At 44.5% G+C, this 72,089-nt stretch overlaps 1 protein-coding gene across 2 annotated transcripts; it reads right to left on the bottom strand.

The window, feature by feature from the left end:
• Positions 1–45,911: 45,911 nt before the first annotated feature.
• On the bottom strand, positions 45,912–68,897 carry TMEM39B (transmembrane protein 39B). Of its 2 annotated transcripts, none has more exons than XM_032227479.1 (9): positions 68,762–68,897; positions 66,593–66,762; positions 64,721–64,940; positions 59,257–59,349; positions 57,655–57,809; positions 54,833–55,166; positions 50,949–51,136; positions 48,593–48,713; positions 45,912–47,327 (listed from the first exon to the last, which is right to left on the bottom strand). In XM_032227479.1, exons 5-9 carry the CDS (start codon positions 57,756–57,758, stop codon positions 47,091–47,093), a joined length of 984 nt encoding a protein of 327 aa, XP_032083370.1. In that variant the 5' UTR covers positions 57,759–57,809; positions 59,257–59,349; positions 64,721–64,940; positions 66,593–66,762; positions 68,762–68,897; the 3' UTR covers positions 45,912–47,090. The 2 variants fall into 2 exon arrangements, with proteins under 2 accessions (XP_032083370.1, XP_032083369.1); XM_032227478.1 differs by having other exon boundaries at positions 66,576–66,762; positions 68,762–68,850.
• Between the last annotated feature and the right edge of the window lie 3,192 nt (positions 68,898–72,089).

Genomic DNA, 72,089 nt, shown 5'->3' with positions numbered 1-72,089 from the left:
CTATCTATCTATCTATCTATCTATCTATCTATCTATCTATCTATCTATCGCTCCTTCCGACTCCCCACAACAGAAAAAGGGAGGGGGGAAGAAAGTTAGGGAAGGAAGGAAAGAAGGAAGGAAAGGAAAGAAAGAGGGAAGGAAAGAAAGAAGGAAAAGAAGGAAGGAAAGGAGGAAGGAAGGAAAGGAGGAAGGAAGGGAAGGAGGGGAAAAAAGAGTGACTGGCCTCATTTCATCCAAGCAGGTTTTCATGCCTAAAATGGGACTAGAAACTCCTGATTTCTTGTCTGGTGCCTGAACCACTACTAGGCAAACTGGCTCTCTTATCCATATTTGATCTACTGTGACCAAATATCTTCCAAATCGTGCCAGGAAAGCAGCTCAGCACAGCTGCATTGAGCAACAGGAATTAATTTTACAGCTGTGTAGTTTCTCCTTTTGCAAAACTAGCAGAATAAACAGCAAACTCGCCACAAGATTGCAAGTAACTTCTAAAACTTCTCCTCAAATAGCAGTTATCTGAAACTACCCAGTGAGCAGAGTTGGGTGTTGATATTATTGTATCTCTGTATGAAGCCATGCATTTGTTATAGAAGGTCATAGACAAATAGCTGTCCTTTGGGGTCATTACAGGTGTCTGGAATAGAAGAACATGGGTGTTTTCTGATACAGAAGCATTTTGTATAAAATAGAGGGCAACATTGGCTAATAAACAATAGCTCCAAACTTAGTTTTAAATCCATACATTTAAATTCATTGCTATTTTCACATACTATGTGAACGAGACCGTTTTTATATTCCAACACTTCAGGATACAGTGTTAAGCTTATTGCATTGGGAGATTTTGTACAACATTTGCTTAAAATATTTAAGAAAAAAATGATTGGATACTTTGTTGTTTAGAATGCAAGGCAAGCACACTTCAATTTTAAGGGACTGGGATTATTTCCATATACTGTACAGCTAGACCTCGATTTACAACCACAATTGACCCTAAAATTTCCATTGCGAAGCAAGAGAGTTCCTCATTTCATGACCTTTCTTTCCACAGTTGTTAAGTGAGTCACTGCAATTGTTAAGTGAACCATGCAGTCATTAAGCAAGTTTGACTTTTCCCAGTCACTTTGCTTGTTGGAAACCAGCTGGGAAAGTGACAAATGGTGATCGCATAATCCTGGATACTGCAACTATCATGAACACATGCCAGGTGCCAAGCAAATTTTGACCATGTGGTCATGAGGATGGTGCAGTGGTCATAAAGGAGAAAAACAGTCACAAGTCAGAAGAGCAACAAAGATGATTAGGAGACTGGAGGCCAAAACATATGAGGAACTGTTTCTGGAATTAGGTATGTCTAGTTTAATGAAAAGAAGGACTAGGAGAGACATGATAGCAGTGTTCCAATATCTCAGGGGTTGCCACAAAGAAGAGGGAGTCAAACTATTCTCCAAGGCACCTGAGGGTAGAACAAGAAGCAATGGATGGAAACTAATCAAGGAGAGAAGTTGTGAATGTTCCAACACTGGAAATTTTTAAAAAGATGTTGGATAACCATTTGTCTGAAATGGTGTAGGGTTTCCTTCCTATGCAGGGGGTTGGACTAGAAGATCTCCAAGGTGCCTTCCAACTCTGTTACTCTATTCTAACATATACTGTTTTAAAGAAGGACAGAGGGAACAATCCTCCAGGCTTCAATTATGTTGCACTGTAAAGGGCTTCTGGTCCATTTAAGTGATCACTCTTCATTTTCAGTTTGTCAGCTTTTAATACTTTGGTTTTATTAAATGAATGTTAGCATTCAGAAGGTGCCTTCACTATGTCCATCTGCCCTCTCCCCATCAAAGTTGTGCTCTCCAGGAAATAATTTTATGGGCCTGGGAGGCTGCTAGCATTTTCCATTAGAAAGCAGTAAGCCTTGTCTCAAAATTTGATCTATACAATGTAGATTGTTTTCAGCTTTGTGTGATTTGATTGAGACGCTTTATCAATTGCAGATTGTAAGCAATTGTTTCTTTCATCACACCAAAGCCAAAGCAAAGAAACCACATTGATGAACCATAATACATAAAACTTTTGCTTACCACCAGAGCCCCTGAGAAGGATTAATTACTGATCTCTATTAATTCTAAAATGTTTATTGAAAAGTCCTGCATTCAGAAGGCGTACATCTTTAGTAGAGGTCTATTGGACTCTTTCCATAATGCCTAAGAGGGGAAACCAGGGAAAGGATGCAACCACTCAATGAAATAATTCTTGTAAAAAGCAAAAAATTACAAACATTCTATATGATTTTTTTTTACAGTTTTAAGTCTTTAGAATTTTGAAAGGAGGTTTTGATAAATTTCCTTATTTGCATCTGAAGAACTCTAATAGCTTAAAGATTCTCAAAATGTAGGAAAACTTAGTAGATGGAAAGTATCTAAATTCAGAAAATAAAGGTGAGGAACTTGTGTGAGGTAAAAAAAACCCATTCAGCCTCTTCTCTTGTTTTCATATAATTTTGTAGTCACATGAACTAGAAGACCTTTTAGAGAAAAGCAGTTGTTTCATGAATCATGAATATATAATAATTACCTAGAGGGAAATTAAACATAAGTTCTTCAATATGAGACTTTGTTATAGAACAATAGGTGAACAATATAGACCAGTGACTCAGGGGTGAAATCAACTTATCTTTGCTACCGGGTCGCAAATGTGAGCCCACATGCCACCTCTACGCATGTGCAGGACCTTCCGCACATGCACAGAGTGACAAAAATGGGATATGATGACGTCCGGGAGGGTGGATGGAGCCTCCTGCCGCCACCACTACCCGATTGCCCAAACCGGATAGAACTGGCTGGATTGCACACTGCAGTGGCCCTCAATCTTTTGGGTACCAGGAACCGGTTACATGGAGAAAGGTATTTCTGTGGACCAGAGGGTATGTGGTTTTGTGTGCTGCCCACGTGCCGTGTATGGGGCTTTGCTTGTTTGTGCGGCCCGGTTGCTGGCATGCTGTGGACCAGTGCTGGTGCACAGATCAGAGGTTGGTGACCCCTGATATAGACCACTATTGGTTGTGCAAAAAAAGTGAATGAGGATCTGGAGAACTGCAATGTCCTTTTAAGAATTAAACTTTCACTTAGGAGGCCAACAGTGTATCCAGTGATGGAACACAACATACTGTAGTAATATTTTAAAATCAATGAGTAGGGCAGTTATAAATAACCACAAAATTAATGATCTGAAGATGGGTTGCAAGTAGATTGAGCAACTTATATTGCTTTATCCTAAATTCCTCAGCAGTCTCCTCTAAAATAAGGTGACCAGACGTCTCGCTTTTGTCGGGACAGTCCTGCTTTTGAACAATTTGTCCCACGTCCCGCGGCGTTTTTAAAAAGTCCCAATTTTTTAAATTTTTTTAATCAAGAACCCCACCCCCGGTCAATGGTGTCCCTCTTTAGCAATGTTAAAATCTGGTCACCTTAGGCTATACCAGTGGTGAAATCTAACCACCCACCCCCCATTCTGTGGGTGTGGCTTGGTGGGATGGTGGTCATGTGACTGGATGGGCGTGGCCAACTTTTTTCCACTTTCAGCTATTTTTTTAGCTTTTTAAAGCATTTTTTCACTGCTGATTCGGGTGAACTGGCAGGGAAAAATGCTTTTAAAAAATGGGGGGGAAAGCTTGTGACACAGCTGAGCTGTGCAATCCTTGGAAGGTTTTTTTTAACTACTGGTTCACAGAACCAAGGACAATCGTCCCTCCAGGTTCGGCCAAACTGGGCCAAACTTGGAGGATTTCACCCCTAGCCTATAGGCAACACTTCCAGAAGTTTCCTGGTGCAAATTCCACCCCAGTGAAAGGATAGGGAGGGACCAGCAAAGCATTCTGCTCCATCACCAAGGAAAGGAAGACACTGGAGGCTGAGCTTTTAAAAAAGCAATATATTGTATCATAACAGCCAACATTTTACACCTGAGGTGGCAGAGCCAATAAATCCCATTGGTTCCTCAGAAGCAATTTACAATTAAAGCCCATTTGCACCCCAAAATAATAAATAAATAGCAGAAGGAGAAGGATAGACAATACCTCTGTGCGAGCAATTCTGAAAGAGACCAAGCTAAAGCTGGATTAACCCCTCCCTTCCTTCCTTTTTGGCCATTTTTTTGGCCATTTCCAGCCGTTTTCCAGGCCATTTTTGACAATTTTAGGGCCTTTTTCATTTGAAAAATACCCAAACTAGTCTGAACTGGCTGAATCCCATCTCTGTTTTTGTATCGCTGACAAGCAGAAATGCACAAATGAAGACGTGTCCCAGGATAATGTTGCAGGATCCAATCTGGATCGATCACCAGGACCAGAGGTTTAGTCTTCTGAGCTTTTGGACTCATGCTGGAGCCTTTCCTCAGGGAAGTTCTCTCCAGCAGAATGTGTGTGTGCTTTGGGCTATTCTGTGTGTGGCATATCTATGGTGCCTGTTGTGTGTGGCTTTTTAGATGTTGATTGGGGTGTTGATGAGGGGCTATTAAGTCATTGGCTGTTGTTTCCTTGTGCTGCCAAGTCCTCACCTCTTAAGTACTTGATAAGCTGGTGGTAAATAAGCATTCCTATTGACTGACAAGAGGCCTATTTCACAGGCTTCAGTCACTTTCCTGGTTGTTTTTGTGCCTGCTAGTCCAGCAATCTTAGTAGCAGCAAAATTGAAAGTATGTCCTTGTTTATTGCAATGTGAGGTTATCAATGAGTTCGGGTCTTCTTGTTTGACCTCTCGCTTGTGTTTTTGTAATCTGGTAGCTAGCTTCCTCCCCATCTGTCAATGTGTCAATCCATGCAGGCGGGGTGGGTTCTGCTTTATTGTCAGTTTGTTTGTGCATGCGCTTCGCACACGTGCGCTGGATGCACGCTGCACACGCATGCACAGTTCAATTAAAATTGTTCTGCACCTGTGCAGAACTCAAAAACAAGATGGTGGCAGCAACAGCCAGGGAACCAGTTCAGGGGCGTGGCAGGCCTGGGTCACTACCGGTTTCAGCGACCCAGGCTGCCATTCCACTACTGGTTCAGCCAAACCGGTAGGAACCCACCTTTGCATGGGGATCCAGTAGGTTACATGGGAAGTATCTCCCACCTCAGGATTTCTTTTGAGGTCCTATGGACAATTCATTTCAAACAAAAATGCAGCAAGATTCAGAAAAATTCAGTTTATGCTTAAATCCCCAAAACCATATTTCTAGCAGTTGCAACAGCAATACAACCTTGAATATGGTCTTCTGCACTGTTTAGGAGAGCAATGGGCACAGACAGGAGAACAGCAGCAGGTACAGAAGGAAGAGTGAGAGAATATGAAATATTGGGACTCCATTTTGCATTGACTAATCTTCTTGTTTTGTTTGATTTTTATGCCCCCACCTTCCCCCAAATATCCATTCCATCCTTTAATGTTGCTGGCTGCATGCCTGTGTTGGAATGGGCTGCTGCTTTTCTTGACTTCAGCTGGCTGTATAGGGGATGTGCCTTTGAGCTGAACCCCCTGGGGGCACAAGACTTGTGTTCCTGAGCCCAGAAAGAGCCTGGCGCATCAGGCAAGGAGAATGCGCCCTGCCAATGTGCAGCTTTTGATTCTGGAGAGCAGCTGCCCAGAGTCTCTTCTTGCATCTCCTGGGAGAACGGGAGGTCCAAAGCTATGAATAAGAAAGCAGTTTTGGTGTGGTGAGGTTCAGTTTCATCTGAAGGTTGAATCACAGTTTGGTGGTGCAGTGGTTAGAACGCAGTACTGTAGGCCACTCCAGCTGACTGTTGGCTGCCTGCAGTTTGGAAGTTCAAGCCTCATCAGCTCAAGGTTGACTGCGCCTTCCGTCCCTCTGGGGTGGGTCAAATGAGGACCCAGGTTGTTGGGGCAAGAGGCTGACTCTATAAACCGCTTAGAGAGGGCTGTAAAAAGCGCTGTGAAGCGGTATATAAGTCTAAGTGCTCTTGCTATCAAGAGAGAGAATCCTGGCCTGGAAGCATGGCTGATCTTAATCAAGATTGACCAGTTACAACAGCTTTCTCCAGATCAACACCCTGAGGGTATCTAAGACTACCATTCCCCTCAATCCCACTTCCCTAAAGAAGAAACAAGGGTCCTGCTGGTACAATCAATCAGTGGGGTGAAAACCTGGTGGTGTGTGTGTGCATGTGTGTGTAGGAATATGATACATCATAAACTGCTATAAATCTAATTGGCTTTTCTACAGCAATTGCAACTGAGCTCAGCTGAGAAAGAATGGAAACGCCTTGTGTAATCTGTGGGTGGTGTGCGTGTGTGTGTGTGTGCGTGTGCGTGAAAATCAAGGTGGCAGCTGCAATGATGCAATTGAACCTTCATCCTTTGATCCATGCATTGCTGCACAAAGCAATACAAATTGCAATTTTGGAAAATCATTGCCGTATCAGCTGCATAGAGCCAGCAATTTGAGACAGATGCATCTTTGCATTTTAAATCATTTTAAGGGTGGGCTTTTTTGCGATGAGCAGCAATTTAAAAATACTTTTATTAGATTATGATGGTAACTGTGACAAATAAAAATCATCATCCTTATCAACAAGAGATGCCTTGCAGTACAACATTTCAGATACAACAATAGTGTTTCTAACCCCATTCCGCTCTGCCACAGACGTTTTCTATGATATTTGAGATATGTGTTAGCATTTAGGAGTGAGATGGAGGGATTTCTAGATTGCAACATGTTAGGAGGGATGGTAAACATATTGGTGGGGAAGTGTGAGCTGGTGAGACACTTCAGCAATTTCTTCTTTTTTCTATAAAACACTGAATCTGAACATCACCACTGTCCTTATTCTAAAGATAAATGTATGTAATCATATTTTAAGAGAAATACGAGAAAAAGAAAAATCCATACTGGTCATCCTTGATTTACAAATACAGTTGGGAGGGACAGGAACTTCCATAGCTTAACCAATGTGTTCATAAAGTGAGTCATCATGCGATAGCATCCAATCTTACAAGCTTTTTTGTCACAGTCGTTAAGTGAATCATGTGCTCGCTAAGCAAATTTAGGAGTCTGCTAAGGAGTCCTTCAGGATTGGGCAGCATATAAATGTGGTAAATAAATAAATAAATAAATAAATAAATAAATAAATAAATAAATAAATAAATAAATAAATAAATAAATAAATTTGGCTTCCCCCATTAACTCTGCTTGTCGGAAGCCCCGTGGAAAGATTGCAAATGCCAATCACACGACCCTGGGATTCTGCAACTGTTGTAAGTGGGAGCCCATTGCCAAGAACCCAAGATCACACTCAATGGACCGCAAGGACACTGCGATGGTCGTAAATTCAAGGACCTGTTGTAACTCACTTTTTCAGTGGTGTCGTAATTTTGAACAGTCGCTAAGCGAATCGCCGTAAGTTAAGGACTATCTATAAAACATTATTTAAAAAACTACTTGATCCAAATTTAAGCAAGATTGGCATTTAAATATACCACCTTTATTCATTCATTCATCTATATTGCATATGTCTAGACCAGTTGTGTCAAACTCAATTTCATTGAAAGCCGCATCAGGATTGTGTTGTACCTTGGGGGGCCGGGCTGGAAGGGGCCAGGGTGGGCATGGCCAGCTCAATGTCACTCATGTTGGGGGCATCTATGATAGCCCGAGCGCTCTGCCAGTGAAAATGGACTCCAGAGTTCCGTTTTCGGCTCAGACAGTCTCCTGCAACCTTCTCAGAGGTGAAATTCAGCAGGTTCTGACCAGTTCTGGAGAACCGGTAGCGGAAATTTTGAGTAGTTCGGAGAACTGGTAAATACCATCTCTAGCTGGCCACACCCCCATCTTCACCTCCCCAGTCCCAGCTGATCGGGAGGGGTTGGGGATTTTGTAGTAACCTTCTCCTGCCACACCCACCAAACCATGCCATGTCCACCAAGCCAGACCCACAGAACCGGTAGTAAAAATTTTTGAATCCCACCACTGAACCCTCTGCCAGCTAAAATGGAGCTGTACTTTCACTGGCCGAAGCACTGCAGGCTGGTCCTTTGCTGTTTCCAGGGCAGCCCTAAGGGCCAGATCCAAGCAGAGTTTGACACCTCTGGTCTAAACCATCCATTTCCCTCAAGGAGAGGTTCTGGGCAATGTACAAACTAATCAATACAAAACAGCCTATGAAATTAACACTAAAATATTACTATAAATTTAGGATTAAACATTTTAAAAATTGTAAGATTATAGCATTGTAAAATTTCAAAGAAATAAAAAAACTGCAAGATGGTCATTTAACCTCAAGGCAAATGGAGGGCTCTCATGGACCTTTGCATCCCCTAAACAAGGCCACGGAGCCAAGTTGTGACCCCTTTACAGAAGGCAAGGAGAGTGGGAGTCCACCTCACCTCTGGGATGTTCCATAATGCGGAGGCAGAGAAGATTCTCTAGCTAGTCCCAGTCAGTCAAAATATTACACAACGAGGCAAATGTAAATATTTAAAGTATAAATGGGTACCAAGAACTGATTAATGTAAAGAACTGATATCAGAAGGACAACCAAGTATCAAATGTTTATACAAACTGTATTTTGTTTTTGTTTTTTGTTGTGGTTTATTTTTATTTATTTATTTAGTTTGTCACTCATGTACAAGCTAACAGGAAAAAGAATAAACATGAATAAAAACACAGGAAATGGGTACAAATAAATGGGAACAGTTGGACCGGGACAGTAAGCACGCTGGTGCGATTATGCATGCCCCCTTTACGGACCTTTTAGTAATGGGGTGAGGTCAACAGTAGACAGTTTAAGGTTAAAGTTATGGGGATTTGAGGATGTAACAACAGGTCGTCGTGCATTGCAGGCATTGACCACTCTGTTGCTGAAGTCGTATTTTCTGCAATCGAGTTTGGAGCGGTTTACCTTGAGTTTGTATCTATTGTTTGCCCGTGTATTATTGCGGTTGAAGCTGAAGTAGTCATTGACAGGTGGGATGTTATAGCAGGTAATTTTGTGTACTACACTTAGGTCAGACCATAGGTGGTGTAGTTGTAGGTTGTCCAAGCCCAAAATTTCAAGCCTAGTGGCATAAGGGATTCTGTTGTGAGCAGAGGAGCGGAGGACTCCTCTGCTTAAATTATCTGGTTCAATTATCAGCAGTGATAAACTGAGACCTTAATCATACAATTTTGGTAATTCCTTTGTCCGCTTACTGATGATATATTTCTTTAACTATTTTTCGTTCATTTTTTAATTTGCTCTTCTTTTTTCTTCTTTTAAAACTGATAAATACATAAATAAATACTACTTGATCTCCTTCCTTCCTTAAACCCCAAATGATCATTATAATCAACATGTTTATAAACATTCGCAATTATTTCTGATTACAGTCCTTGTGTTAATTGCTTCCCCCTTAAAAACCCCACTCTCTAGGTTCATCTGGTTGTAAGATGTGTGATACACAGGAAGGCTTTCCAGCTTAAACATCTGGTCAAGATATTCCAAGTGTGGATTTTTAATTTTGCCTTTGGTACTTTTGACAAAATGTTCTTTTAATGTTTGTCTTTGTGGCCTTCAGTTTATTTCTCAATATATTGTGATATTTTTTTATTTAGGTATTTTGGAAGAAATCCTAATTATATATAAAAAATGGAAGATGCAATTCAAACTTTATTTTTAAGACCTAAGAGACCTTTAATTGTGTATTTCTTTCCAGTACTTTTGAGTTTTCTTTTTACATGACCACATTTAATGCATGTTCTTTTTATATCACAATATTTATAACATCTTTTATTATATGATTTATTTATATTTTGTCATTACTGAGAGAGTTATGTACCATCTGTAAACATTTCATACCAATTTTGCCTTAAAATGTAGTTTGGGGTAAATTTTATCAATTTTTCCCTCTCCACAATTCTTCCCATTGTCGTATTGCAATTATTTCTTTTAGATTTTGCATCCATTTAATACTTTCTATCTTTGTCAAATTTTAACAGCAACTTATATATACATCCTACTCAGTGGTGGGTTGCAAATATTTTTACTACTGGTGCATGCTCCCACACACGCACAATGTTTCTGCACATGCACAGAAGCATCCGGGCCGGTGGGTGGGTCCTCCCGTCGCCGCTACTACCGGTTTGGCCAAACCGAGAGCAACCCACCACTGAACCTAGTAGATGGTTGAGATTTTGTATGTTTCATTTTTTGAATTTTCCTCAAAGCTCTCTTTCTTTCTTAAGATCACTTAAATTCCTCCACCAATTTGTGAAGACATCAACAATGCTAAATTTTGAGATTCACCAGGTAATTGTTGCTGTGTCTTTAATTGACCTCTGGAATTTGAGCGGACCATTGCTGCATATATAATTGTCCTTTCCTTTGGCCGTTTTTAGGTGACCTATGAAAGTGATTGTGTGAGAGGTTCGGAGGGATGATTTAAAAAAATGAAGATGGCACCTGCAAACCCTCCAATCAAAGACCAAATTCTTTCTTACAGGTTGGGAAACCCTTAAAAAGGGTGGAGCTTCAACAGAACAGCTGCAGCTACCATCTTGACTTTGTTGACTCCCTGTTGAAAAATATTCTCCAAGATAGGTGGACCAACTCCCAGAATTCTGGGCATTGAAGTCCACCCATTTTAAAATTGCCAAGTTTCAGAAATGCTGATCTAGGAGAACTACAGCATGCAAAAAAGGATTATTGTCTCAACAGATGTAGAGCTACATATAAATCAACCTCATTTAACCTCACACAAACAGGAGTCCTCCTTTTCTTTTTCTGAATTCACCAACTCCAAAAATGTCTTTGATTTTTCAAGAGCTGTTGGGTCTTCCATTATTTTCTGTCTTCAGTACAACCGAACACAAGAAGAACAGGCAGTAGCAACACTTGCAGCAGATTAAGTTGCATCTTTAAAATGGTTGCTGTAATATTTTTCCTTCTGTGGCCATTCCTCATAGATGCCAAAGCCTTACTCTATAGCATGGTGAGGGATTGATATGAGAAAAGCCACAGAGACAGCAAGGGACGTGGGACTGAAGTCTTCTGCAGGATGGTTGGGAGTAATTGAGTATGTTTGAAGTAGAGAGAAGATGGTGGGGAGACACGAAGATGTTCATCTTCCAACATGTGAAGGAATGTCCCAAGGGTAAAGATTTATTCTCTCAAATACCCAAGGGTAGAACAAGAATCAGTGGGTGGAATCTTTACACAAATTGATCCAATTTCAAGATAAGGAGGAATTTCTTGAACATGAATGTTATGAAGCCACTCAACAGCCTGCTTCCTGGAGTCATGGAAGGTCCATCACTGGATGCTTTCAAGCAAAGATTGGGACAACCAGTTGTTTGATCTAAGTCTAAGGCAGGGTCTCCAACCTTGGCAACTTTAAGCCTGGTAGACTTCAACTCCCAGAATCCTGGAAGTTGAAGTCCCCCAGGCTTAAAGTTGCCTAGGTTGGAGATCCCTGGTCTAAGGATTCGTGTCCTGAGCAGAAATTCCATTAGAGATCTCCAAGGTCCCTTTCAATTCTACGATTCTCACTACAGGAAGTCCTAGAGTTACATTCCTTTAATGAGCAGTGGAAGTGACAACAGGGCTGAATGAAAGGACAAGACGTGTCCCTGAAGTTATGGCCATTGCAGTGCTCCTGGGTCATATGAACAAAATTAAGGGTGCTTGGAAACTAGGTTGTCTTTACAATGGTTGCAGTGTCCTGGGGTCACACGATGGTCATTTGCGACCTACTCATGGCTTCTAACAAGCAAAGTCAATGGGGAAGTCAGCAGGTGATAGCAATAGCAATAGCAGTTAGACTTATATACCGCTTCATAGGGCTTTCAGCCCTCTCTAAGCGGTTTTACAGAGTCAGCATATTGCCCCCAACAACAATCCAGGTCCTCATTTTACCCATCTCGGAAGGATGGAAGGCTGAGTCAACCCTGAACCGGTGAGATTTGAACAGCCGAACTGCAGAACTGCAGTCAGCTGAAGTAGCCTGCAGTGCTGCATTTAACCACTGCGCCACATCGGCTTGGTTTGATGTCTCGCTTAGTGACCTAACTGCTTAATGACAACTTTTCTGCTCCCAAGTGTGGCAGCAATTCTGTTTAGATTTCAGATCATTGCATCCTAGGCTTGAAGAGGTAAGTGTGATGACTTGGGCTTTGGAGAAAGCACTTTTTTGACATGAGGACATTAACCAAATCAAACCACCATGCCTTCCAGAATAATTGTCCCTCTGCCTCTGCCTCCTTGTAGTCTTACTTCACTAGCAATAGACAGCATCAGCAATTCTTGGCAATCCCAATTTTAGTCCTTTTTCACATGACCTCGAGTCCATGGGCCTCTCAGCCTTGTTCTGGGACTTGATGGCTTCCTACGGCAGACATGTTCTTTCTCCTAAGCCACAGCACCAAGGAGGAACCAGGTAGCAGTTTCCCCCTGTTCTTTGGCAAGGTGTTTTATGCTCAGACCTGATGTTCCTTGGTCACTTTCCTTGCCTCACAAGGGTTAACCTACAGAGTGCCTTATCTTGGTGTGTGGGGATGGGTGTGTGATATTTTGGCTCTTTGTCAAGGCCTTAATATACACACCCACCTGTGTTGCCTTGGGTCCAATAGAAATAGAATCATAGGGCTGGTGGCTCTTAGCATTATACTCTCCCCTGCATTGTTTTAAAGCACTATTTATTAACCTTGACAATTTTACGATGTGTGAACTCCAGCCCCCAGAATTCCCTAGCCAGCATGTTGGGAAGTTCTAAAGTGTTTTATTTTGCCTTTCAAAAAGGTTGTGTTTTCAGTCCTAAATCTCTGTTCTCTTCTGTTCTCTTCTCTTCTGTTCTATTCTATTCTATTCTATTCTATTCTTTGAATCTTTATGTTTTGCATCTAGCTTGATTTCAATGGGATTCTTCTGATCCATCATTTAAAACAGAGTTGGGATTTCTTGGGCTGTGCACTCTACGCACTTTGGGCAGCTCTGCATTCATGAAAGGCAGATAAAAAAAGAACAAAATAAGATCTTCAATAAAGGACCAGCAAGCAAATGTGCAGCTGCTGGGACATCACAGAAAACCCAACCTTTCTCCAGGCCACCCGTGCCATGAAATGTGCATTGGTGCAAGCAGGAGGAAAGCAGGGGATCTGCGCACGGGGCTATTGGCCGGTGTATTTCCTTGAGCAGTGTGGCTTGTTGAGAGTGATGCACCTCTGTAGTGCGGTCACTTGATGAATCCCTGACCAGAATATCAACTAGGGCGGGGGGGGGGTGGGGGGCCTCCTCCAGCAGCTTGTTAGCAGAGTTGCCCGGACCAATGGCTCCCTGCCTTCCGGCATTCCTCTTTCTGCCTGGCTGCACTGGAGGATGTGCCCAGCGTTATCAATAAGATACAGAGAGGCCTCTGTTTGGTGGTCACTTGGGACCTCCCAAGGCTCCGGATGGTATCACACTCCTCCAGGTTGTGACCACCAATCATTAGTGCAAGGAGGATTTAACTGCCAATTCTCATCACCGGTTACTTGGGAAAACTGGGTGGCTTTCCCTGCCTTCCCCCCAACCCAGCCATGGGCCCCAAGAGAAGGGGCAACACATCTACAGAGGAATGATTGAGTCTGTCATCTGCACCTCTATAACTGACTGGTTTGGTTCTGCAACTCAACAAGACAGACACAGACTTCAGAGGATAATTAGAACTTCAGAAAAACAATTGCTACCAACCTGCCTTCCATTGAGGATCTGTACACTGCATGAGCCAAAAAGAGGGCCGTGAAAATATTTACAGACCCCTCGCATCCTGGACATAAATTGTTTCAACTCCTAGCCTCAAAACGACACTATAAAGCACTGCAGACCAAGACAACTAGACACAAGAACAGTTTTCCTCCCGAATGCCATCACTCTGCTAAACAAGTAATTCCCTCCTCACTGTCAAACCATTCACTAAGGCTGCATTACTATTACTATTAGTCTTCTCATTGTTCCTATCCCCATCTCCTCCCAGTTATGACTGCAGGACAGTGGTGGGTTCCTACCGGTTTGGACCAGTCCGGCTGAATCAATATGGTTTGGCGGCCTGGATCACTGGAACCAGCAGCAGCCCAGGTCTGCCATGCCCCCAAATTGTTTATGCACAGAGGCTTACCCTGTCAACATTGGTGGGAGCGTTGTTTTCTTCTGCGTAGTTTCTCGATCGTAGCATTTATTCTTGCTTATTTAGGTGTTGATTGCTAGCAAGGAAGCATTCTGATCTTTTTCTTCTCTTTTTAGGTTTTTCTTTGTCTCTTTTGAAAGGTGTGTAAAATGCGGTTTATCTCTATGTGCTGCGTATGCACGCTATGTGCTGTGCGCTCCATTCTGCCATTCAAGAAACCAGAGAAATGCCTATCAGTTTCACTCCAAACTTAGTTTCTACTGTCTGGTCAGGATCACCCAAGGTTGAACACGGAGGGAGTCCGTGACCTAGGATCACAAGTGGGGCAAGAATTTACATCGCCAAGCAAGATGGTTGCTAAGTAAGTTGTGCTTGATTTCATGACTTTTTTTTACCATGGTTGTTGAATGAATCACTGCAGTTGTTCAGTGAATTACATGGTTGTTAAAAGAATTCAGCTCCGCCCCCTTTGACTCTGTCTGCTATAAGCCATCTGGGAAGCTTGCAAAGGGCAGCCTCGTGACTTCAATGCTATAACCACTGTAAATAGGTGCCAGTTGCCAAGTGCCTAAATGTTGATCACATGACTGTGGGGATTCTGCACTGGTAGTAAGTGCAAGGACCAGTTGTAACCAGTGGTGAAATTCATTTTTTTTTACTACCGGCTTGGTGGGTATGGCTTAGTGGGCATGGCTTGGTGAGCATGGCAGGGGAAGGATACTGCAAAATTCCCATTCTCTCCTGATCAGCTGGGATTCGGGAGGCAGAGAAGAGATGGGGCGGGGCCAGCCAGAGGTGGCATTTGCCAGTTCTGCGAACTACTCAAAATTTCTGCTACTGGTTCTCCAGAACCTGTCCGAACCTGCTGAATTTCACCCCTGGTTATAACTCACTTTTTTCAGTGCTTGTGTAACTTGGAATGGTTGCTAAACAAATGATTGTAAGTCAAGGACTTACCTGTACAATAATTAGACTCAGGTGAAGATGGACTGGCCACTGCATCTTCGCAGCAACCACCCCTTTTAATAGTGATGGGATTGGCTTGTTTCCTCTTCTAAATGGATGCTACCATGATTGTTAAGCGTGAGGATTGATCATTGGTCATTTTTTCATAGTGCTGTTGTAACTTCAAATCATCACTAAATGAATGGTTGTAAGGCAAGGACTACCTAAGTTCAGAAGTCATTGTGGTTGCAAGCAACTTCCTCCCAGCTGGGTCAGAAGAGAAGTACAGAGCAGTGCGGTGCAGTTATAGGTTGTCATAGGACCCGTTTCAGACCCTCGTTGCTAATGGGTGAACAGCAGGAGAAGTCATGTTCACTAAGTGTCTGTCTTTGTGTGCTAACACACAGAGTGATACCCAGGACCTACTTCTTCCATGTACTTTAGCAATTAGCACTATGGTGTGAATTGCACTTTAAGACTTCCCATGCAAGTGTTCAGAATAGAACAACAAAAATGATAAGGGGTCTGGAAGCTAAGTCATATGATGAATGGTTAAGGGAGCTAGGCATGTCTAGCCCAGAGGTCTTCAAACTTGGCAACTTTAAGACTTGTGGACTTCAACTCCCAGAATTCTCCAGCCAGCAGGCTGGAGAGTTCTGGGAGTTAAGTCCACAAGTCTTAAAGTTGCCACGTTTGGGGACCCCTGGCCCAGCCTATCAAAGAGCAGGATGGGGGGGGAGTGGATAACTGTCTTCCAGTACTTGAGGGGCTGCCACAAAGAGGAGGGGGTTGCCTGATTCTCCAAAGCATCAGAGGGCAGGACATGAAGTAACAGATGGAAGACGATCAAAGAGAAATCCACCCTAGAACTCAGAATTTCCTGACAGTGAAAACAGTTAATCGGTGGAATGACTTTTGCTCTGGAAGATGTGGGTGCTCCCTTGTCACTGGAGGTTTTCTAAAATAGATTGGACTACTACCCTATGACTGCGATGATATAGTTTCCTGCCTTGAGTAGAGGTTGGACTAGAAGATTTCTCTCTTCCCACCCCATGATTCCACGTTCTAAGTTCTAAACACTTTTATCAGATGGCTTCCAGCAAGACTGAAGCTGAGGAGAACCTCAACCCTTCTGGAGGGTGGGTTGCTGCCATCATTATTGCCGGTTCAGCACATAAATGCGTGCCATTTGCACCTAAAAAGATTTGTGCATGCGCACAACCTTAGAAAAGGAAAAAATAGATTCCTGCAATGAAGATTGTTCTGCACATGTGCAGAACCAAAAATCAAGATGGTGGCAGCATCGATAGAACTGGTTCAGGGGTGTGGCAGGCTGAGTTACTACCTACTTGTCCGAACCAGTCCGAACCGGTAGGAACTCACTTCTGGACCATTCCCATCTGGCACTGTTTCCTCAAGACCCCTGAGGAGGGCATGGGTTTTGTGAGGGGCTGCCCTTTCCCTTCAACTATTTCCTGTCTCAAGACAACAAGCAGGCCTCTCTTTCATCCCTGGTGGGAAGCAGGAGCATGGGCAATATGGCAGAGGCCTCTTCCTTTCTCTTGGCATGTCCACCATCTTGGCTTGGTAAAAACATCTTGGAGGGCTTCAGCATGGCTTGCAAAAACCATCTGGAAAGCATTGGAGGAACAGATGACTTGAGCTGACGTCCCAAAAGATGTTAAAGAAAATGCAACTGAAACCTGGATTCCTCCCAGGAATGAGTCCTTAAAGCTTACTATAAAAATCTGCATGCGAAGATGCTGTAGATAATCCATAGCTTACCACCCTTTCAGTCCTAAAGACAGAAGCAGAATGATGGATTTCTGCCCTGAACAGGCAGCTGGGTCATGTCTGGCTATCCTAGTTGGGTATTTCTTTTTAAATGGGTGGCCTAATTAGGCACAATTAAGCCAATTGTGCATCTGATGCACAACAGTAATTATGCCGTCTAGAAATGTTCTGATTCAGAAAAGGGAACAATGTGTAATCAAGATCTGACATACGCACCATCCACTGCACTGAGATTTGAGGGGGGCTGTGGATGGCATGTGAACCCAGTCTGGATCCCACCCAGATGTGGTCAGGGTTCCAAGTAACACCCCCAACAAAAGAAGACTCCGAGGCTAGCCATTCCTCAAAATTCCATTTTATTAGAGATGTTATATTGCACATCTGGGAAAACCCAAATCTGAGAGTTCCGGGTTTTCCCCACCCAAAAGAAAGTCAACCACAAGTCCATCACATGGTCCAATCATTTCAATGTCCCAACTAGAGACACCCACAGTCACTCCCATCCAGGTGCAGGCTGGGTGTCCTTAACTCCCATAGAAAAGAAAGTTGTTACGGCTAATCCTCCATCGGCTCCTTGCAATCCTCCCTCTCATTTTTCCCAGACACTAAATGTGGTAGCCCTGAAGCTCCAACAAAAAAGATGGCTTCCAGAACTGGCAGGCCCACCCCCTCAGTTGAAAGGAAGGAAAAGGAAGGAAGGAAAAGAAGAAGAGAGAAAGGAAAACATTTCAAGTTGCAGCATTTAGGAAGATGGCAATAGCTGTGAAAGTCAATACATTATTTCTACAGCTTCTTCTCAGGCAGAATCGTTTCCTCAGCCCATTGTCTCAGCCTGGGCCATGGCCTCCTCACGGCCTGCCTTGCAAGGCAAATCCCCCTGTTCAGGACCCCCTCCTCTTGACTTGCTTTCCAGCTCCCTGGCCAGCCCCTCTGCCTCCAGCCCCAAAGCACACAAAGAGAAGCCCCTCTCCTCTTAGACCAGGAGGGCAGACTTACATACAATAGCAGAGTTGAAAGGGACCTTGGAGGCCTTCTAGTCCAACCCCCTGCTGAGGCAGGAAACCCTATACCGTTTCAGACAAATGACTTCCCCTAGGGTGTCACCAGTGGCTAAGGCTACTTTGCAAGGCTGGCTGAAGAGCCATGACGTTGCTGTGGCCCAGGCTAAGAGACCATGGGGTGGGAAAAAACCGTTCCTGGCCAGCTCTCAAGGAACAGCAGTGAAAAAGGAGACTTTCCCAGCTGGGGGAAGAAATGGGGCTCAGGAAGGGAAAGGACCAGGGGGAACTTTGTGTGGGAGGAGATTTTCAGTGCAGGGAAGGGGTCAGAGACACAGGCTAACCCAGCGACAGGACAGGGAACTTGGGAAGAGTTGGGGACTGCATCTCCATGCTGGAGATAGTGTGCTCCATGTGAGGAGTGGGCATCTTCCAAGGGCTTGGGTGGGGACAGTGGCGGATTAAGGCTCCCTGGTGTCCTAAGCACTAACAAATCTTGGTGCCCCCCCCCATCCTTCGTCCATACTGTCCAAACAAATCCAAACTTCATTGGTTTTTCTCTTTCTTTCACAACTTTGTGGTGCCCCCTTTGGGCCTGGTGCCCTAAGCACATGCTTAGTCTGCTTCATGGTTAATACACCACCGCATGCATGCAGATATCTTTGCAAATGTCTCATAAAGTTTCCTTTGAATGGAGCTGGGTTTCAGGGACTTCATGATCACCTGTCATTTTATTGACAGATTTGCTGTTGACTTTGGGAGCCCTGGTAGCTATGATTTATCGCTTGTGGTTGTGTCTTCTGATTCATGATTGGAACTATGATCTATGACCTATCACTTTCTGGTTGTAGGTATATTGAGAGCTTATGCACTGGAGAAGAATTCCTTGTGTCCAATCATATTTGACCAGTAAAGAATTTTATTCTATTCTATTTTTTAAAATTTCCCAGTCTAACCTATAGCCCTGGTAGTATCCCATCCTGGTATTAAGCTAGCTGAACAAGCCAATAGTTGTGCCTGTAATCACTGAATAGGAGAAGAGGGCGACAGCTGCAGAGTTTGAATTAAGCTCTGCCCCACCGTCTAAAGACAATGAACAGCTGAGCTGCTTTGCAGAGAGGAACTTAAAGACCCTGAAGTGGCTGAGGAGGGGAACAACCTTTGTGTCCTCCCCCTTCGCTTTCATTGCATAATGAGATTTCTGAAAGTGCCCTCACTACCCACTTCCACCTTCATTTACCAGAGAGAGAAGACAGGTTCATGAGTTACTGAAAGGTAAAATGAAATTATGGAAGTCTGAAATTATTTACCTTGGGAGCCTATTAGATTGTTTAAATCTAACCTTTAAAAGGTAAAGGTTCTCTACATGCTAGTCGTTCCCGACTCTAGGGGGCGGTGCTCATCTCCATTTCAAAGCCAAAGAGCCAGCACTGTCCAAAGACATCTCCGTGGTCATGTGGCCGGCATGACTAAACACCAAAGGCGCATAGAATGCTGTTACCTTCCCACCAAAGGTGGTGCCTATTTTTCTACCTGCATTTTTACATGCTTTTGCATTGCTAGGTTGGCAGAAGCTGGGACATGTAACAGGAGCTTATCCAGCACTAGGGGTCCGAACTGCTGAACTTTCTGATCAACAAGCTCAGCGTCTTAGCCCCCGAGCCACAGCATCCCTTTCAATCTCACCTTTATTGCTTTATAAATAACCAAAGGCAGTGAACATGCCTAATCCTCCTTCCTCCTCCAGTTTTCCTCACAACAATCCAGTGAGGCACCCAGCTGGTTTTCATGCCTAAGCTGAAACTAGAATTCACCTTCTCCCAGTGACAGCTCAAAGTCACCCAGTCAGCTTTCACACCTAAAATGGGACTAGAACTCATTGTCTCCTGGGGATAGGCAGAAAGTCACACAGCCAGTTTTCATACCTAAAGCAGGATTACAGCTGATAGTCATGTCTGGCTGGGAAATACTGAGAGTTGAAGTCCACCTATCTTAAAATAGTTAACGTTGGGAAACAATGGTTGGTTGTAACATCCTCCTTAATCCAGACAGTTTCCATTCAACAGAAACATTTGTAGGGTGGTGATATTTCCAGAAACGACACTAAAGCAGAAACTGCGAGTCCTGTCCGGTTCCTCAGGGCCATCCCTCTCTTCGAAAGAGATGCATTTGGACAGTGCCAGGGTGGAAAACTAAAGCTGTTGCAGAAAACTAGACATGCCATGCAGGGTTGGGTTCCAGCTGCCACTACTGCCGGTTCGCTCAGGGAAACTCCCCATGCGCATGCACAGTGCAACAAAAATTTTGTGCAGAAGGCAGAAACAAGAGGGCAGCGCCTACGGCAACACCAAGAGAACTGGTTTGGGGATGTAGCGGGCCTGGGTCGCTGCCGGTTCCAGCGACCCAGGCCACCAAGTTATTAGTGGTTCGGCCAAACAGGTAGGAACCCACCTCTGATGCCATGTATGGCAGTGGCTGGGATCGTGCAGTGTGCAATTGCAAGGGTATTTGGGAGGCCAGCAGCATCATGTTTAAAATTGGTTAAAAAGGAAGAAGAGACCCTTGTTTGTCCAAAATGGCGGGGGGAGCCATGGATGAGTCTTTTTCTTGGCATGGTTTTTCAGGCAGCTTATAAAGCAGAGGTCCCCAAACTTGGCAACTTTAAGACTTGTGGACTTCAACTACCAAAATTCTGTGTTCATGCCCCCCCCTCGCTGCCCCCCTGGCTTTTTTGGAGCCTGGGGAGGGTGGAAAATGGCCCAACATGCAAACCAGAAGTTCGGGAACAGACGTCTGGGTTGCGTGTTGCGCTGTTTTTCGCTCGCCGGAGGCTTTAGGAGGCTTACCTGAAGCCTCCGAGGGGGGCGAAAAATGGCTGAAAATCACAGCTGAAAACCAGCTGGTCAGCATACACATGCATGCTGGAGATGACAGGGCAACACCTTGCATGCCCTCAGAAATGGCTGTGCGTGCCACACATGTCATAAGTTTGCCATCCCGGATTTAGAGCTTTTTGGTTGCCAGGATTCCCGATTTTGAAAGCAGCAGCTATTCTAGAGGCCATGGAGATGGATGACCTTGGGGAAAATATTCAGAAGGGCAAAAGTGCCCAGGTAAAGGAGACAGGTGTTAGGAAGAGCCTCAGTCTGGTTTCTCCCTGACTCACCAAAGTATAAGGGGAACAAAATATATAAGCAGAGTCTGCTTAGCATACTTGCAAGATTTTGTTATGGGAGCCTCTCCCCATAAGGGTTTGTTTAGCCTTCCTGTAAAATCGGTTTCCTGACAGGTCTACCTTGTAGGGCTGTCAGCTATTCTCCCCCACCTTCCTCCTGACTTTCCTCCTAAACTCCCAAGGGAAATAAAGCAATCCTGACACACACAAACATTGTGAGGCAATCTTAAGAGAGGAGGGGAGTGAGTGAGTCAGTCTGCTTGTTCTGGGTTCCTGCTCAGCACCTTTGAGTCACTGCGATTGCCATGGGTGGAGAATCTGTAGCCGTCAGGCCTTACAGGTGCGGCAGGGTTAGGAGGAAATGGCCCTGCGATCTGCACCTTTGTGCAGGATGTCCCAAAGGTGCTTTTTCAAAAGGCAACTGGACTTTCTTGGGGGGGGGGGGTGGTTCCTCCTCCTGAAAAAGTTTCGCTTCTCAGCCAAGAAGCTTCTTCGGTTCTGCTGAAACATTTTCTTTTTTATAAATATAAAATGTTTTTTATTAGATAAAACATTAAAAACATTGGACATAGTGCGACATTTCTGGCATAAACGTTTCCATATAGTGATTGGATCTTACAATGACATTTTATATCCATTACATGGGTATGTGTATTTGGTCAGATTACCTGTCCATTGATCCTTTCTTTTATATAATTACTAACCATAAAAATACATATCCGATTCCTACTATCACACATTCTTAATACCCTATTTTCTAATTCTTAACTTGTCTGCATTTTTCTGTCCCAGCCTTTTCCCCTCATTTCTAACCACCGGTACCATTTGTCCCAGATTTCGTGATATTCCGTCTCATGCTTGTCTTTGTGCTCTAGAGTCAGTCTGTCCATGTCTTATTTATTATTTCTTGTTCCGAGGGTGTCTCTCTCTGGGAAGCAAAACATTTTCAAGGAAAAAAAAACCCAAAGTCTAGTTGTCTTTTGAAAAAGCATCTTTGAGTGACCTGACAGATTGAGACTCTCCAGACACTTTTGGGTAGGAAGTTTCTTCCTAGGTTTGCAAATTGCAGGGTATGATGATAAAAGGCAAGATGGCGGGCAGGTCAATCCAATGCCAGCTCTCCCTGTTTTTAATGTGTTCAATTTGCTCTGGTGTTCCACTTTCCCCCTGTTCCCCATGTGACAAGTCACATTTGCCCAAATCCCCTCCTTCCCCCCAGCATTAACAAAGAGCACAGCTGTTGCCTTTTGATTAGGTCCCTTTCCATTGTCATGTGGGGCAGGGTTTTGCTTCTTCAACCCCACGAGGACAGGATACTTTGCACAGGCTCAGAGGCCCTGTGCATATGGGATTCCATTGCAGGAAGGAGGCTGGTGGACCCTCTGCCTCCCTCCTTGGTCCTTCAGCCTGGACTTCCAAAGATCACCTTCCTTTCCTTCCGCTTCCTTTCTCTGCCTTCCTGGAATTTGTACCCCTCCAGATCTCTCTCTCTCTGCAATCAGCTCCCCCTTTTCCCATCTGCAGGAAGAGGGGTGGGATGCGGCCGCCATAGTAGGGGGTCTTGACGACAGCCGTTCCCATGGGAACCTGTTCCTCTGGTTTCCATGGCAACCATTCAGGGGCTTAGAAAGATGCCTTGTCCCCCCTCGCTGCTCTCCATCCCCCTCCCCACCCTGCTATCAAAGAGGGCATCAAAAGCGATGCCAAAAGGGTTGGCCACGCTTGAGAGCTGGAAGACCTGTGTGTGTGTGTTTAGACGTCTGGGCAGCTTTGTCGTCAGTGGTCCTGATTTTTATTTACACACACACACACACACACACACACACACACACACACACACACACGAGTTAATTTCATCCCTTCGTTACACACACACACACACACACACACACAAATCAGAGTTAATTTCATCCCTTTGTTGCAAAACGTGTCCCTCAGCTCAGCACTGCTTTGCAAGGACCATCTCAACAGGACATATTACCGCAGATGTTCTTTTTTTTAATTCCTTCTATTTTTTTTTAATATCAAAATACTTTTTTATTTTCCATTTTCATAACATATAATCATATGTATACATAGCCAATATGATGTTGTATCAAGTAATAATTACATCAGTTCCTCTTGCCATCAACTCCCAGAAAGATAATAACTAATTATTAGCTCTTCTGCTCTCCATACACCACTTTCTTCTGCCTCTCTCCTTCCCCTCCTTACCTCCTTTCTTCCCTCCATCATCCTTTTCTACTCTACTTCCCTTTCCTTTCTCCTTTCTCCTTCTCCTCTCTCCTCATTCCACTCCTCCTTATTCTCCTCATCTTCCCCCCCTTACCCTCTCTCCTATTCCTCTCTTCCTATCTTTCTTCTCTCCTCTGCTTCCCTCATTCACTTGGTGTATTTCAGCTTCTGAGCAAACTCCATTCTATGTTGATGGTATTTATGCTTCCATAGCAATATACTTAACATATCTTAGTTTTAAAGAAAAAATAAGAGAAAACAGTATACATGTGCAATCATATTACTTTAAAATCTAACATCCTTTGTCAAGCCTAATATACTTCCCTCCCTCCCACCTCCCCCCAACCCCCCCCTCCAACCTTCCCTCCCCTGTCTTCCCAGAACCCATACACGGTATAAATCTTTAACAAAAACAGTCTAAAATATATTTTAAAAAAGAATAGAAAATTGACATCTTTAAATTGAACTTAGCTCCTCCTTGCTAGGTTAACTTTAAACAATTTATATCACTCCTGATGTTAATCATAAGCTATCTGGAATTTCTTAGTCCCATATTTATTTTGAGTATAATCGATCCATTTTTTCCAGTCTCGTTTATGTCTCTCGTTTGAGTAGTCCTTAAGATATGCAGATATTTTAGCCATCTCAGCTAAATTTGTGACTTTCAATGTCCATTCTTGAATTGTAGGCAAATCTTCCTTCTTCCAGTATTGCGCTACCAACAATCTAGCTGCAGTTATTAAGTGCAAAATCAAATTAATCTCTACAGCTGTACAATCAGTAATTATACCTAACAAAAATAACTGAGGGGTACCACAGATGTTCGTTTAATTAGGAGGCATCCAACTACCCATCAGTGCTTTTACGGTGTTGGGTTGGGATTGAAAGTTGCAGGAGGCCGAACTGTCCTTAATGTTAGAAAGGGTGGAGCTCAAAGATGGCCCAGGAGCAGCAGGAAGCCAGAGGGGTGGGGGCGATAGGGGGTGGGATGTTGGCAGGGTGTTGAGTGTAAGTCAGCCTCATCCAGGAGTGGGTTTCTCGCCCCGTTCCAACCGGTTCGGTTGGAACGGGGCCGGGTGTTGAATACTAGCGCGGGAAGTAAGGTCTCCCTTTCTGATTGGTTCTTGGGCGGAGCCGGTTTAATCCTCTCTTCGATTGGTTGAGCTACTCGACGCCCTATTGGCTCATTGTTCAAACTTGGGGGTATAAATGTTTGGCGCGAACCACGCCACGTTGAATCGTAGTTACTATGCTTTGAATAAAGGTTACTGCTTTGCTACAGCTCTTGTCGCGTCCTCTCCCTTCGCTCCAAGATGCAAAACTGGCGACGAGGGTGGGATTAGATCCCCGCGACCATGGAGGAGAACAAGCCAGCTTGCCACCGCGTTTGAAGCAGCACGAATTCGCTCCTTAGGTGGAGATTCCGGCAGCGAACGTAAGGGTTTTTTTTTTTTCTTGCCGTCTTTTTTCCCTCTCTGGCTTCATACCACAATGGCATCATTGCTTCCTCCCTTCGCGCCTTTTGGATCTGCCGGAGAATCATGGGACGGTTTCATGGAGCGTTTTGAATGTTATCTAATTGCATCGAAGAACCAGGCACAGACTGACGAGGAGAAATGCAGTTTTTTCTTGTCCTGCTGTGAGCCTTCCATGTTTGCCTCTGCGAGAGCTCTGGCCGCCCCGAGGCCAGCCTACAAACTTGGGTGGGACGAGCTGATGTCCAGGCTGAGGGATCATTACGCCCCCTCACCTTCTCTGATCGCACGTCGTTTTACTTTTCGCCGCCGAGTGCAGAAGCCCAACGAATCCATCAGCCAGTTTCTAGAGGCTTTGCGCACAGTGGCCGCTCAGTGCGATTTTGCAGACCTGGAGGAGAACCTCGTGGAGCAGTTTGTGTGCGGGGTCCGCGACGTGCAATTGCGCAGCCGTATGCTCCGGAACCACAAAATTACCTTGCTGCAAGCCGTGGAGACCGCACGAGCAGCAGAGCTCTCCGAACAATCCACGGCTGACATCGAACGTCTCCAGCTGAAAACCCCCGCGCAAACTGCTGCAGCGCCTTCCACCCAGACGAACCTCGTCGACGACCCCTCTCCTTCGGAAGATGAGGAGGAGGAAACCGTCGGACAAATGAGGACTCAACTAAAGCGGAGGCCACACCAGCAACCACCGACGCCCGCTCAGCCAGCATCAAACGCTCCTTGCCGCGGATGCGGCGGTCGCCATAGCCGCGCATCCTGCCCGTTTCGTTCTGCCGTCTGCCGCCGTTGCCGAGGAGAAGGACACCTCGCCAGGGTCTGCCGGGCTCTTGTGCCAGCTCCCTCGTTTATGCAGCCCAGCGACCAGCGCCAGCCACTGAAAGGCCGCCAACAACCACGTTCTGCGAGGCGAGCTGAGGACTGCCATTCAACCTATCAGCCCTCTAGCGCCGACTGCGTGGTCTACCAGGCTTCTAACGTTCCCGCCGGCCATCGCAAAATTAGTACCGTCGTCCGTCTCGAAGGTCAGCCTTGCCGAATGGAGGTGGACTCTGGGTCTTCCCGTTCCCTTCTATCTTGGGCTTTGTTTTCCCGCCTTTGCCCCAGGGTTCCCCAGAGTAAATTGCGCCCCGCTGGGGTTTCCCTTCTAGATTACCAGGGAAATGGGATTCCCACGGCAGGAATATTCCACATCCGGGTGGAATACGGAGATTTTAAAGGAAAACTTCCAGTTTTAATTGTTAGGAATGACCTGCCCGCTCTCCTTGGGTTGGATTGGTTCCCCGCTTTGGGTCTCACTATAGAAGGGGTGCACAGGGTAGTTCCCCGCACCGTAGATAGTGTGTTAGGCGAGTTTGCTGATGTGTTCGATGGGAGATTGGGCTGTTATAAGGGCACCCCCATTTCCCTTTGCCTCGATCCCCAGGTCGCGCCCATTAGGCTGAAGGCACGCAGGGTCCCCCTCGCATTGAGAGCAAAGGTAGATGCTGAACTTGATAAGCTTATAGAGCAAGGGGTAATCGAGCCCGTAGATCATGCCCGTTGGGAAACTCCCATAGTACTCCCGGTCAAACCTGATGGATCGGTGAGGATATGTGCCGACTATAAGTCGACCATCAATTTGGCCCTGCAGGCAAATCCATATCCCGTTCCCGTAGTGCAACATCTACTCCACTCCTTAGGGCAAGGCCGTATTTTCGCCAAGCTAGATATGGCACAGGCCTACCAGCAGCTCCCCGTAGACGATGACGCGGCTACAGCCCAGACCATCGTCACCCACCGCGGGGCCTTCCGTTGCCGCCGTCTCCAATTCGGCGTTTCGGTTGCCCCAGGGATTTTTCAGAGCCTTATGGAGCGGTTGCTCCACGGGCTCCCCGGCGTCGTTCCCTACTTTGACGACGTCCTGGTCGCAGCCCCTAGCCACTCGGAACTCCTGAAAATACTGCGGGAGGTTCTTACACGTTTTAGGGAGGCAGGACTGAAACTAAAGCGCAGCAAATGCGAAATTGCTGTTCCCCAAGTAGAATTTTTGGGATTTCTCATCGATGCACAAGGCATTCACCCCACTCCCTCCAAAGTTGCTGCCATTAAAAACGCACCTGCACCCACCTCTAGGTCGGAATTGCAGGCGTTCCTGGGGCTGTTAAATTTTTATGCCCCTTTTATTCCCCACAAGGCCTCGTTAGCTGAACCGTTACATCGACTGCTTGACCGGTCAGCGGCCTGGAAATGGGGTGGCCGTGAAGCGCACGCATTCGCGGCTATAAAAGATATTTTAACTTCGTCGGCAGTCCTGATTCAATACAGCGATAAAATGCCCCTAGTCTTGACATGCGATGCCTCTCCCTATGGTATAGGGGCGGTCCTGAGCCATGCTCTCCCGAATGGCTCAGAGGCCCCCATAGCGTTCTACTCCCGGACACTTTCTTCAACGGAGCGGAACTACAGCCAAATCGATAAAGAAGCCTTGGCTGCAGTGTCCGGCATTAAGCGATTCCATGACTACCTTTATGGTAGGAATTTCACACTTGTCACGGATCACAAGCCGCTCCTGGGGCTACTAGCAGGCGACAAGCCAACTCCCCCCATCTTGTCTCCCCGCATGACACGCTGGACTGAGTTTTTAACGGCATATTCGTATACGCTGTTATACCGTCCGGGTAAGCAGCTAGGGCACGCAGACGCCCTGAGCCGTTGCCCCTTGCCACAGACGGACACAGCCCACGTGCCTTCTCTCTCTATTTTGTCCATTGCTGAATCGGACCTCCCCGTCTCTGCTGCGGATGTCGCAGCTTGTACAAAGGCTGACCCGGTCTTATCCCAAGTAGCTTCATGGGTTTTGAGGGGTTGGCCCGTGGAAAAGGTAGCGGAAGGATTTCGACCGTTTAAAGCACGACAAGCCGAACTTGCCCTTCATGGGGGTTGTCTTGTCTGGGGGGATAGGGTAGTGATCCCCACAGCCCTGCGGGCACGAATCCTGCCTGCACTTCATAAAAACCATCCCGGCATAGCGCGAATGAAAGCTTTAGCCCGCAGCTATGTGTGGTGGCCCTTGCTAGATTCGGAAATTGCAGATTATGTAGGTCGATGCAGGATATGTCAAAACTCTAGGCCGAATCCTCCCACAGCCGCCCCCCGGGAGTGGGAAATTCCTAGAGGCCCATGGTCCCGTTTACACATTGACTTCGCTGGCCCTTTCCATGGCCGAACTTTTATGATAGTCGTTGATGCTTACTCAAAGTGGGTGGAGCTGGTAACCATGACCTCCACTACAGCAGAGAGTACAGTGAGGGCTCTTCGTAAGATGTTCGCCACACATGGGCTACCGGATGTGATAGTCTCAGATAATGGGCCCCAGTTTACCTCCACCACGTTCCAAGAATTCCTGGCCGAACAAGGAATCAGACACGCAGCCACAGCCCCTTATCATCCAGCTAGTAACGGCCGGGCGGAGCGTGCAGTTCGCTCAGCCAAAGAAGCCTTGGGCCGTATGGACCAGGGCGACTGGCAGGAAAGAGTGGCGGCGTATCTCCTGAGCCAGCACTCTACGCCCTGCCCAACGACTAATAAAACTCCTGCGGAGCTCTTGATGGGAAGGAGATTGCGAACCCCCCTAGATAGGCTACATCCACTTTACGCAGGGGATCTGCCGAGCAACCTAGGGGCCCTTCCTTCCCATACGTTTAAGTTAGGGGATCCCGTATGGGCCCGTTCCTTTTCTGGGGATCCACGGTGGGTTCCCGCGACCATCACAGCTCTGACTGGCCCCTGCTCCTTTAGGGCCGGTCTGGCCGACGGAACACAATGGAGGCGCCACCTGGACCAGTTAAGGCGACGCCTCCCCGCGGAAGCAGACGGCCCGAGCTCCTCGGACACTCGTTCTCAGCGTGAGCTACCCTTGATGACCTTTTCCCCAACGGACAGTCCCCATTCGGGGAACGGGGGACAAGTCGACTTCTCGGACAGACGTGCCTCATCCGGTTATTCCTTCCCGCGAAGCCCTTATCGAGACTCTGAATCTACATTCCAACCAGATTGCAGGGGGCCACTGTCGGACACTTTTGTTGCCATGGAGACGCCACCTAGGACAAATGGACACGGGGCATGGGGCCCCGGGCCAGCACCATCTCTTGGGGCCGCACCGCAGACGCACCGCCCCGCTACGGACATGCCTCCGCCGGCGGTTTCCCCACCGACGAAAACCACTGGGGAATTACGAAGGTCGGGACGAGAGCGCCACCGCCCCACCTATCTACAAGACTATGTTTGCCCTTCTTAAGGGTACCTTGACTAGGGGGGGAGGGGTGTTGAATACTAGCGCGGGAAGTAAGGTCTCCCTTTCTGATTGGTTCTTGGGCGGAGCCGGTTTAATCCTCTCTTCGATTGGTTGAGCTACTCGACGCCCTATTGGCTCATTGTTCAAACTTGGGGGTATAAATGTTTGGCGCGAACCACGCCACGTTGAATCGTAGTTACTATGCTTTGAATAAAGGTTACTGCTTTGCTACAGCTCTTGTCGCGTCCTCTCCCTTCGCTCCAAGATGCAAAACCGGCGGCGTCCTCGTGCACGCGCGCCGCGCATGCATGCATACTAGCGTCTGTGCGATGCTCCAGCTGCTCCTGGAGGATCGCGCAGGCACTGTATGCATCCTGCGCATGCGTGGAAGCGCAGAACTCGTCAAAACTGGGTAAGGAGCACGGGCGGGCGGGTGCGCCCTTCGCTGTTCCCGGAAGTTACTTACTTCCGGGTTCGCCGACCAACCGGTTCGCAGGGACCGCCGCGAACCGGTTGAAACCCACCCTTGGCCTCATCCCTGAAGGAACCACAGCTCAACACCCTTTTAGCAAAGGCGTAAAATGAATGTGATGGAGCAGCTGCAAAGCTCTGACCACTGGTGTGTGCTACCAACTTTTCACCAAGGCTTCTGTCTATTAATAAAAATGGGAGTTCTGATTTTGGGCTAGCAAAGACTAACTCGGTTCTCCACATATTGGGTGTAAAAGTACATTAAACAGGTACTCCTCAACTTACGACAGTTGCTTAGTGTTCATCTGAAATTATCACACAGCTCCCCAGGATTACTTTTACCAGGATTTGAAGTTACGATGGCCAGCCACTCCTCAACCCGTAGCCACACGTTCGCATTTGGGATTGTGATTTACAATGCTTCCCCCCACCCAGAAATCAGCATTTTCTATTGGTTTCTGGCAAAAAACCCACTCATTGCAGACAAGGGATTCACTTAACAACCACCACAATAAAAGTTGTAAATTCAGTCATGGTCACATGGCACAGCTTACATAATTCTGGGCTCAATTGTGGTTATAAGTCAAGGACCACCTGTATTAGCATGGTGGTGCAGTGGTTAGAATGCAATAGTGCCAGCTCAAGGTTGACTCATCCTTCCATCCTTCCGAGGTGGGTAAAATGAGGACCCTGATTGTTGAGGCCAATAGGCTGACTCTGTAAACTGCTTAGAGAGTGCTGTAAAAGCGCTATGAAGCAGTATATACTGTGTTTCTCCCAAAATAAGACTGGATCTTATTTTCTTTTGACCCCCGAAATAAGCACTTGGTCTTATTTTGGGGGAAGTCTTATTATTTTTGAGGTGCAGGAAGCAGCGAGCGTGGTCACCTCATGGCTGCTGCTGTGTTGTAATGTTTTTGTGGAGGACTTATTATCCTTGAAGGTCTTATTTTCAGGGAAACAGAGTTGTCGAAGTGCCATTGTTATTACATTTGTACTGTGATTATACCAATATTGGTGTAGTTCATTAAACACATTGAATCTGGTCCCAGATTTGCACGATGATATCACCATAAAATAACCGGAGCCTGGTTTGAAAAAAAAAGACTTTTGGCCTTGACAGAGATCCTCCCATTTGACCAGAGGTCTTCAAACTTGGCAACCTTACGACTTGTGGACTTCAACTCCCAGAATTCTCCAGCCAGCTCACTGGGGAATTTTGGGAATTGGAAGTCCACCAGTCTTAAAGTTGCCAAGTTTGAAGACCTCTGCATTTGATCCTTGGAGAGAGGAGGGCCTCAATCAGCCCAAAGGGCATCACAAAGGCAGTACCAGTCTTGGGTTCCTCAAGATCATGTACAATATGACTCTTAAGAGCTGCCTTGAGTTGTTTGTGCAACTGCAGATATTTGCCCAGAGCTGCACAGCCAACTCCCCTCAGCTGCTCACCCGATCCCAGAGAGAAGATCCGCAGAGAGCAAGGACAGAAGAACTCATGATTTGGAATCATGTTCGCCTGATGGATCAGTTTTCAGGACCAGCCAAGAAGAGGTGGGAGATTTCAAAGCCCAGGCATTGCTTACCTTAATGGAAAGGTATGGGTGGTGCAGGAAGGGCTCCCAAGATTCTGGTTGGGTGGGAGCTCTGCTGTTCTTGCAGCAAAGAGAGGGCAGCAGCAGATGCTTTCAATGTTGGTGGGGGGAATAGAGGGGATAAAATTTTATTTTGGTCATCCCAGCATAGGATCCTGGGGAATAGAATAGCAGAGTTGGAAGGGACCTTGGAGGTCTTCTAGTCCAACCCCCTTCCTAGGCAGGAAACCCTACACCACTTCAGACAAATGGTTATCCAATCTCTTCTTTAAAAACAGTGTTGGAGCATTCATATCTTCTGGAGGCAAGTTGTTCCACTGATTTAATTGTTCTGTCAGGAAATTTCTCCTTAGTTCTACGTTGCTTCTCTCCTTGATTAGTTTCCACCCATTGCTTCTTGTTCTACCCTCAGGGGCGTTGGAGAATAGCTTGACTCCCTCTTCTTTGTGGCAACACTGCTATCATCTCTCCCCTAGTCCTTCTTTTCATTAAACTAGACATACCCAGTTCCTGCAACCGTTCTTCATAGGTTTTAGCCTCCAGTCCCCTAATCATCTTGTGATTGACACCCCACTCCCTGTTTCATGCCTTTTGTCCTCCAAGGAGGCATGTCCTTGAGTGGGGTGAGAGGGAGACACCCACTTGGGCAAGGTCTGAGAGCCACCAGCTAATTTTTTCCAGGTTTTCACAAACTTAACCCGTCTGTCCTTTAGAGGCCCCTGGCCTGTCTTGGCCTTCTGCTGCTGGACTGAGCCCAAGCAAGACTCATCGCTGAAAGAGCCACAGCTGGCTATGTCTCTTAGCAAGAGGCAGCCAAGGAAGCAAGCGCCTGCAGCGCTTGGAAAGGTAAAGAGACCCTGGGCTCTAATGGCAGCGAAGAGCTATATTTAGCAGGAGGCTGGCAAGTGGGAGGAGAGCAGGTTGGCTGGAAAACGGTGGAGTTGTGATGCTGCTCTCGGAAACTCAAAGCAAAGCAAAGCAAAGCAAAGCCTAGACTGGTGAGAAGGCAGAGATTCATCTACACCTGTGATAGCAAACCTATGGAACACATGCCACAGGTGGCATGTGGAGCCATCTCTGAGGACACGCGGGCCATTGCCCTGGGTCAGCTGCAGTGCACATGCTCACGCTGGCCAGCTGATTTTCGGCCTTCGAAGGGCCTCAGAAGGGCTGGGGAGGACATTTCATCCTCCCCAGGCTTCAGGAGGGCGGGTCGTACATGCATGCACAGAGGTGGTGCAGCGGGGGGGGGGGTCATGTGTGCATGCACAGAGGGGATTGAATTATGGGTATGGGCGCACATTTGCTATTGCACGCACGCGTACACTTTCGGCACCCGAGCCAAAAAAGGTTAGCCATCACTGATCTACACCCTTCTTCTATTCCTGGGGCAGATGGTGCTTGGATGTCCAGCAACTGAGAATCCTGCCAACATTTCTCCTAACCACTCTGACTTGCACAGGAGCCCAACTCTAAACACGCCAGTGCAAGGGGTGCCCAATCTTGGCCACTTTAAAGCCTCCTTTTAAAATTCAGAAGGAGATGCACACTTGAGCAGCTGAAGATTTGCACGCTTCTATAATTGGCATGGTCACCCCTAATGCAGGGTTATCCAGCCATGACCACTTCAAGACCCGTGGATTTCAACTCCTCCTGGCTGGGGAATTCTGGGAGTTGAAATCCATAGGTCTTAAAAGTAGCCATGGATGAATACCATGCCAACTGCAGAAGCGTGCAAATCTTTAGCTCCTCAGGTGTGCATTTTATTCTGAATTTTAAGAGCATTATTAGATCGAAGGGTTTAATTGGCAAATCAGTGGGGTCTCGGCTTGGGAGCCTTCAATGGAATCAGGGCTGCTATTAGAATTCAAGGTGTCCTTTACCTGGGCAAGGATTTCCTTTGCTGATAAGAGGAGTCTGGGAGGGAGAACAGAGGGTCTTCCTATATGGAAGCACAGAAACTGACTTGGTTGTAACTGGCTAGTTGGCTGGCTGGCAGAGAGTAAGGCAGATTTACAGGAGAAATGCAGGCCAGAGCCACTCGACCATCTGTGGTCTTCCCTGCAACAATTCACTTCAAGAGATACGGATTCCAACCACTGGTTTGTCTGCTGCAAGGCCAAGAGATGCCTGTAAACCAGATGTGCTAAACAGGGACATTTCTGAGAGATGGATAGGGGAAGACGGAGCTGCATTACAAGGGAGGAGAGGCCAGAGGTGATGAAAGATGCACTACAAACCCAAAGACATTGCAGGGTCTTCCTATGTCTTCTCACCGGCATTTTCCAAAGCATGAATTTCTCCAAATATGGAGGCTGGTTGGATAAGGAAGGGAGAGGGGGTCTTTGCTTGTTTCGGCCAGTTCTGAAAACCCACCATTAAAAGGGAAACAGCTTTTGATTAAGAGACTTTGCTCTCGTGAAAATGAAATGCTAGCTCTGAAACAATCAGCTCAGTTTTTAACACAGACAATTCCTCTACAAAAACAATCTACTACTGTGATCTCTCAACCACCACTAGTAGGCTTGTTTAAAAAGGAGAGGGAGGAAAAGACAATTATCTACCAGGAGAGACTGATGAAGGAAGAGACTGGGCTCTAAGCTGCCACAAGGCACTGTTGTTCTAAGAGAAAATGGGGTGCAAGCCTGACTATGAACCCAAAGAGTGTTACGGTGTTATGCTGCCATCCCCATCCAACATCTTCCTTACAGCATCTCATGCAGTTAACTCAAGAGAGATGTGCATTCTGGTAGGCTGAGCAGATGTCAAGGTGGAACAGGGTGGGTGGGTGGGCGTAGCTGAGCTTTTCTGTACATGGGTCCCATACCAAAGAGTCTGACTGAAGTCCATGAGTCAGAAAAGATCCTTGTGAGCAATTTCTAGCTCCGAATTTGGCGTGATGATACCTTTTTCCTCCAAGCTGGCAATAAGCATAATGGTTTCCCCTCCAGGCTTTCCCACAGTCTGGCCTTCTGCTACCCCATCCGAGGGTGCAGGACGCATCATCCCAGGCAGGATTCCAGATTCAGTTGAAAAACGGGTCTGCCTGCTCAAGCAATGAGGGATCCTTTCTCTGCCCTCCTTGCCTCAGGCTTAGCCCAGCACCAGAGATTCCCCCCCTTAAAAAGGCTTTTAATTATAAATGCTCATCTGGGGAAAGCAGCCAGGAGCGAGTCGGGAAATCCACGGACAGAAACTGGCAGCTGTACCTCCGAGCACCTCTGGGTCTTGCTGCCATAGTGGGAACGTGCCAGATCAAGCACAAGATTCTGACACGTCTGTCTGGAACGAGCAGCAGCTCTCCATGCAAGCTCTCGCAGCCAATCTACAGCGGCCCCACTAAGGCTTGTCACGTCTGCAAGCCTCCCTCAGGAGGCTGGTCGGGGCAGGGCAGGCAGAGGGTTGTGCCCTGCCACTGACAAGGATTCGAACGAGAGATGGCAAAGCTGAAGCCTCGTGGTGCACCTGGAGTCTGCTATGAATGCTGGCTGTGGTTTCTCTGTGGGGCGAGGTGGTGCTGCCACAAAACAAGAGGCAGGATCTTTTTCATCTGCCCATGAGCTGCACTGGGGCACTGAAAGCCAAGGGGGAGGAGGGCAAGACCTATTTCTCACCAGCTGGGGCATTGAAACCCACTCACAAGCTCCATGGCAGAAGGTGGCGGCCAGCCTGTCTCCCTTGCCACCTGCCATGCTAGTCCTGGCTGATGTTGATCTGGCATGAGCAACCGGGAATCTCTGCCAACTGCCTAGCAGGGTGGCAGCAGCCACTTGCTGATAAAACTTACTATCTGGCAGTGCCATCTGGGACAAGAAATTGCAGGGGTGGCATCCTGAAGCATGTCTGGATTTTGATGTTGGAGGCCTTCTCTCCGTTTTTGTATCTGTCCCCACATCCCTCCCCACTAGTTCTCCCAGCCTTAGCCACGGCTCTGCAAAGACCCCCAGGCTCCTGGGCCCCTCCCTCTTCAAGGGCTTGGCACAATGAAAGCCTCCTCCTCCTTCTCTGGGCACCTTGCAGGAGCAGAAACAAGGCTCTGCTGCCCTCTAGTGCCAGCACCTAGGAGCGCTTTCCAGCATGGTCTTGCTCCATGAATTCAAACAGATGACTGGGGGCAGTTTTCCAATGTTAATATGGAAGCTTTTGCTTCCATATTAACAGAACAGAATAATAGAATTGGAAGGGATCTTGTAGGTCATCTAGTCCAATCTGACAGATGGCACTCCTGTCTCTTCTTAAAAGCTTCCAGGGATGAAGCTCCCACAACTTCTGAAGGGAACTTCTGTTCCATTGAATATAGAATACCACAGTTGCAAGGAACCTTGTAGGTTATCTAGTCCACCCACCCACCCCCCCGGTCCGAGCAGGAGACCCTACACCATTTCTGACTAATGGCCTCTAGGGATGAAGCTCCCACAACTTCAGAGGGCAACTTCTGTTCCATTGGTTGATTGTCCTCACTGTCAGAAAATTTTTCTTTATTTCTAGATTGAATCTCTCCTGGGTCAGTTTCCATCTGTTTCCACTATTACATGAGTTTGTTCAAGCAGCTCCCCTCCTGCCTTCTATACCCTTGATCACAGGGCAACTACTACAGGTAGTCCTCAACTTATCATGAAAATCGAGTCCATAATTATGATCATGTCATGATGGTTGTTAAGTGGGTCATCGTATGACTGCCCAATTTTACTGCCTTTTTTTCATGTTGGTTGTTAAATGAACCCATTGTTTCAATGGGTATTTTGAAACAATTGCTGAACGCACAAAACGCAATCACATGATGCAGAGTGGAAGGGGAGGATTGCCATTAGAACTTCAAATCCAAGTCATAATTCCCTTTTGGGAGGGGGGGAATCAGGTATAACATCAAACAGTTGCTATGGGACTGGTCATATATCGAGGATTATCTGTATAGGCTGAATTTTGATGAAGAAAAACTAGATAATGTTTTAGCCCTGATAAAAAGTAATGGAGTGGGGGATAAAACAATTTAACGTCCATGTCCCTGAGGATGCACTTAAAAGACACAGGGAGTGGGCAAGATTGGTTTTCAAGGTGTTGAATCAGACTTTGGACAAATGTTTGTCAAGGAAGCTTTGATTTTGATTCCTGCAGTTGGGACTTCTTGACCCCTGAAGGACCTGCCAACATTAGGATTCTGGTTTGATTTCAAAAGCTCTGTCATATTAGCCTGGCTAAGAGGCTGAGCCTGTCAATCAGAAAGGTCGGTAGCTCGGCGGTTCGAATCCCTAGCGCCGCGTAACTGAATAAGCTCCCGTTACTTGTCCTAGCTTCTGCCAACCTAGCAGTTCAAAAGCAGATAAAAATGCAAATTTTATTTATTTATTTTATTTATTAATACGATTTATAGGCCACCCAATCCCGAAGGACTCCGGGCGGCTAATAGAAATAGAAAAATAGGAAGATAGAAAAATAGGAGCCACCTTTGGTGGGAAGGTAACAGCGATCCGTGAGCCTTCGGCGTTGAGGCATGCCAGGCACATGACACCAGAGACGTCTTCAGACATGCTGGCTCTTTGGCTTTGAAACGAAGATAAGCACTATCCCCTAGAGTTGGGAACGACTAGCACATATGTGCAAAGGGAACCTTTATCTAGTTGTAGTTGTAGTTGAGTTTATTTATAGGCCGCCCTTTTCCCTGAGGGGACTCAGGGCGGCTAACAACTTGTATGGGAGGGGGAAACATACGATGACACATAAACACAATATATAATTAAAATCGAGCAACATTCATTCAACATTCGGGTGGGGGCGGATTATACTCTTTACCTCCAGGCCTGACGGGATAGCCAGATCTTGAGGGCTGTGCGGAAGGTCTGAAGGGTGGTGAGGGTACGAATCTCCACGGGGAGATCGTTCCAGAGGGTCGGAGCTGCTACTGAAAAGGCTCTCCTCCGCATAGTTGCCAGCTGGCACTGGCTGGCAGATGGCACTCGGAGGCCTAATCTGTGAGATCTAATGGGTCGAGAGGAGGTGATTGGCAGGAGGCGGTCTCTCAAGTACGCAGATCCACTACCATGAAGGGCTTTGTAGGTAGTAAGAAGCACCTTGAAGCGCACACGGAGATCAACAGGTAGCCAGTGCAGCTCGCGGAGGATAGGTGTTATGTGGGCGAACCGAGGTGCACCCACAATCACTCGCGCGGCCGCATTCTGGACTAGCTGAAGCCGCCGGATGCTCTTCAAGGGCAGCCCCATGTAGAGCACGTTGCAGTATTCCAGCCTAGAGGTCACGAGGGCGCGAGTGACTGTTGTGAGGGCCTCCCGATTCAGGTAGGGTCGCAACTGGCGCACCAGGCGAACCTGGGCAAATGCCCCCCTGGTCACAGCTGACAGGTGGTAATCAAAGGTCAGCTGTGGGTCCAGGAGGACTCCCAAGTTGCGAACCCTGTCTGAGGGGTGTAAAATTTGGCCCCCCAGCCTGAGCGATGGAACACTAACCAAATTATTGGGAGGGAAACACAACAGCCACTCGGTCTTTTCTGGGTTGAGTACAAGCTTGTTAGCCCTCACCCAGTCCCTGACGGCCTCAAGACCCTGGTTCATCACGTCCACCGCTTCATTGAGTTGGCACGGGGCGGACAGATACAGCTGCGTATTGTCTGCATATTGATGGTATCTTATCCCGTGCCTCCGAATGATCTCGCCCAGCGGTTTCATGTAGATGTTAAATAGTACGGGGGACAGGACCGACCCCTGCGGCACCCCATATGTTAGGGGCCTCATGGTCGATCTCTGTCCCCCAACCAACACCGACTGCGACCTGTCCGAGAGGTAGGAGGAGAACCACTGCAAAACAGTGCCTCCCACCCCCACCTCCCGCAGTCGTTGCAGAAGGATACCATGGTCGATGGTATCGAAAGCCGCCGAGAGGTCAAGGAGAACCAAGATGGGGGCGTGGCCTCCATCCCTGGCTCTCCAGAGATCATCGGTCAATGCGACCAAAGCGGTTTCTGTGCTGTAACCAGGTCTGAAGCCGGACTGGAAGGGGTCCAGGTAATCGGCTTCCTCCAAGGACCGCTGGAGCTGGTAGGCCACCACCTTCTCACCTTCTATCTACACAGGGAATCCTTGCTTAATGATCATCCTGCTTGAAACTACAAGTGCTAAAAAAGTAGCTTTACAACTTGTCTGCACAATTATGACAATGACAACATCCCTGTGATTGCGATTTGGGCCTCTTGCTGCAGGCAGGTGGTTATGACCAGTCGTATCCCACAATCACATGATCATCATTTGTAGGCTTCGAACAGCTCCTGACAAGCTGGTTCAATGGAGAAGTCACCAGTGAAATAGCAAATTGCGGCCACTTGATGGCTCACTTAATGGATATGCGAGGACTCACTAAATAACTGAATGAGAAGTGATATGCTAAATTTGTCACATGATGTCTTGCTTGAAAACTGCATTACTTAGCACAAATCGGGGATGGGAAGCAACATGTTCAGTTTGTTCTCCTTCCTCTGGGGCACCAGTTCCAGTCACTGTTGATGATGGAGAGGTGCTGTCCATAGTCTTTATTTTTGGGGGTGCTGCACAACTCAATCCTTCATTGGTTAGGAATGAGGCATCTGCAGCTTTATATACAAATCACCGGGACCTGATGGATTACATCCCATTCAAAAGGAGCTGGCAGATGTCATCTCAGAACCATTGCACCACATCTTTCAAAAATCCTGGAGCACCAGGGAATTACCAGAGGGCTGGAAAAGAGCTGATGTGGTTCCCATCTTCAAAAAAACGGGGGGGAGGGGGAACGGATCCAGGAAACTACAGACCAATCAGCCTAACATCCATACCTGGGAAGATACTGAAAAAGATAATAAAAAAACAGATCTGCCAACATCTAGAAATGAGTAAATAACTAGAAGTCAGCATGGGTTTGTTAGGAACAGATCATGCCAAACCAATCTTATTTCATTTTTCAACATAGTGACAAAATTAGGTCGTCAGCAAAATACTGTGGACATAATATACTTAGACTTCAGCAAGGCATCTGACGAAGTAGACCACAACCTACTTCTTGGTAAGCTAGAAAAAAGTGGGATAGATAGCATCACCATCAGATGGATTTGTAACTGGCTGACAAACCGTACTCAACGTGTAGTCCTTAATGGGTCTAAGTCTACATGGAGAGAAGTAAGCAGTGGGGTACCACAAGGTTCCATCTTAGGCTGAGTACTCTTCAATATATTCATAAATGACTTAGATGAGGGAATAGAAGGGGAAGTTACCGAATTTGCAGGAATAGCAAACACCCTAGAAGATAGGCTAAAGATCCAGATGGATCTTGACAGACTTAAACCCTGGGCCCTAACAAAATGAAATTCAATGTAGAGAAAAGTAAAGTCTTACACTTAGGCAAGAAAAACCAGAAGTACACATATAGACTGGGTGAAACCAGGCTTAATAGCAGTGACTGTGAGAGGGATCTCGGAGTCTTAATGGACAATCAGCTAAATAGGAGCCAGCCGTGTGCAGTGGCAGCCCAAAAAGCCAATGCAATCCTAAATTGCATTAACAGAGGGATATAATCAAGATCAGGAGATACTAATACCACTCTATAAAGCCCTAAAAAGACCACAGAGTACTGCATCCAGTTTTGGTTGCCATGATGTAAAAAAGATGTTGGAACCCTAGAAAGGGTGCAAAGGAGAGTAACCAGGATGATGAGGGGACTGGAGGCTAAAACAAATGTCTCTGACAGCATGGATAGAGTGCAATGACCTTTAGTTCAATCCAAGCAGAACTGAGTGATTTGGGTGTGTGGACCATCTGATCAGGGACGTGAAGTCAGGGGAGGCAGAGCCTCACCACTGTCATCATGAAAAGAAAAAAAAATGTAAAAGGAAAAAGGCAAGAGCTGAGGTCAGGCTGAGCTAGTTGCTGCCAGAGTCACCATGGATGACTCTGCTTAGTGCTTAACTGTTTAAAAAAGCCTCTAAAAAGTGTCCTCTATAGGAGGCGGCAAGAGAACGAGGTGCCTCATCTAGTCTGACTTTATGATCACTTGAGCAGAGCTAAGCAAGAGTTAAAAGCTAAAAAATTCCTGACGTAGATGAGGCACGTCGTTCTCCTGCCTCCTCTCTAGGGTGTTTTTTTAGAGGCTTTTTTAAACAGTTAAGCAGAGTCATCCACGGTGACTCTGGCAGCAACTAGCTCAGCCTGACCTCAGCTCTTGCCTTTTTCCTTTTACATTTTTTTCCTTTTCATGATGGCAGGCAAGAGCAGAGTTGAAATCCTCTCTGAAACAGCTGGAAAAGGTACGTGTGGGCCGGAGGGCAGGGGAGGAAAACAAACTCCATCCTCCTGGTGCAACTGTGTGTGTGTGTGTGTGCTTGCTTGCATGTTTGAGAGGGAGGAGGGAGCATATTGAGACAGTTCTTTAGTTCATGCACTATGTAACACTCTAATACTATGCCTTTGGGTCTTCTGAAATTTTAATTATTCAATCATAAGCAAAAACAATGTTTTCAGTAGAATGAATTTCCACTTCTTACACCTGCCAGCCAAAATGCTGCTAGTGGTATTGCTAACATGGGCTGAGGAGGAAAACCAAAATTTTCTAAATCCTGGTGCAACTTTGTGTTTCTGTGTGTTTGAGAGAGGGGGGAGGGAGGGAGAAAAGAAAAAGAAAGAAGAAAACTTATTTAGCAAAGTAGAAAAACAAATGCTGTCGCTTTAAATAGGAACTGAGCATGCCTGGCTGTGGAATTCTGGGAGTTGAAGTCCACAAGTCTAAAAAAAATTGCTGCCTCACCAGCCATAAAACTCACTGCACGTCACTGCAACTGATGCCAGGAACCTTCCATGGTTAGTCTTGTATTGGGGGGGGGGGGTGCCTCAGACCTAGTATGTAAGTTGGGGGGGCTCTCCTGGATTCACAACTTCTGCTTAAAGAGCAGATGTCCCTGGATGAACCTTTGACCAACTTCAGGTTGGGCTCCAGCTGGGCCTGTTCCTGGACCAGAGGAGGCTGCTTATTGTCACTCATTCACATGTGGCTTCTCATCTGGACTACTGCAATGCACTCTACTCATGGGCTGCCCTTTAAAGAGCATCCAGAAGCTTCAAATTGTGATAGTTATTCTGCACACACCACACCCTTGTTCTGTGAACTGAAGCGGTGCTTCTGGGTTAACCTCAAGGTGTTGGTTTTTACCTTTAGAGCTTTTCATGGCTTAGGGCAGTTATGGCTAACCTTTCATGTCACCCCGTGCCAACCTGCGTACAGGAAATGGCACACAAAACCATCCCCCCTGGACTCGCTGGCCTTCGCACATGCGGGAGCACCAAAACCAGAAGAGCAATGTTCTGGTGCGCATGTGCATGCTGGCACCCAAACTCTGGTTTCCAGCATGTCCCCAACAAACAGCTGGCCATTGTGCATGCACGCAATGAAAACCCAGTGTTTTGGTGGTGGCACATGCATGTTCGCCAGCTGACAGGCATGTGTGCACAGGAGCACAGAAGAAGAACCAGTGAGGCTGTGTGTGCTGCGCAGGATGACTGCATGCCGCTTCCAGCATGCACACCACAGGCTTAGGATCAGGTTATTTGAAGGACTAACTTTCCCCAATTGTTTCCCCCTCTCCAATCCCCCTAGGCAGGAAGGGCAGGTGTGAGGTCCCATCAGTTAAAGAAAGCTAGTTGGCGGGGCTGAGACTTCTCTTCTGCCATGATGCCCACCATGTGAAACTCTTCCCAATCCTGCTGGCCTCTCCTAAGGCCTGAAAGACCTCCTGGGGTTCTGGGCCTGGGGTCCTGAGGCTATGCAGGGACCCACCTCTTGGCTATAGTAGTGATTTGGGTTGATGTAGCTCGGTCGCTGTGCATTTTAACTTTTGTAATGTTTATAACATAATTGTCTTTATTTGAACTCTGCTTGCCACCCAATCACTTGTCTATGAGGATTCTCAATTATCCAGATCATGGTTGTTCCATAGGTGTTTCTCCAAGACAGATCTGGACTTTCTTCATTTTTTTCTTTTTTCCTTCAAGGAAAAAAAAACCAAGAAAGTCCAGTTGCCTTTTGAAAAAGCACCTTTGGAACACCCAGCTACTTGTTGAGATGGGCAGCCATACACACTGATTAAATAAATTCACACTAAAAACATTATGCAGTTGGTCTTGCTCAATTAATCACCAATAGCCAAAATGTTTTCTAGCTTGGCGTATTGGCAAGTCTTCTGGCGAGGGCTAATTGCCAGGCCAAGACGGGTATCTGACTGGCGCTACCTACAAAATTTCGAATGACCAATATCTGGCAGCAAAGGTATCTTGCTGCCCTCACGTGGTAGACCTACATTTAATGAAAGTTTAAGAGATTGTATGAAGGATGGAAGGGCAGAGTTGATTCAGGAAAGGAGGGGAACTACAAGCCATGGTAGAAGGTATTATCTGAGTCCTGGTAAATTAGACTATGTAAAAATACCTGCCCATACCTTAGAGCAGTGATGGCGAACCTTTTTCCTACGGCGTGCCAAAATTGCGCTCACGCATGCTATCACACACCCAATCTCCCTGCCCACCTGCGCAGGCACGCATGACCCCTCCCCAGGCTCTGGAGGCTTTATTGAAGCCTGGAGAGGGCAAAAATGATCCCAATGGCCCAACCGGAAGTTGGGGAACAAACTTCCAGTTGGCCCAATGGGCCCGTTTTTTGCCCTCTCCAGCCTCTGGAGGGCAAAAAATCAGCTGGCCAGTGTGTGCGTGCATGCTGGAGCGGAAGGCTTGCGTGCCACCAAATATGGCTCTGCGTGCCACCTGTGGCACGTGTGCCATAGCTTCGCCATCAGGGCTTTAGCTGTGTGTAAAAAAAGCCCGTAGCTTTCTTTTTCAACACGCTCATTGTATTGCCCTTCCTTCCAAGGCATGTGTGTTTCTTGATGTTGCCTCCTTGAAAAGCTGACAAGCTATAAATACAACTTCCTCTTTTGCTACACTTCTAGCAAGAGGCTCATTTCTGTCACTGCAGAAAACAAAGCAGCCGCAGGGCAGGATGAGGAAACTCAACCACAAAGCCCAGAGACACTCAGCAGGCTGGGATTATTTTAATTACCTTGGACATAAACTAGGGCTCAGCTGTTGCAAACGACAACCCCCCCCCCTTTTTTTTTTGCCAGCATCCATCAGCAATTGGCTGCGTTCTTGCTTTTGTTTAGAAGCCACTTCGGAAAGAAGCTGCCACGACAGAACTTTGCCATCAAGGCAAAATCTCCCCCTTGCTTGATTTGCCAGATGCCTTTTGCCGATGTTCACTCGGCAATAAGACGACCAAGATGTGACTCAATACCCGTAGTCCTCAACTTACAGCAACTGAGCCCAAAATTGCTGTTGTTTAAGTGAGGCAGTTTTACAATCTTTCTTGCCAGAGTTTTTAAATGAATCTATGCATTAAGGATTGCAGGGTGAATCTGGCTTCCTCATTGAGCAAAAGGGACCCTCCAAAACTGCCATAACTACATGCCAGTTGCCAAACACTGGAATTCTGATCACATCACTACCGTAGGGATGCTGCAACAGTCATAAATGTGAAAAATGGTCATAAGTTATTTTTTCAGTCCCCTTGTAACTTCAAAAGTTACTAAACAAAAAAGTTGTAAGTCAAGGACTACTTATACCATTGGTTTGGGGGGAAAACAAACCGCAATGGTGTAGATTGGTGTTTTTCAACCTTCAATGCTTTAAGAGGTGTGGATATTAACTCTCAGAATTCCCCAGCTACACATGAGGAATTCTGGGAAATTAAAAATCTACACTTCTTAAAATTACCAAGGTTGAGAAACACCGCTCTACAATCTACTCAGGATGCACAAATGTACCCCACAGAATGTTTCTGGGAGCCATTAGAAGTTCCTTTGTGCTGCAAAGATAAAATTCTAGATCAGGGGTCTCCAATCTTGGCAACTTTACGACTTGTGGACTTCAACTCCCAGAATTCCTCATGTCTGGCTGGAGAATTCTGGGAGTTAACATTCACACCCCTTAAAAGCATTGAAGGTTGAAAAACACCAACCTACACGATTGTGTGTATGTGTGTGTGTGGGGGGGGGGTTTCAAGCCAATGATACAGGTGTCCATGTAATCCTTAATCATGGCTGACTGAGGAATTGAAGTCCACACGTTGTAAAGTTGCCAAGGTTGGAGGCCCCTGCCCAAGAGCTTCCTTTCTTGTACTTCAGCATAGCCTGCTGAACTACAGCCCAAAGCCTTTCAGCAAAAGGATCCTGAAGCAGCAGGTAGCGAAGAAAAATCTACAGTTAGCTTTGCCCATTTATACCTCAAATTCTGGGCTGTTTCCTTACAAACATCCTTGTCTGATGTGAAGAATGTCTAAGGTGTTACTTCAAAGGCAGGGAATGCCTTTCGTAGCTGCCAGTTGCGCTTTCTCATCAGTAGGGCAAAACAGGCAGGTCTTATGGCTATCAGCAGATTTAGAAATAGGGCTTCCTGCACAGGATTATGCACAGCACCATTAGGAAAGGATAAACCACCCTAAACCAATGAAATTTTGCTATATGTGATTTGTTTTAAAAATACACACAAGGGTGTTTGCTGTGGGGGACAGGGAAATGCTCATTAAGGATATTCTATGGGTAGTTTCACTCTCTTACAGAAAATAAGATCAAGTGGGTCCTTTGGAGATTTGGTTTTTTTTAGATACGTATCTGAATAAGCAGGTGTCAAACCCAGCACCTCTATGACTCTGTACAGCAAGGAACAATCACAGAATGTTTCCTGGAGTGCAACAACATTAACAACACAACAACCCTATTGTGGGGGAAAAAAGGTTGTAAAATCAGGTGAGACTACTACTGCCTTGCTTAGCAACAAAAATTCTGGTCCCAACTGTCATCCTAAGTCAAGGACTCTCTGTACAATTGGAAGACGACTTAACTTAAAGAATCACTACAACCCATTCCTTCCTCCCTACTTACCTCCCAAACATGAATGCTGGTTTTGAAAGACAATCACATCTGATCCTATGAAAAGTACTCTCTTCCAATTTTGAAGTACTTTTGGTAGCACTCTCTCCTGAATGTCTTTTAGAAATTGTAGGGCAGTTGAACTCTGAGTGACTGAGACCACGGCTCTTAAAAAATATCTCTTTGTACTTTTCTTAGCAAATGAAGCTGGCAAAACAGTCCATATCTTTAACACAGAAGTGTCCAACCTTGGCAACCTGTGGACTTCAACTTCCAGAATTCCCCAGCCAGCATGTTGAAGTGCACGGGTCTTAAAGTTGGCAAAATTGGACAGCCCTGTCTTAACATAAAGACCAAGCATTGAAAAAGCACTTACAATAGGTCACCAAGCGTGTGCAAAACAGAGGCAGGAGATATTCAGACAGACTTCACTCGGCCCATGATTCCACTGCTGAGAAACACTGCCCTACAATCTACTCTGGATGCACAAATGTACCCCACAGAATATTTCCAAGAGCTGTTAGAAGTTCCTTTGTGCTGTAAAGATAAATCTTGTATTGGGGGCCTCCAATCTTGGCAACTTTGCAATTTTACTCAGGATTCTCTTAGGAAGTGTGCAATGCTGGAGAAAATCAGCTGGCCAGCATCTGGGGCTCACCCCAGTACTGACAGTGAGACCATGACTGAAATAGAAGTTAGCAATGGCTATTAGACTCACCTTTTGTCCATTATCTGGCCGGCCACAGAAGGAAGTGGATGATGGGCTAGAGAGGCTTTGATCTGACTCAGTAATGTCTTATGCTCTTTGAAAAGAACAGGAAAGATTTGACTGGCAAGAAGCTCCCCCCTGCTACCCCTGCCTTTATATTTCTTCATTTTAACCGCTGATAGGACAGCTTCAGTGCAAGGATGCTCCATCTATACCAGGACTGTCCAAACTTGGGAACTTTTAAGACTTGTGGACTTCAACCCATGCTGGCTGGGGAATTCTGGGAATTGAAGTCCACAATTCTTAAAGTTCCCAAGTTTGGACATCCCTGGTCTATAGCCATATAAGGCCTTTATCCTGCACACAAAGGTTTATTTCAAGCAAACGCGACACAGGAGGAGACACAGGAAATATTATCCAATCCCTGAAGAGTGTGCATGTGACCTTAGTTAATTCTCACCCCTTGCGGTTTTATAAAACTTTTCATAACATTTATTAGTCAGAAAAGATGCTGCCAAACTACGAGTGTTATATACCTCCCTTCCCCACACTCTCTTTCTTCAAAAGGGTGAATCCCTTCCATCCCTCCAAGTGTCAGCTGAAATCATTTCAAGAGTTTCAATTCCTTCTTCTGCAGGAGTGTTTCTCAACCTTGGATGCCAGGCCGACTTCAACTCCCAGTATTTCCCAGCCAGACATGAGGAATCCCGGGAGTTGAAGTTCACACATTTTAAAAGTTGCCAAGGTTGCTGCTCTACTGTCATTGTCATTGCGAGGATGGACAAATGAACACAACAGAATGTTTCCTAGAGCTGTAAAAAATTCTTGGCCGCTGTAAAGATTTACAGGACTGCCCGCCATCAAGAACCTGCAGCACTGGGTTGTTTTCTATGGAGGCTGGGGGAGAGAGAGCAGAGGAAGGACTGCCGTTCGAATTACAGATCTTATGTTGTTGTTTTTTGCTAAGTGCAGACACCCCCCACAAGCTCTCAGGCAGCCCAGGACACCAGCAAGAAATACTCCTAAGACTGGGTGGTTGTTACAGCTCTTACTGCTCCACAAAGCAGGCTGACAGAAATTGAGAGTAGAAAAATAAGATATTTTCCTTACCAAAGCAAAACCAAACCAAAAGAAATGGTAGAAAAGACATACAAAGCTCAGGGCCGGCCTGACTGCAAGATTCTCAAGCCCCGTGCTCCAGCGCATTCTGTGACCCAGCGAGGAAACGCTTCTCCTGCAGGGCAGGACAGGCAGCCGAGGGGCCCCTCGATGCAGTCTCGGGTGGCCCTCAACAACGCTTGGAGCTGCTGTTCTCTGTTACCTTCTGCAACTCGTCCTCAGTTCAGCTTTAGATCAGTCTCTCTGGTGGCAGAGTACGAGTAAGCTTTCCCCAGCACCAGGCGATCCCGTAGAAGTTTGAAGAAAGCATAGTAGTTGCTGAAGAGGATCAGGGCCAGTGAGATGGTCTGGTGCCACTTCTCAGAGACCACCAGTGAGTAGAGCTGGTAGAAGATGACAGCCCCCTCGAGGAGGAGCAGGATGTTCAAGATCCGCAGAGGCTTGCTGAAAAAAAACTAGAGGGAAGAGAGGATCCTTTGGGTGAACAGCCTGCAGTTCCTGGTGCCCAGTGAAGATCAGGGCTTCACAAAGGTACTGTGGATGTCCCCAATCCAAGCACCAGAGTAAAATCATATCATTCAACATTCACATCTTTCTTTCTTACTTTATTTATTTTATTTATACCCTACTGTTTTGCTCTGGTGAGCATTCAAAGTGACTAGCCAAACCAAAACAGAATCTAAAAAGTTAAACATTCAGAGTAAATAACTAAAATCTTCACCAGATCTTTTGCTATTCTCACCTTGAATCTCACAAAATTGCAATAGGGAAATGGAACTTTGGGGGAGTGGAACCCTTAAAAAAACAAATAAATTTTTTTTTTAAGCTGTGTTGCTCTCTTGGCTGTCAGGGTGGGGCTGAAAAACTGTGGATGACAATGCAGGAAAGGGGCACAGAGGAGAGGTTTGGGGGAATAGTGGCAGTGCCCAACAGAGGAATACCAAAGTGCATTCTAACTTACGGGCAACTGTTTACTGACAGGGTTTTTTGTCAACAATTAGAGAGTAACCTTCAACTTTCTAGCCTGTGGTTTTCAGATCAGCTACAAGAGTAATGGGCAAATAGTCCAGAAAAAAAGATTTACTGATAAAACCAGCCTTTTGCCAACACAACATACAGACGCAAGACAGTCTTCACTTTCACACAGAGTGGTTGGTCCTGGAACTCCCAATTCCTAAGAACTCCCTGTTATTAACAGTGGCATCATTAGATCTGTTCTCTGGGCTTCTCTTTCAATGAGAAAGTTACAGCCCAGCCTTTCTGGTGATGGCAGAATTAAATTCCCCATTTTCTCTTCTTCGGGCAAATGATGAACGTCTTGGCATGTTTTTAAATTAATGTTCAAGCCTCAGGATTGAAAAACACCCTGAGAAGGAACAGAGATCATAGAAAATTGTGTTCCTGGCTGGAGTGCCAATGAAAAGAATATCACCCTCTGTTCATAGAAGACTCAGAGGCCTCTAGGTGAAAGCTACCTCTGCAACACTCATTCAGAATCCTTTGGGCTACAAGCTAGGCAAAATGGGGCCTGGTTAACTCCTGGTTGGGAGACCAGCTGGAAATCTCAGGGCTTGTAGGGTGCTTAAAAGAAAAAAACAAAACCTTAGCAAACCACTGGCTGTGCTCTTGCGGTCACTAGAGACCAAACCACTGTGGAGGAAGGTCAGGACAAAATGGCAGCTATGCACCGTCAACATTTGTTACAAGAAGAGCAGCTTACGTGAAAGCGGAAGTGGGAGACATCCGAAGGCACGGCCACGTTGGAGTGGCCCACCGCTTTGTAGACGTTCTTGCTGTGTTTCACTAGCACCCCCTGTGGCCACAGACATTCGTCCGTCCACCTGAAAAATATATTCAATGGGTATTTGGTGGAAGGAGCAGAAGAAGAGACTGGGCCTTTCCCAGTCACTCATCATTCCCTTTGGGGCCACTGACTTCCAAGTGGGAGGACAGAAGACTGCCAAGCAGAACGGAGGTTGCTTTCTTACTGTGAGAAGCTGGGCTGGAATTTTACATTAAAAAGGAATATATATATCATATTTTTCGGAGTATAAGATGCACCTCCCCCCCCAAAAGAGAGTGAAAATCTGGGTGTGTCTTATACACTGAATACAGTGTTTTTGGCCTCCAAAACCCCCATCCACTTCACAAAAATGGGCATGCAGAGGGTTTGGGAAGCCTGCAAAGTGCTCCTGGAGGATGGAGAGGGCAAAAACGAGCAAAATGTGGACCATTTTTTGCCCGTTTTTGCCCTCTCTCCAGCCCCCAGGAGCACTCTACAAGCCTCCCAAAATCTATGCATGCCCTGGTTTTTTTTTTTTTTTTTTTTTGCAAAAAACAGGCCTGTTTTTGTGAAAATCTGGCTGTTTTTTTGCTTCCCCCTCCCCCCCAGCAGCACTTTTTTATAAAAAATGAGGCATGCAGAGGATTTGGGAGGTCTGTAGAGTGCAAAAACCTTACCTCTTCAAAATCTTGGTGCGTCTTAAAATCCGAAAAATAGGGTATATATTTTTGAGTCTTTCAGGAGCGGGGGTGGGGGAAATAAGAAGGGTGGTAGATTGTCTTTCAAATAAAAAAACTTCAACTGCTAGAGAATCACATGCAGGTAGTCCTTGGGTTATGACCAGTCATTTAGCAACTACTGACCGATCACTTCATAACTACAGGTAGTCCTGGAGTCACGACCACAACTGAGCCCAAAATTTCTGTGCCAAGTGAAACATTGGTTAAGTGAATTTGACCCATCGTACAACTTTTCTCTTCACGGTTGTTAAGTGAATTGTTGCATTTGTTCAGTTAGTAAGTTGGTTAAGTGAATCTGCATTCCACGTCGACTTTGCTTGTCAGAAGGTCACAAGAGGGGATCACGTGACCCCTGGACACTGCAACCGTCATACACGGGTCACTAGCCAGGCATCTGAATTTTGATCCTGTGACTTTGGAGTTGCTGCAATGGTCACAAGTGTGAAAAATGGTCACAAGTCCCTTTTTCATTTTAGCATTGAACAGTCACTAAATGAACTTCTGTAAGTCAAGGACTACCTGTATTTGAAGTTACAATGTAACTCCACTGGCGGTACTTACAACATGGTTCTGAAGCTGCCCCCTCACAGTCACATGACCACATGTCGGGGCCCTTGGGAACCGTCCTACACTTAGAGTCTTTTGCCGCCTCCTGTTGTCATGTGACTATATTTTATGATGATTTCACAGGAAACCAGCATTTCCGGTTCCTGGCAAAACTGTCCCATAGTGAACCATTTGTTCGTTTAACCACCATGTGGCTACTTAATAACTGCCACATAAAAAGTTAATAAAATTTGGTCGGTCAAATAGGTGACCCATTTTTACAATCATCATGATTTATGACTGTGATGGGAAGAGGTTGTATAATGGTCATAAATCGAGGATTACCCATATTGCATTGAGATACAACTTCCTGCAAGTTTAGAGCAACACACCGAAATTAAACGGGCTGGATTTTTTCAAGTCAAACAGGTATAGAAAGCAAACTAATGTTATGAACACAAACCTGTGAGGTAAAGGACTAGGCTGGCCAGACGTGCCACACAAATGCAGCCACCGCCCAATTCCGAACGTCACAGAAGGCTTCTTTTTATGGTAGACAGTTCCCCACCCCAAATTGGACATTAATACCAGAAGGCTCCTCAGATTTAGTGGGCGCTTTTCAAAGGATCCTAGATGGGCCATGGGGAGCCCCATAGAAAATGGGGAAAAGAATGGGGAATAGAGGCTATGAGCAGGAGGAGGACCTGGCCTTTATGCCAGCTTGTTAGGCCCCAAGTAGCATTTAGCTAGTTGGACTTTTAAAAATGGTTAAAATGTTGCTTTAAAAAAAAGACACCAGATTAGACCAAACTTGAGACACAGGTTGCTTTTTCCTTCCACTGCTTAATGTGGCATTCGGTACCTCCAGGCTGCAACTGCTAATTCTGAGAATTGGGAACCCTCAACCTCAAAGAGGACAAGTTTAGGAAGGCTGCTTCGTACAACCTGAGTTCCTGACTGCCTGAAAGGACAGAGAAATGGATTTTTGAAAGATGGAGGCCACTCACTGATGCTGCAGCACATTGGAGCAAAGAGAAGGGTCGACCTTCTGCCAGCAGCCCAGATGTGCGGCCGCTTTATGCAGGAGGTCACAGTAGCGGGCAGGGAGCAGGTGCTGCATGAGGATGACGGACGTGCTGATGGAGACCAACAGGAACAACTCGCAAGACCACTGCTTGTCGTAATACTGCGTGCTCTGTGGAGAAGCAAAAGGGGATCAGGAACAAACAGGAAAAAAACAAGGTCCACAGCTGTACCTTCCAAACTAGACTTGCATTTTCCCAAAGTATCCTGGTCATCCAAGGGGCAGCTCTTTGATGAGTGGAAACGGGAATTATTTGTGGAAGTCTACAACGCTGGGATTGATCCAGCAAGGCCGTCCAACTTCCAAAGTTCTTTATTACACGGTGCTTCTGGAGACCAGAATAGGTCAGATATGTTTGATCTTAAAATTGGATCTGGGGGATGACTTTAAAATAGACTTATGAATAAAACCATAAAAGCATTTACTGTGAGGTAAAATGTGATAATATATGTGAACTATCTGAAACTTTGCCTCTATAACAAGGTTGTCCAACTATGCACAGAGGGAGAAGCCAGCGTCGTGACGACACATCGCACCGACCCAATAGTCCGGGTCTGTCGATGAAACTTTTGTCTTTGGATGGTCCGGTAGGACCTAAACCATCCCGAAGAGACAGTGACAGGGAAGCCAAAGCCTTGCTGGTCACAGGGACATCGCAAAGTCCCTGTTTGACCCAAGAGTAGTGCTTCCAACTGAGGACAAACAGACAGCCCCCAGGCTGGCATAGTCAGAGATGGCTCCTGAAGGAAGAGACGAAGCGAAAGCGTTCCATCTGGTGAGGTTTTTTTTTCTTTTTTTACTTTCAGAAGATCCGTGTTAAGAAACTTTTTTTAAAAAAATAATAACATCTAGTCCCCAAAGTAAGAATAAAGCGGCGATTTTGACACCTATTGGACTGCTACTAGAAAATTTCCTACTCTAGTCAGTAACGATGTTTTGTGGATTGAAGTAATTGCAACATTTCCTGTCTCCCTGCTTGTAGTCTATGTACTGATCTTTTTTTCCTTTTTACTACCCTATTATTTTTTTTTGTTGGCTAAATTAAACTTCTTTTCTTACTTCAACAAATTTTTCCTTCTATTGGTTAAAACCATATGAAAGATATTTAAGGGAAAGCAAAAAAAAAAACAACAACAAAAAAAAAAAACACCAATTGCCTAATTATTGAATCTGCCACCGGGAAGCCAAAGTCTGAACTTTGTTTCTGTTTTGGATACAATGTATCCTTTGTTCTGCTTCACTTGGTTTCACTGACTTTGCAATGGAAGGGTTTGGAATTCGCTTTTAAAACTTGATAAGACTGAAAGCACAAAACTTGTTTTTGTTAGTGCTTCTGGTAAATATTTTGGTAAGAGAAGGAAAAGGCAAGCAAGAATAAAAACCCTCCTACTTTAAAAACTTTGAAAGAACTGGTGTTTAAGATTCAAAATAAATAGAGACACATTTCCTAAAATTTTGACAGGCTAGAGTGATTCCCTTTCCTATTTTTTCTTCCTTTATATTTCTTTGCACTTTGAAAAATGGATCAATATTCAGAGGAAGAAAATTTAATAATACAAAACATCCTGGCTGGACTTCAAAATATTGCACAAAGACTTAAGAGATTTGACAAGAAATGGGACAGTTTATGGGGTGCTACAGTTAAAGAAGAGGGGGTTGGAGCCCCAGAAATTAAAGAAGAGAATGGAAACATAGAAAATAAAGATAAGATCTCAGATGAATCCATCAATGGACTAAATATGAGCGAAAGTGAAAAGAAGGGAAGCTGGAAAAGTGTTTTTGACAACTCGGAGCCTTTCTTTCAATTTCAAGATGCAGGAGGGAAAAAAGAGTGAAAAAGATGGAACTAAGAAGACAAATATATCCAGAAACAAGTTTGATAACCAAAGTTAAGCCTACGTCAATAACAATTAAAGAGCAACGAAACTACATGAGAGGTTCCTTAAGCTACAGAGTGCGGCGAGAAATGTTAAACCCTGAAAAGACTCTAATAATAGAAATGACACAACTGCTGGCGAGAGAGAGTTTTATTTTGCTACTGGAAAGACACTGGCTGATAATGCCAATTGATGATAAAAAATAGTCAATTTTTGATGGTTAATAAGTAGGGATTTTAGTATTTTGTAGACTCTTATAGATTATTATTGAATGTTTAGTCACTAACATGTAATATATCATGATATTAACAATGAAAGGATAACCTTAATTAGGATAAATAACCAGGCCACAAATTGCAACTGAGATTTGGTGGAATGATAAAACCTATAAATTTGTGTTTTAGACCTTGCTATGAAGCTATAAATAATTTGGATTAGAATAAGAGGTGATGTGACGTAAATAGCAAACAACTGTTTTCTTATCTTTTCTTCTCTGTCTTTCTCTAATTACAATAATAAAAGGGAATGTTAACGCATATCTTGGAGATTTTCAATTAGAAATTTTAATTTGGATTAGAAATGACAAACAATTGGTTTTTTCCCCCTTGTCTTTCAACTATAAAAACAAAAGGGAAGGTTAACATATATTCTGGTGATTATTAACTAGAAATGTCAATTTTTTTTTAATTTTCTCTTTAGATTGTCTTAGATTTTAAATGGTCATTTTGTTAACACATATTAATAGATTGTTGTTTAGAGATTGTTGCTTTTTGCGTTTGTGGAGAGAAGGAGAGAAAAATGTAAATAACCCTTAGTTAACTATAATAATAACAAAGATATGTTAGAGAGAGGAAATATTAGATGTCCTACTAATTAACTTTATTTTTTTTTCTGAAGAATATGTTATAAAGATACAAAGATATGCCAGCAGGTGGCTGTGTTTTTGAAATCTTAACTAAATGAAAATTGTGGTATGGTGATAGTAAAATATATAAATTTTTAACATATACAATTTAAACTGAATGGAATATATGTGATTGTGGACAGAACGCACGAAATGTACCTGTGACCAATGGATACGCTTTCTAAAAGATGTAATGAAAGATGATGCTTTTCTTTTTGTGTTTTTTTTTTGTAATAAAACTAATAAATTTTTAAAAAAAGGTTGTCCAACTATGGCACCTTTATGACTATGGACTTCCAATGGGTGGAGTTGAAGCCCACAAGCCCTAAAGTTTCCAAAATTGTATATCCCTGCTCTAAAAACAATAAATGAATTTGTACAACCTTGCCCAAGGCACAAAACAAACTAGTGTTGAACTCTTTCAATAATGGTGGGTTTGAGCAAGACATCAAACCTGATATCCTTTCAATGACTGGGTCATAACGCCATGGTCTCAAACCATATCTGAGATCCCTAAATTTATGGTGATGAAGAAAAACAGGATAAAACCTTCTGATTCTGAACTACACAGAAGTGATGAGTAACTTCCAGAAGAAAAGGACAGAGCATTTTTGGGGCAGAATGCATGAGGTTAGGTTAGAGCAGGGGTCAGTAACCTGCAGCTCTGGAACCACATGTGGCTCTTTCATCCTTCTGCTGCGGCCCCCTATTGCTGGTCGGCTCCACAATTGATAGGGCTTTCGGTTAGGACAGGTAGAGGAAAAAGGACGCCGTGCTAGGAGGAGACTCTATGGTGGGGGAACTGAACTTCCGGTCGGCTCCAGAATTGAACCGGTGGGGGAGGGGGGCTTCTGGTTAGGACCTTTGTGGTTCTTTGAGTGTTTAAGGTTGCTGACCCCTGAATTAGTTATATAAATACATCAAAATTGGATCATTTCTAAAAGGGTCCAACCCTGACTGAGAGGTCTGCCCTCCCCCGTCCACCACTGAATTGTTCTGCAGGAGCCCCAGTCCACAAGCGCCTACCTTCACGAACCACACTGGTACAAAGGCCACATAATAGGCACTGAGCATGGAGCTTAGCAGCACCTCCTTCATGCGCCAGTTGAAATCCACTTTCAGATACTCCACTTCATTGCGGATCAGATCTGGGGAGAGACAGCAGGCATGGGTGGGCATAGTCTCCATGCTGTAGAGCTGCCGAGTGTGCTGCTTCCAAGTCTCCTTGAGGACAGAGAGGTAGTCCTTTCCCCGCAAGCTGATGTCCCCTGTGTCGCGAGGGCCAATGCTGGCCACAGGAGAGAAGCCGCTCTTACGGAAGTCACAGTTTAGTTGCAGGAAGGGGATGTACATGCCAAACCTTGGAAGAGGAGAACAATTCTGAACTTTTATGAAGTTACAGTCATCATCCAAGTTACTTTCCAAACACTTAGCAGCTTATAATCTAACTGGTATTCATTTCAGAGTTCTCACGGAAACTTAACATGAATCTGCTCCTCTACTAACAAGTCAGTAAAACAAGTCAAGCGAGAGACTGGGATGTAGCCCGCTTAATGTCAGAGATTTGTTTAAAATAATTTAAAGAAATTACAAGTAACATAACGCAATGCTTATTCTGGCATAGATAGAATAACTTATTAAAATACAGTCATCAAATATCCAGAATAGGACAATTATGTCATCACTGGATACTGACCAAAACAACTGTATATTAAAGTAATAGAAACCCAAAATCATTTGGAGGACTAGAAATGCTTCATTCTTTAATACAGGTGGTGCTCAGTTAATGACAGCATCTGGGACTGGAATTTCTGTCGCTAAGCAATGCAGTCATAAACTGTGATATCACGGGACAGCTTAGCAATGGCAGGTCCAGTACTTCCTGGTTGCTGTCCTTAAGGGAATCCAGAGCAATCATTAAGCAAGGATGTTTGTCGCCATTTGCGACTTTCTGTCTGCTTCCCCACTGAATTTGCTTGTAAGAAGTAAGCAAAGGTCAGAAATAGTGATTATGTGACTTCTGGAGGCTGCAGCATCATAACAGCAAGCTGAGCACTGAGAACTAGTAAGAACCACTTGTTCAATGCCATCACAAGCTTGAATAGTTGCTAAACAAGTCATTGTTAAGCGGGGCCACCTGTAAAAGAACAATTTTTGTTAAAGCTAGGTTCTGCCTCAATATATTTTGGGGAATACAAGACTATCAACAATATTTGAACAAGGATGAACAAAGAGAAACATTACAATTGGATTATATTGTGTAATAAGAATTTTATTTTTAATGTGTGCCAGTGTGTTCACAAAAAAGTGACAATAAAGATTCTTATATATATATATTTCTTTTTTTGGCAACTTTCTCACTGAAAATAGCAAACTTAGTGGGCAAGGAAGAAGGAGGTATCGCTATCTTACTGATTCAAAATGGATTAAAGCACCTGAAATAGCTATGAATAAATGAATAGTTCTATGAAGGATGAAAGATGAAGGGCCCCTCTGAGGTTGTTCATCAATGCCCTAAAATTACAAATAATCAGTGGGACAGTGGAATATTCTGACAATGCCTTACTGATCATTCCCTCACATTCCTTCAGGGGTTATAAGGAGTTCCAAGAATGCAAAAAATGGTGCATGTGGGCATTAAAGCAGCAAATAAAATTATAAACTTCAGATTTTGGATAACAGACTTGCAGCTGCTATGAAAAAGGGGATTCCTATTTTAAAGCTCTTTAGAATGTAAACTGGATAGACAGCCAATAATGTAATGCTGTGAGCATACCACACTGGAGGTTAAGTGACGAGAATGTTATGCCTAATGCTCCACTAGGCATAGCATTCTAGTCGCCATACCTCCACTTTGCCATAGCAGTTAGGATGCTGATCCAGAAAGCAGGAGATCCTGAGTTCTAGCTCTCTCTGAGGCATGAAAACCAGCTGGGTGACATACTCCATGGGTCCAATCCACCTCACGGGATTGTAGTCGTGAGGAAAATAGAAGAAGGGAACATTAGGTATGTAATGTGTAATGATGGCACTGGGTGAACAACCACAGTGGCGCAGTGGTTAGAATGCAGTATTGTAGGCCAATTCTGCTGACTGCCAGCAGTTTGATTCTCGCCGGCTCAAGGTTGACTCAGCCTTCCATTCTTCCGAGGTCAGTAAAATGAAGATCCAGATTGTTGGGAGCAAGAGGCTGACTCTGTAAATTGCTTACAGGGGTCTGTAAAGCACTGTGAGGCAGTATGTAAGTCTAAGTGCTATTGATATTAGTATGCTGGTGATATACAGCTTTGTAAGAGCCGTGGTAGCACAGTGGTTAGAATGCAGTACTGCAGGCTAACTCACTGCTCGCTCCAGGAGTTCCATCCTGAGTGGCTCCAGGTTGACTCAGCCTTCCATCCTTCCGAGGTTGGTAAAATGAGAACCCAGATTTTGGGGGGCAATATGCCAACATTGTAAACTGCTTAGAGGGCGGTAAAAGCACTGTAAAGCGATATATAGATCTAAGTGCTATTGCTATTGTATCTATGCTCCAGGGTGGCCATGGAGTGTAAAAGGTGGATGGGGAAAACAGGCTGCAACTCAACAATGGCAAAACCTTGTGGCTGTTGAGTCTTAATGCTTTCTGGATTCAGGGCATTCCAGTCTTTGGTTTTGGACTGGGTTGCACTACACCAAGGAGAATTGGTACAGAATCTGGGGGCTTTTGTACTATTCTATATTGTTCTCCAGTAGAATTCTCTCCAGGACCAGCTGGGTGAGTTTGAGCTAATCATTCTCTCTCTCAGCCCAACTCAATTCACACGGGAGGAGGAAGGAGGAACAATCAAACCCTCTTTTTTGGTACTTACGGATAACATAGGAACAAGAGGTTGAGGAGTGAATATGATCTGAAGAGGTGGATAATAGATTGGCACAGGCTCCAGCCTGCACCAGTTAGGACAGCAAAGCGCATAGTGACCAGGAAGATGGAGCGTGGCAGAGAGACCTTTCCCGTATGAGAGGCCTAAAGGAACAACAACAGAAACAAAACAAGGATACAGCTACTTCTGGTTAGGAGAAAAATAGACCATGCTCCAGAATTCTAGGTGCCGATTTGATTTTTGAGGGACTGTAATTCCTAAGTCTATGCCCACTCAATTTATAAGGACTTAGATTTTAATAAACATGCTTAGGATTGCAATATATAAGGCAAATACCTGGATGGGGTGAGGGGGTTTGGAACCCCATCATCCATGGAAATAATTTAGATGGGTTATGTATGCCTCTGAGGCAGCCTCCAGACTGGAGCTGGGTCCATTTTTCTTGATTGGGGTGGGTGGCAAAGGGCATAAATGGGCCTATTTTGCCTTTTCCTATGCTTAATTCAAGATCTTTTGTGCATAAGGTTGCATCACTGAAAGTGACTTCTGGCAGCGCAACTCTGATGTTCTTCAGGCGCTAAATCTAGTTTCACCACTAGCCAGCTGTGCCCAAAAATATTCTCAAGGAAGACCATCCATTGAATATCTAGTTAGTCCTCAATTTACCACTGTAACTGAACCTGGAATTATGATCATAACTCATGGCAGTCATTAAGCAGATCATCATGTGATTGCATCCAAATTTATAACATTTTTGTAGTGGTTGTTAAGTGAATACCCTGATCATTAAATAAATCCATTTTATCCAATAAGCATTTTTCTTTGGCCAGGAATCGGAAGTAAACGCCAGAAACTGGCAAAAAATGCTGAAAATTACAGTCATGTGATGAGACGCTGCAAACCGCTGTAAATGTGAGCCAGTTACCAAGAATCCAAAATGTGATTGTGTGACCGTAGGTTCTGTGTATGGCGATCAGAAATTCTGGAACTGGGTTTAAGTATCTTTTTGGAGGGTCTGTTGTAACTTTGAATGGTTCCTAAGTGATTTGCCATTAAGCAAGGATTGCTGTTCCCTTCTCCAACAACAGCAGTTTACAAGGGAGCAGGATCGCAAGAGTACAAACCTTCCTTTTCTGAACTTATTTTTCAGATGTGCTTGACTGTTTATGGGATGGAGGCAACACTTCCTTCCCGCTGCTAGGCATTTTGTGCAAAGCTCCTAGAACTACCTTATTTCCCCGAAAATAAAACAGGGTCTTATTTTCTTTTGACTCCTGAAATAAGTGCTTGGCCTTATTTTTGGGGAGGTCTTATTATTTTTGAGGTGCAAGAGGCGATGCGGGTGGTCACCTCATGGCTGCTGCTGTGTTGCAATACTTTCACGGAGGACTTATTTTCAGGGGAGGACTTATTTTAGCGCATGTGCTCAAAAGCCCGATTGGGCTGATTATCCGGCGAGGGCTTATTTTCAGGGAAACAGGGGGTAGCGAAAGCTACTAAGGACAGAGTTGCTGTTGACATAAGAAGCAGCCAAAGGATAATCGGAAGCAGTCATTTCCTGCATCTCTGACCCAAGAGGCACAACTTTACCTCTTTCACTTCCTTCACAATAGCAATTATCAATCTTCTTGCCAGAACAATAGTGGTCACTGCCAGGACATTGAAATCAATGAGATGAAAATTCTGCAAGGAGGAAAGACAAGACTATGGTTAGCCTAGGAACAGCAATCTAACAAATGCCGAAAAGCAATAAGAGTTCCCTGAGTCTTAGGAAAAATAGGAAAATAAAGCTATGTGTATACAGGTAATCCTTGATTTATGACCATAATTGGGACAAGAATCTCTACTGCTAAGCAGGTGGTTATAAAGTGAATTATGCCCGATTTTACAAGCTTTTTTTGCCATGGTTATTTAGTGTATCACTGTTGTTAAGAGAATCACGTGGTCATTAAATGAATCTGGCTCCCCCCCCGAACTTCATTTGTCAGAAGCTGGGCGAGAAGGTCGCAAATGGCAATCACATGACTCTACAGCAGTCATAAATAGATGCTGGTTGTCAAGCCCCCAAATTTTGATTATGTGACTGTGGGGATGCTGTGAAGCTGAAGGCAAGATGACCACTTTTTCCAGTGTTGTAATTTTGAAGTCTGCTAAATAAATGGTTGTAAGTCGAGGACTAATTGTATCTGCTTCTCTGAGCTGCATTCAGATAAAGTCTTTGAAATGACTGTCATATACTGTAATGTCCTTGCAGAAGTATAGCTCAATACGCCATTTATATTTACAATGTCTGAATCAAATCATGTTTGCTCCTGACCTTCTCTGGCACTAAGAACAACCAGACATAAAATCAGGAGAGTTGCCTTGTATATTTCTGCTTACTTACTTTATACTTTATTGGTCAAAAATGTGATTAGACACATAAGAAATTTGTCTCTGGTGCAGAAGCCGTCAATGTACATGCAAAGCAACAGAGTAGCAATAATCATAATAAGGATACCAATAGGAGGGATGGTAGAGAATACTACTAAAGCAATACAAAATAACTAAATAGACTTAGACACAAGACAATACTGTGAGGATTAGGTATTCAGCAGTGATGAACTAGTCTCTGTGTCTAGTTGTTTGGGCATGCAATGCCCTATAGTAGCATCCTGAGGGGAAGACTTGAAACAGTTTATGTCCAGGATGTGAAGAGTTGCTGGTATTTTCTCAGTCCTCCTTCTGACCCACACAATATACAGGTCTTCTATGGAAGGCAGGCTGGTTGCCAATTGTTTTTTCTGCAATTCTATATAACTATCTTTGGAGTTATTATATTAGCACTTATTACTTATTACATAATATATATTTAGAGCCGAGGTGGTGCAGTGGTTAGGGTGCAGTACTGCAGGCCACTTCAGCTGACTGTTATCTGCAGTTCAGCGGTTCAAATCTCACCGGCTCAAGGTTGACTCAGCCTTCCATCCTTCCGAGGTGGGTGAAATGAGGACCCAGATTGTGGGGGCGATATGCTGACTCTGTAAACCGCTTAGAGAGGGCTGAAAGCCCTATGAAGCGGTATATAAGTCTAACTGCTATTGCTATTGCTATTTACAGCAATTTACAGTATAATAGCACCAACTCCAGAAACAGACAAAGGGTGCCCCATCGTTTTTGACCTTTTAACTATTCAGTTCTTTCAAATCTTCAGGTATCTGGCTACATGGACTCCTTTTTCAGAACAGTGGCCCAACTATAAACAGGATGTAATAGATTTCCTCAGGAAACAATAAGCTATGATAACAGCCTTATGCACTGGAGTCCACAACTAATTTTGGCCCTGTGTGTTTTGGAATTTCCCTTTACTGTCACATTAAAATATGAAAAACCACCTCTTTTAAAGAACCTTTGATGTGAACCAATTTTATTTTTACTAATTTCATACAGGGAATGGGCTACAAGCCATCTGCAATACCATTCCTAGCAACATCACAGCAAACTGAAGACCTTACTGTTCCCCCAGGCATCTGGGTCAGGAGGTTAGGCAAGATGGGATGAAAGTACAGCTTTTTGCTTGGGGGATTCTTGTTTTAACCAGGGCATGAGTTTTTGTTATGATGCTTTAATCTTTCTGCACTACCCAGAATAGCTCTACAAATCAAATAAATATAAATTACACTTCTCTCTCTCTCTCCAGTCACTGAGCTTTGGATTTATCTATAGTTATTACTGCTGAAGAACTATCTTCAAATTAGTTACTATATTTTTTCAGAGTATAAGATGCTCCAGAGTACAAGACGCACCTAAGTTTTTGGAGAGGAAAACAAGAAAAAAAAATCTGCCTCTGCCTACAGCATCCATTGATATTGATCTGACTAGTGTCCTTGCAGCAAATAGCAAACAGCTTGGCTAGTTTCAGCACATTATTGCACCTGATTCAGCATGAGCAGCTAATTGGCAGATGGATCCCGAAATACCCCCCATTAGCTGTTCCAGGCTGCGGGGATCACCACAGCCTATCACTGCCTTCGTGCCTCGTGTTTTTGGCCTCTGTGCCTCACGTTTTCAGTCTCCAAATGCTCCGTTTCAGATCCGTTCCAGGCTGCAGGGATCATCAGAGCACATAGCCTCCAATAGCCGCCTCCGCGCATCACATTTTTGGCCTCTGCACACCCTGATTTTGGCCTCTGCGTGTTTCGTTTTTGGGTGGTTCCAGGTGGTGGGGATTGCCACCATCACTCCCCGCTGCTCGGAACCTCCCAAAAATGTGACACGTGGAAGCCGAAAATGCAACACTCGGAGGCAGAAAATAAAACACTCAGAGGCGGCGATCAGCAGCAATGTGCTTTGACAATCCCTGCAGCCTGGAATAGGTGGAGCATTCAGAGGCCGAAGAGTAAGGGCCGGCAGGTGGGCAGGGCTACATTCAGTGTATAAGACGCACCCAAATTTTCACTGTTTTTTTTGGGGGGGGGAGCATCTTATACTCTGTAAAATACAGTATACAGTACTGCAATGGTCACTCCTGGCCCCACACAATGCCAACAACATCCTTTTCACTGAACCAGCACTTTGGCTTTTACTCCACCCAAAGACGTCTTCTTTATCTGAGATATAATTTTTGTATACTGGATTCATGGGTGGGATGGCCTGGAAAACTTTGGCAACATTAGCCAAACATTCTGGACACTACATTATGGTGAAACTACATTATCAACCTATCAACATCACTTGTAAATCTGCATCAGTTACACACTTCCAATCAGACATAGCACAAAACCTGCAGCCAAGCCCAAAGATGTTTTTTCAATCAGTTTTGACTCAGTTCTCTCTCTCCCTCTCCCTCCCTCAATATATAAATAAATGGCTCTGTATGTGTGTGTATGTTCTAGCATAACTCTGGAACACCTCGAGCAATTTCAACCAAACATGGTACCCAGATGACTTACTCTCTGGAAAAAAATACTGTGAGGGTAAGACACCCCTAACACTCCTCAGGGTGTGTGTTCTGTTAAGATACAGCCTGTTGTGCCTTAAAATGGCTTCTACTGTACAGCGCAGTGGAGTTGCCATGGTAACGGCTTCATAGTACTCCACAAGGAGGCTCCCTCTGGTAAGGGGGAAAATTTAACATTAGAAGTTACGTTTGGTCCGGACATTTTCCTCCTATAAATAAATACATGGGCAGGTTATCAACTAGTGAAGGAAAAATAAGATCAACATAAAACATCATACCAGGAAAAATCCGCAAGGCAGACAAGGAAATCTATAGAAGGCCACTTATTTCAATTTAAAGCTGCTGCCTAAAATATTCATATATATTACCCATAGTGTAATACGACAATCACAATCACTTTACAAGCAGCCATTCAGGTTTACCTGCAGTTTAAGACATTGTTTCACCCTGTTAACATCCTGCATAAGATTCAGATTCAGAACAGTATAGTAAAGGGAACACATACTTAATTTTTCATGTAGTAACGGCAGCAAGAATAGTGTTTGCACAACAATGGAAAAATGATGAGGTCCCAACAGATGACAGTGTAATAAAAAAATATTAGAATGTGCTGATATGGATAGACTGACACTTAAGATAAAAGAAAAAAAAACAATACTTTTTAACATAGGATTTATTTTACCAATGGTTAACTAACAGGAACAGGGGTTAGGAAATAAACAGAATTAAAAAAAGATAACAAAAATGTGTACTGAAAATTTTGTAAGATGGATAAACTAACTGTATTATTATTTTGTGATTAATATTGATATGTTTATTAAGATTACTAGTATGATTATGGTTATTGTTGTATACTTATTTAAAATTAATGGTGTCCAAACAACACGCTGTTCAGATAGACATGGAATCTTTTGTTTATAAAAGAAAAATGTATCAATAAAACATATATTTAAAAAAAGAGTCAGAGGTCAACTCTTCCCCTCTACTGTGTCTGCTAACACTTGCATGAGACATAGGGGTGTCATGTGAAATATCTGGCTTTGAGCTAGCCAAACATATTTAAATGTACCATTCTTAATTAACAACTATATTCCTCACTGGTTAGGATTTTGCAAGACTAAAAGAACCTCATCCTGAAATTAAGGATATCTCAAATTCCATAGGGGACTATCTCAGATACCTGGTTACTGACTTCAAGATAAATGTTTCTGAGCAACCAAATAAAAACCTGAGTATAATTCATAAACAGTTTGAAATTATTTTCCAAAAATTAGAATAGTGTTTCTCAACATTGGCAACTTTAAGAAGGATGGAGACTACAACTCCCAGAAATCCTCAACCAGGATGATTGCATGGGTAATTCCGGGACTTGAAATTCACCCCTCTTAAAGCTGCGAAGGTTGGGAAATACTAGATTACACAGACAGCAAAGATTTCCTATCATACTGCTTATATAATTGAGCTCACAAATGTGGGAACTACTATGTAATATTTGTAAATGGGTATCAGGAAGGCATTGCCACTGCCCTCTGTCTTCAGACCATAGGTATACCAATTTCTCTCATTATAATGGTTGACATATCTTATAAAGTGCATCAGAGTTTATGCTGCAATGTAGTTGCTGGGCTTGAGTATGCATGTTGCAATGGGTGCAGCCCCAGGCTTATCTTCAGCTATTGCGTTTTTATAAGACCCTTCAAATTAACATTAAGAGTTTTTAGAATGATTAAGCTAAAACAATATAGAACAGGGTTTAGGTGGCTGGTGAATTCTGGGATCGAAGTCCACATATCTTATGATGTGTGATCAAGGTTGAGAAACACTGGCATAGAAGGTTAATATTAACTTAGAGACTAGATTTAAGAAAAATATAGCTTCCACTTGCAGCCTTTATACATTTCCCAAGACTCACAATAGACCCTGTTATAAATTACATTTATATACACATAAGTTTAGTATCTGAACTATTTTAAGAAGAAATCTGGGCAACCATTTTCTCCAGCCTGATGGCTTTGGACTTCCTCTCTCACAATCTTAAGGCAGTAGTATTTTTTCTAGTTTTATAATTGTGACTTTAAGATCTTGCAAACAGGCAATCAGATATAAAATACCCACCAATGAAGTATGGGAGGGAGGGTGAGATGGTGGGTACCACCACACTGTTTTGTAGATGTTTATGTAGTGGACAAAGAGAGCAATAAGATGACAGAAGAAGAGTTGGAGTTCAAACAAGATGCTCCTCTCAATGGGCAGTTCTGGGATCTTGCAATGCTGGAGGGGAACCACTGTTTGGGTTGCCAAAGGAGGGCTGGAAAGACCTGTCCCTGAGCCGCTCCTGCAAGAGGAAAACAGAATAACTCAAAAAAGAGATTCGTAGACATTCATGTGCCTTATTCTGAAGGGGATAATTCCAATGGCCCAATTGATAAGTCAACATCACATGATCAATTTAAGCTAAGTTTATTTGAACAGGGTGGAGTAACAATCTTTACCTTGACGATACAAATGCTAATTATATGCTGGCAAATAATATCAAATAGAATTCTTATTGATAACATGGATTAAATTTTCTGCTTACAGTGAGACTACAGTTAATAAAGTGGAGGTTTGCACAAGTCAGACTTTGTGGTTGTTACCTCCTAGTAACCTAAGCATGTCCCGTTTTGAAATATTTCTGAGCAAGCATCTGTAATTGTTTGAGCAAGTGATTAGAGAGATTTACCTGCATTCAGAAACTTTGGTAATTTTCTGGTAACTATTTTACTTATTCAAGTTCCAGAAATGTAATTTGGCTTTACAGGTGGTCTTTGACTTATGACCACAATTGAGCCCAAAATTTCGGTTGCTAAGTGAGACATGTGTTAAGTTTTGCCCCATTTTATGACCTTTCTTGCCAGTTGTTAAGTGAATCACCACAATGAAGTTAATAACATGGTTAAGTGAACCAGGCTTCCTCATTGACCTTGTCGGAAGGTGGCAAGAGAATCATATGACCTGGGACACTGCAACCGTCATACATATGAGCTAGTTGCCAAGTGGCTAGATTCTGATCATGTGACCATGGGGATGCTGCAATGATTTTACAAAAATGTCTTCAGCCACTTTTTCAGTGTCACTGTAACTTCGAATGGTCACTAAATGAACTATTGTAAGTCGAGGACTACAAATCTATTTTGCCCACTGCTCTTTCTCCTACTTTATTAGCATTTCCATGCGCAATCTGTTTCTGTGTTCATACCATTAAAATACCATCTAAAGACTGTTTAGAACTATCATCCTCTCTTTACCACTTGCTAATAAAAGCAACAATAAATATAAAGCATTCACCTTACATCATTTATATAGTGCCTGCTATACAACTCAAGGCAGTTTACACAGAACAATTAAAACCAAGAGAACTAGCCACAACTGAACAGCCATAGCTCTCTAAGCACAGATATATTTTAAGATGGTGTAAAAGCTACCACCAGAGCAATATTTAGCATCAACATCATTTCCAAATCAAATTAGAGTGTGGTTATTTTAAAGGCCTGAAGAATTGAAAACCAGCTACCATGAAAACAGTGACTCATTGCACTAATCTTCCTTGGCTCATCACCAGTGATCAGGATGTGAATACTGGAGAAAAACACTTTCTGTTGTGGTTGTGCATTTATCTCAAAAAGAACTTTGCCCCCCATCCCACCCCACCCTCTTCTAGCCTTAAAGTGGGAAATGTTTTATTGCAAATCACCTTGGGAAGACTTCTCTTAAACTATAGTATCGAGAGTATAATAATTCTTAGTCAAGTATTATGTAAATTAGGCAGGATTTACAATCATTGTAAGCTCACATCTACACAGTCAAGGTCTTGCTCCATACTCTTATTCCCCAATAAAGCGAAATGTTTAAATGGGATTTCTTACTGGGCCTACTTTGGCTGGTTCATGTGGCTCTGGATTTCATAGAACTCTCTGTAGCACAGCTGTACCTGGTACGTGAACGCACACTAGTGACTGAAGAAGTTGTGGAGTGGCTGGCACCACCAGGAGCTCCAGTTTCACACAGAGGATTGCGGCAGTAGGATGTCCGGTTAGGTCCCCTTCTTCCCCCTGCCATAACCCCTGGCAATCAGAGGGGCAGCCCTGCTCCTCAAATGATTTCTTTGATTCTATGAACTGGAAATGAAAATGTTAGGCCTGCATTGTTATAGCAATTCCTAGAATATCCACAAAGCTCTGTATAGGTTTACCATTTCAAGAAAAGCATCTCATGAGGAGTTGGTGCAAATATCAAATCTACATATAACACAAACATCTTAGCAATCTGTACAAGGATGATGACTGGAACATGATAAAATTCTTCCTAAGCTGCAGATACATCAGGTTCAAAGTTAAAACTATAGATTTCCTGAAGCTCATTTCACTTTTATTCATTATATCACAGTAGCATGCTTCATATATCCATTTGCCATTTCTTAACCTGGTGGTCTCCTGCTTCAATGGCTGACTAGAAAAAATGGGAATTATTGTCGAATAATGTGCTAAGGGGTACCAAATTGAGGGAAGCTGCAATGAGTTCTATTTATAACAATCCTAGAGTTGCTTCATGCAGATATATACATACCCTAATGTATTTGTACATCTATTTTGAGGAATCCTGTTCCAATTTTTGAATACTTCGGGAATATTTGCACATGGGTCTAGAAATAGCATTGCTACATTCAAACATTCAAAACTGGTTTCTAAATTTCCTGGAGCCACTTTCTCTCAAGTAGCCTGTTTTATTTATATATATATACACATATACATACACATACACACATACATACACATACACGTTTATCTCCATTTCACGAAGTCAGGAACACACCCCCAAGAGTATAGAAGAATCCACACAATACAGCAGCAGTTTTTTTCAAACTTGAAGTGTGTACTTCAAGTCCCAGAATGCCCCACGCATGAATCGGCTGGAGAATTCTGGGAGTTGAAGTTCACATCTCTTAAACATGACTGAGTTGGAAAACACAGGCTTTAGAGCAGAGGTCTTCAAAGTTGGCCATTTTAAGACTTGTGGACTTCAACTCCCAGAATTCTGGCTGGAGAATTCTGGGAGTTGAAGTCCAACAAGTCTTAAAGGGGCCAAGTTTGGGGACACCTGGCTTAGAGTGTCCACAGTTAAATAGAGGAATGGAATGAACTTCCAGGGAAGATGTCCCTAAAAGCACCACGGGATAGAGCAGGAGGCCTTAAACCTGGAGTAGTAACTCCCGAGAAGGTGGCTGGAGCACATCCTTGGGTAATGGAGCCATTTGTATAGGTAGTCCTTGACTTACAACAGTTCATTTAGAAACCGTCCAAAGTGACAACAGCATTAAGAAAAGCGACTCTTAGGACTGTTTTTCACCATTATGACCTTTTGTAGCATCCCCGTGACCATGTGGATCAAAATTCAGAGTCTGGCTACTGGTACATATTGATGACCGTTGCCAGGCCCTCACGTCACGTGGATCTCTTTTCATAGCTTTCTGACAAGCAAAAGTTAGTGAGGGAAGCCAGGTTCACTTAACGACCAGGTTACTCACTTATCAACTGCAGCAATTCGCTAATAACAGTGACAAGGTAGGTCGTTAAAGCGGGACCAAAACTCACCTAATGCCCCACAACAAAATTTTGGGCTCCATTTCCAAATTCAGAGTTTTTTATGCAGTGGGTAGACTTGTGGATACTTATCTGAAAATAAAAAAAAATGGGGGGGGGGACTTTTTGGGGCTCCATTGTGGTCGTAAGTCGAGGACTACCTGTAAGGGCTCCCAGGTGAGCGGAGGAGGCTCGGAGCGCAGAAGCGCTTGTGCAGAACGAGGCCTCGCTAGGAACCCCGTTGAAACAATTCTGGAGGCCAGGGAAAGGCCCTCCTGTCGAGCCCCCGCGATTTCCCGCCTTCAAGGCTTATCGGGAAAGGCCCCGTAGGCCTGTTCCGGCGCGACCCTCGTGCCTGGCGTGAGGAGGGGAGCCGGGTGGACGAGATGGGAACGGGGCCCAAATGCCCATCCTCGTGCCGGAGGAGGCCGCAGCTGCCCAGCAGCAGCAACGCCAGGGTCCCCGCCTCCCCCGGAACGGAGGCGCTGCAGGAGCCCTAAGTAGCCCGCCGCGCAGACTCCCGCCTCCTTCGCCTCACCCATCGCCAGCAGGAATCGCTCAGCTCCGGCGGCCGCGGGGAAACAAGATGGCGGGGGCGCGGCGCGCTCTCGGCGCTGGGAAAGGGGAACGGCGGCTGGCGAGAGACAAAAGGTCCGTGGCGGAACGCGCAGAAGCGCGTCCCGCCCCTTCTCTGGGAGGAGCTCCGGAGGGTGCGCGCGCAGCAGCACGGCTTGCCCGTACCACTCTGCTCTTGATTGAATTCCAGCGCCTGAATGTGGGTAGCGCCTGAACCGTTTTGCCTCCGGAGCCAAGGCGTCTTATGCAAACCCCCGCCCCAAGGATTCCAGTCTAGACAAGGCGGCGCTGGTAACTCCCCAGTCTGCCTTGCCAAGCTCAGTTGGAGAGTGCAATGACCCTGAACAGCAGAGGTCTTCAAACTGGGCCTTCAAACGTGTCTGCGATAGCTGACTAGGCAAAAGTTTGCCAAATATTCCAGGCTATTTCTTGCCTAGCTCAGCTGGTGCTGTGAGATTTAATGGCAGAGGTCTTCAAACTTGGCAACTTTCAGACTTGAGGACTTCAACTCCCAGGATTCTCCAGCCAGCAGAGCAACTTTCAGACTTGTGGACTTCAACTCCCAGGATTCTCCAGCCAGCTCTGGAGCTGAAGTCCACAAGTCTGAAAGTTGCCAAGTTTGAAGACCTCTGCCATTAAATCTCACAGCACCAGCTGAGCTAGGCAAGAAATAGCCTGGAATATTTGGCAAACTTTTGCCTAGTCAGCTATCGCAGACACGTCCGTGGAGTCGGCAGGAATGAAGCTATTTTAATTCAGACTCTTAATTCTAAAACGGTCTTGTCTCCAGCTGCCCAGGGAAGTGAAGCTGTTGGCTACTAAGGCTTGTGACTGTTCACAACTGTATAATCTTTGGCCCTGTAATTTAGCACCTCTCCTGACAGCATTTGGGGCATTAGGTCTGGGGACTATCTTCATAGGCCATTTTCTTCTTGATGTACTGTACAAAAATGGCCATGAATAAAGATCTTTTGATTTCCAAAATAGAAAGTCAGTACACCCTCATGAATTTCAGATAACTTGGTTTAAGTTAAGGTGAGAAATTATAAAGCAGGAAATGTTGCCTGCATATAACTAGAATCACCAGCTTGCATTTTCCAGAACTGTGCATTTACACTAACTGTTATTTTTTGATTCCCACTGCTCTCTACGGTTTTGGAGGAGTATTTGACCATGGATTATTTAAATGTTGATTTGAAGGTTGTACCTTCAAACACTGATCCCGTAAAAGTTAAGAACTAGATTAGTCAGGACGTCAACATTTACTTTGACAGATATGTGGATCCTTTGAATATTTAAGCAGGTTCAAACAGTTTAAAATCTCTAATTTGTTTTTCAAAGGGTTAAACATTGCAAATGATAATAAAAATGGAAACAATATATCTAGACCTTTGTTCCAACAGCTGTGAATGAAAAGGGGAGAAAAGAAATACCAAGCTCAATTTCTGTGCTATAGGTGAACATTTTTGTGGGTTACTTCTCAAGAACTGTTTGGCAGAAGGAATCTTTCTTCCAAATGCCCCATCCAGAATGTTTATGTGGAAAGAATTATATTCATTTCCAAGAGGAAGGGTGCTATCAATTAAATCCATTTTTTTTGTTACCTACCTGGTAACAATAAACTTTCTATTTTCCATATTCTTTCTTTCAATACCGTGATAAATGTTTTGCCTAAGCCATATGAAGCCTGAATTATAATTTAAAAATAAAGTTCACCTGAATGTCCATAGGTTGCTCCATCTAATGAAATGATTAACATAAAATCATTTTTTTTAAAAAGAACCTTTATTCAAATATACTGTACTGTCATAGCACATGAAAATAGATCCAAATCACGCTCCTTTGTTCCAGTACTAACCATAAAAAGAGGATTTTTTTAGAAACTCAGTGCATTATTTTAAAATATGAAAGTGCATGGAGCAATTATGAAGCAACAAATCACCAAATTATTCAGGTTTTGTTGAAACACTCTCCGTAGGCATAGGTATCAATTAGATTGCAATGTCATTTTATGTCAGCCAGAATTCATAGTACTTCCAAATTTACAACCAAAACTTAGGGAAATAAGCTAAATAGGAAGGACTACATTATCTATAAAATAAGCCTCTCTGAAGTCCTGTCCAGTACACATAGTGTTGAAAAATATTGGAAAATCTCCAAGACTTGATAAGAATATGTTCTATTATAAAAGTTGTTTCCAAGTCATCTTCTTTGATTTGAAGACTCCGCCTATTGGGAAAAAATGGAGAAAATTATTGAAATATAGCACTTAAATCTTGCTTATTTTCAACAGTTACATGCCAATGCTTCTTAAACAGTGGCATAGTATAATTTAGTGATTTACAATCAGAGCCCTCAAAAGACAATATTCATGTTTTCAAATTGCCCCTGAAAACTCAGTGAAAGTTAAGATATCCATGTTGGAAGCCAAGATATGTTTTAATTTCCATTACATACTGGAGAGACATGTCACTTTGAGTTTAAGAGGTAGCTTGCATCTTCAGACCCATATAGAAATCATTGTAGGAAGAGGGTCATCTTAGTCTATGGTAGGAAAAAAAATCAGGAGTCTGGTAGTTTTCACAACTCTCAAATTTTATTCAAAGGCATTGGTCTGTGTGAGCTGCACCTATTGAACGCAAGTAGCCATGAAAGCTTATGCCTTTGGATAAAATGTGTTAGTCAGAAAAGGTGCTACTAGACTTCTTACAAAGAATTCACTAATCTTTTGATTCTTCCATTCATGATTAAGGGGAAACCGGTCTATCAATGTACAAAGCTTTTACAGATTGTTTCAGGCAATGAGCAAACTGTAAAAAATAATACTCCCAAGAGCAGACACAACAAAATAGTGGCCATTTTAGAAAGGTTTATGAACCATTGGTATATATAAAAAGTGGCTATAAGCTCTGGTATTAATTTATTTAACGTCCCTCTCTGCAAGGCTTGACTCTCTCACCAGCCTGATAAAAGTCCATTCTAGAATTTCTGAAGTTTATTCTCCAGCCTGGGGTCCTACATGTTTGTGTGGGATAATTCCTACGCTTTTTTTTCAGCCAGGCAAGGTGATTTACTCAGTTTGTTTTAAAGGTACAGTACACTTTTTTTATGGGTTTTGGCATCCAATTTTGTTTTGTTGTTCTGGACTAAGTAATACAGCATCAGGTCCTAGCACTTGAGTTCTTCTAACTGGGAACTGATTTTGAGAGACTGCTTAGAAACACCAAGAGTTGTCTGATTATATGCACATGATGATCAGCTGGCATACAGCAGTGCCGGAAACCAGAAGA

The sequence above is a fragment of the Thamnophis elegans genome, chromosome 12, assembly GCF_009769535.1.
Source record: "Thamnophis elegans isolate rThaEle1 chromosome 12, rThaEle1.pri, whole genome shotgun sequence".
NCBI classification, from domain to species: domain Eukaryota; kingdom Metazoa; phylum Chordata; class Lepidosauria; order Squamata; family Colubridae; genus Thamnophis; species Thamnophis elegans.
The sequence above is the reverse complement of the archived record's forward strand: the minus strand, read 5'-3'. Positions and strand labels throughout refer to the sequence as shown.

Bases quoted from the DNA above. Each gene is read 5' to 3' on its own strand.
- TMEM39B (XM_032227478.1), bottom strand. From the start codon at position 66,703: ATGGCAGGGGGAAGAAGGGGACCTAACCGGACATCCTACTGCCGCAAT. The intron at 59,350-64,720 runs GTGGGTATTTTA...TCCTCCTTGCAG, and splicing joins CTCCCTCCCATACTTCATTG to AATTTTCATCTCATTGATTT. The intron at 57,810-59,256 runs GTAAAGTTGTGC...TTGTTCCTTTAG, and splicing joins TTGTGAAGGAAGTGAAAGAG to GCCTCTCATACGGGAAAGGT.